General features: G+C 44.5%; 2 protein-coding genes across 3 annotated transcripts; both read right to left on the reverse strand.

Annotated features, from left to right (window-relative positions):
* Positions 1-12,317: 12,317 nt before the first annotated feature.
* Positions 12,318-21,221, reverse strand: LOC129329166 (transmembrane protein 238-like). 2 transcript variants are annotated; one of them, XM_054978606.1, is made up of 2 exons: positions 20,697-21,221; positions 12,318-12,734 (listed from the first exon to the last, which is right to left on the reverse strand). In XM_054978606.1, exon 1 carries the CDS (start codon positions 21,219-21,221, stop codon positions 20,718-20,720), a length of 504 nt encoding a protein of 167 aa, XP_054834581.1. In that variant the 3' UTR covers positions 12,318-12,734; positions 20,697-20,717. The 2 variants fall into 2 exon arrangements, with proteins under 2 accessions (XP_054834581.1, XP_054834582.1); XM_054978607.1 differs by lacking the exon at positions 12,318-12,734 and adding an exon at positions 19,534-19,583.
* A 10,401-nt stretch (positions 21,222-31,622) lies between these two features.
* PIRT (phosphoinositide interacting regulator of transient receptor potential channels) lies at positions 31,623-32,036 on the reverse strand. The gene has a single exon (XM_054975669.1). The coding sequence runs from the start codon at positions 32,034-32,036 to the stop codon at positions 31,623-31,625; it is 414 nt and encodes a 137-aa protein (XP_054831644.1).
* Positions 32,037-72,089: the final 40,053 nt, after the last annotated feature.

A 72,089-nucleotide genomic window follows, 5' to 3' on the forward strand; every position in this document is an offset into this window, starting at 1 on the left:
TCATTTAGCTTCCACATGGTATAGGCTCCGCTCAGAGAGTTTGCAATCCACATCAGAGGAACGAGATGAGAACAGAATGAAGAGTGAAGGGGAGGAAAGAAAACCCAAAGCTGCCATTCTGGCTTTGTGTGTTTAGCTGTCTGGGCAGTGGTGATGTATGCACCCACTTTGTACCCCTTTCCCTGCTATGGTTACCAGACCATAACCTAGAGAACCATCTCTTGTCTCTTAGAACAACCCTGCCACCGCTGCTTCTTCTGGCTCGCCCTTCAGTTGTGTCACCCATGCAGTGGCGTAGCATGGATTGGCAGCACCCAGGGCAACTTCTGGAAGGAGGTGGTGCCCCTGGTACTGCATGCGCGTGCGCATATGCTCCCAGGACTATGTGATGATGTCACTTCTTCATGCAGGGCACAGCTCACCCACCCCCCAGGAGTGCTCCTGTGAGTTAGGCCGCTCATCTCCCCTTCCCTTACCAGGCAGCCTTCCACGGCAGCCGCCTGCACCGCCACTGCCATCTCAGTGCACTCCTTGGCTGCAGGATGGCCAGGCCAGCTCAGTGCCCAGCGAGCCAGCTGCCCCATTGGTGCAGCAGGTGGCCAGGGTGCCATGGGTGGCCTCCCATGGACGCAATGCGGGCTCTCCTCAGCATAGTGCCCCCTAAAAATTATGTGCCCGGGGCAGCCACCCCTCTGCCCCCCCATACTACACCACTGCACCCATGCTTCCCTCCACCTTGCTGCAGGATTCTCAGTTTACCCACCCTCCCAAGCAAAAGCAAGTGACCAGTTGAGAGGAGGGGGAATGGGACAGAAGAAATCAATAGGTAAGAAGAAACCACCATCTTCCTTCCTTTGTAATGGTGGACCTTTAAAGAGATGGGAGGGGTCTTCTGATTGTGACCTTGAAACCCTGTCCCTAATCATTAAAAAAGCACATTGTTCTGTCCCGGAATGCCCACATTATTTCCCTGACTCTGTTCTCCCAGTCTCCAGCCCGAGTATGTTTTCACTGCTCCTCAGGTCTCTCCTGTCTTTTGTTCCACATCCTTATACATCCTGCACCCGTTCTGTGTCCTGTTCTTAGAGGGTTTCTTTTCTGGTGGGCTGAGGCTCCTAAACATTTAACAAATATAAAACAGGCAAACATTCCACTGGTGAAACATTGCTCATCATCACGACATCTACAGGGCTACTAGCAGCACTGTTCTGTTGTGCGTCTGCAGACACAACAGTCCTGCGAACAAAACATTCTCAGCCCTATTCTTGCCTCTCTCCGTACACTGTCTCTACTGCCCTTCTCACCTTTCAGCCCTCAGTTCTCATCTTTACATTTTTCCATAAGAAAATTGAACGTGCTGTGGGAGAGGTTTTTTCCTGGCAGAAGCCCTATCCAACTGTAGGACAAACAGAAACACAGCAGGGAAAGTGTTCCTTTTTCCCTCAAGGATATACAGGAATGGGAAAAGTTTCATTGGCAAACAAGTAAATACAGTTATCTCACTTTCTCCCATGCCTTGCTGGCGGGACCATAAATCTCTCCAGGTTGCCTTTTGCTGATTGTCTGTTAGTCTCTGCTTCAGGTACAAATCCCACTAGGTAGGGCTTAAAGCTTTCCATGTAAGTCCCACTTCAGGCAGCCCTTCAGCCTCTAGAGGGGTCTCCTGTGGTTTTGCCTCTGATTTCCTGCATTGGTCACTGTGGCACGTGGCTCACATTCCTCAGTCTCAGCCCTGAGCTAGCTTGCTCTGCCACCTGCCAGTCATCAATTGCCTCACCAGGCACCTGCTTTTCCACTTGGGCAGCAACATGTTAACTACCAGCTATTCTGCTCCTAGTGGACTTGCACAAGCCTCCAGGCTCACCAGCTCAGAAAACGGATTGATTTCACCAAATGACTATGATGCTAGGGATGTGCCTCTCCCAAGGCTATTTATATACCAAACACCCGCAGCAGGAGTCACATACTTACCTGACACAGTTTGTGCAGTCAAGAAGTAGACTCAGTCAGTGAAATGACAGTGACATCAAACTGCATGAAGTAGAGCAGGTCAGAAGAGCTGGATTAGCCCTCGAGCATTCTGGTGGTGTGGGTGGTTGTTACATTCTTACAAGGCAGGCATGCAGAGCAAGCTAAAGCCGCTATGGGTGCAATGAAACTAATGGCAATTATGCCCTTTTCATGGGAACTTCAGTAATGGTTGGGTGGGAGATGCAGGCCCCCTTCCTTCGTACTCGGACCTCATTTAAATGTGATGATGGTGAAGCAAAAGTATTTACCTGTGCAACTTTGTGCATGTCCACAATCTCATTTAAACCGGGTTGCTAGCTGTGGTCTTAATTAGCATTTCAGTTTAACACTCACCTCTTCTATGGGTCTTGAGGCTGCAAGGTGTAGTGGTCAAAGTGTCAGACTAGGAACTCAGAGAAATAGGTTCAGATCTCCACTCTGCCGTGGAGCTCATGGGGTGGATGTGGGCCAGTCACCAACTGCCTCAGAAGTAGAGTTGCCAGACATTAGCTGGCAACCAGCAGGAGAGGGAGGGGGCAGAGACAGAGGGGAATGATAGTGCACCAGTGGTGTGCTGTCACTTCTGGGGAATACCTGGAAGTGATGTCACATCACTGGCGATCTGAGAGACCCAGGTTTGAATCCCCACTCTGCCATGGAAGCTCACTGGTTGACCTTAGGCCAGTTTTACATTCCCAGCCTAACTTACCTCACAGGATTTTTGTGAGAATAAAATGGAAGAGAGAATGATGTAAGCTGCTTTGCGTCTCCATTTGGAAAAAGGTTGGGTATAAATTAAATAATAAATATAGCTGATTTCAGGGGCAGGTAATAAGGGAGGTTGGGTGGCGGGTTGAAAGGAGAGAAGGAATCAAGGAAAGTTGAGGATATAGGGGTTGCCAAGATGAAGGGGAAAATGTAGGGAAGGGGATACAGGGAAATTAAGGTGCTTCCCTCAAGTCTTTCAGTAATGGTTGGGTGGGTTCACCATGCAACTGGGTTCAGCCTGATGGACTCCACCAAGCAACTGGGCCATAATTTTCCTGGGTTAAGGCTGCCAGGGGGAAGGAAGGAAGAATAGCTGAAGACAGGGGAGCAGATAAAGGGAGATTGGCTGGTGGGTGGGAGGGAAATAAGAAAGTAGGAAATGCGGAAAGAGGGAATTCCACACATAGCACCACTATAGCACCATCTGCCCTGTGAAATTTAGTTGTGGGTGTCCCAAGGTAAGATTATCCTTATGTTAGCAGACCTTTGTCAGTGGTGTCCCTGCATTTGTGTAATTTTTCACCATCAGGAAATCACTAGGTCTGAGTGCTTGTCCCATTTACAGCGGTTTGCACTGTTAGGCTGGCAGTTAAGGCTTTCCTATTCAGAGAGGCTTTTTATCTTTCATAATTAAGGTAGATGGGACCAGGATTATTATTGTGATGTTTTAACTGTGGTTTTGTTTTTTTATTGTTCTATGTTTTGAGAATGTATAAGTTGTAAAGCAGACCATAAATTCTTTAGATGAATAAATAATATTACCTGCTTTCTGACTGTTGAACAATACATGTGTTGCTTGTTTAATATAATGTATATGCACATATTTTCATGTATAAAGAGATGCAGGGTAATGCATACATTACACACTTTGCCTATGCAAAACACTTCCTCTCTCATCCTCTTAACAATCTTGTAAGGTAGATGTTAATTCCAGCTTTATAGGTAAGGTTGAAAAATATCGAGACTTGCTGAAGGCTACCTATTGACTTCAAGGCAAAACCAGGATTACATTTTACACTCATGCATAGAAATTAAAACCATGAAGTGTGTGCTTTCCAGAACTCATACTATGAAGAATTTATGGTACTAATAGGAGGATCCAGACTCTGGAGTAAAGATGTATCTGGTTCATGTGAAATCCTGAATCATATTAGAACTCAGAGACAGCAAAATGTGGATCTTTGTGTTGTTAAAGGTTCATAACTTTTAGCATTCAGACCTACACGATATCTTGTGGTGAAGAATTACATGTTGCCTGACAGCTGAGGTCAACTGGCTGAAAGTGAACAAACTGAAACTGAAAAGATCGAAATAATGCTGGTAGGGAAGGTGGAGATATTGAAGGACATTGTGCTCCCCACTTTTGATGGGGTTCGGTTGACCCTTGTAGACTCAGTTAAATGCTTAGGGGTTCTACTGGGTGCTTCTCTACTGCTGCTAGAGAAGCACCCAACCACCCACCCCATTTTCTTCCAGCTCTGTCTAGCCTGCGGGATGGTCCCCTTCCTTGACAAGGCCAACTGGCCACCTGGATCCATGCTGGTTTTCAAATTTCTGCAATCCAGATCCTGTTGTACTGTTTATTGAATGTCCCAGCCATAGATCATATTGACTGACACTGTGCAATCTGCCTTGAATCTCAGTGAGAAAAGTGGACTATAAATAGCTGAAATAAATAAATAAATTATAGATTATAAATTATAAATAAATAAAAATGATAGCTAGTAATGTTCAATTGTGGAAGGAGTGGATCATATGCAAGTTCCAACATTAGCAGTCCCATGTGATATATACACATTCACACCTTGTCCAAACATAGTTAATCGCCCAAATGTTTCCAAAGCTGTATGGGATCCAGCCACAGGGTGGCGGCAACTATACCACTTTGGTAAAACGAAGGGCCATGATGAGTCAGTCCATAGATGAGAAATAGTTGAGAAATCAAAATCTACAATATTGTATGCATTTTACAATACAGCATATATTTTTTCACACATGCAGGAATTTATGCCCATCCATGAATCAAAAGCTGGTCTTGTTGAAATAATATTCTCTCAAAACTGAGTCTTGGGTCTAAGAGAATGAGCTAACCAGGGAATACTGCCCCTTCCCACTCTATCTCACCAGATACACATTTTAGGTCTGGCTGACACCAAAGCCAGCAGATCCTGCAGAATTTTACAGTGTCCTCTCTGTCAGGAAACATAGTACGGAATACACTCCTGTTCAGAAGACACGAGTTGTGAATAGTTTCTCACATGCATTCCACAGCAACAACTGTCATAGCTGGAAACCTTAACTTGTGACATGCCTGACATTATACAATACTTGTAGACTAAAGTCTACTACAGTATATGCAGCAACCAACCTATATGCCACAACTCTTTCCAAGAGTGAGATTCTCTGTCCTCAGATGTACCCCAGGACCACGGAATGCTCCAAGAGCAAGTAGCATTGATCAAAGCACTGACTGAAATGAAGACATTTGTGTCATAGCTGCCTATAGTATAGTAACAAACGGACCTTGCATAGGTTCACACAGGCTGCAATCTGACCATTTCTGAAAGAAATACTTTTCTGTTCTGGGGAAGTCCACTACTGATTTCCAATCAAGTCCTAGTCAGATAATTATAACAGTGGTTTTAATATAGCAGCCATGTAAACACATGCAGAGTCACTTCTGATCTTACTGACCCATAAACAGGGAGAACACACAGACTGCTGTGCAAAAGCAGACAATTGGAAAACTTCTTATGGATTTTTTTTTACACAACATGGTTTTATATAGCTTCAAACACTTTCTCGTTTTGTAGAACAGAAATAAAGAGAATAGTTCTGAACTACAGAGCTAAAATTTTTGCAAAATCAGAATCTGAATGATTTGCATATTGGGATTCAATAAGGAACAACATATTTCCTCCATCTTTTCCCATAACTCATAGTTGGTTGCTCTGATTAAAAATAAAAAAAAATTATACCACACTGAACACTCATTTTATTTGGATATCTTTTACTTGATTTTACTCTTCCTCCAGAACTGATTGTGCCAGCACTCTGTTTATGGCACAAATTAACTCAAATATCTAGATACTAGAGTAAAGCTGGATCTAGAAAATCACCATCCTCTAGTCCAAAGATGCAGACTGGATGATCTTTGTGATCTCTACATTTGCTATTAACAAGGATGAGTTAACATCGGTGGTCTTTTTTAAAAATAGAACACCTGTGGACTGTCAAAGTGTTTTACATTTACAAAACAAGTAAGCATATTCAGAATTTCCTAATAGCTGAGGTATAACTAATCTGTGCTCAGCGATAATGGATAAGTATATGTTCAGAAGAATGCAAATTTCAGATGCGTGGCTATGTTAGTCTGTAGTGCTGGAAAAAAATTGAGTCTAGTAACACCTGGAAGACCAATGAAATTTATCTGACAAACAGTGAAATCCTAAGCAGAGTTACTCGAGTCTAAGCTCATTGATTTCAGTGGGCTTAGACTGGAGTAACTCTGTTTGGGATTTCACTGAAAGTACGCTTTGACTTATGAAAGCTTATACCCTAGAAAATTTTGTTGGTCTTTAAGGTGCTAGTGGATTCAAAATAAGCAGGGCTGTTTTAAGACCAGTGCTCATTTCAAGGGGGAATGTGCAGGACCGCAGTTCCGGCAGTTCCCCAAAGAGATCACATGACAGGTGGCCCTGCCCACCTGACTCTCGGCCATTTTGGGCCCGTTTCAGCCTGGATTGGAGCCAAAATGGCCCAGATCGGGCCTCTGACAGGTGGTGAATCACTCTCCCACTCAGCAGCGGCCCGATCCTAGCCATTTTGGGCCCCTTTTTGGCCATTTTCAGCCCCTTTTTGCCATTTGGGGCCCAATTTCAGCCCTGAATGGCCAGGATTGGGTCCAAAACAGCCAGGATAGGTGTTGTCAGGGGGTGTAGCATATGAAAATCAGCTATGCTAATGACACACTCCTGACAACGGCAAGGGGCATGGCATATGCTAATGAGTTATGCTAATGAGTTCCTCCAGCTTTTTCTACGAAATGGCTCCTGTTTAAGACTCTTACTTTTGAAGGTGCCACCCCACATCACATCAAACATATATATTAAAATGCATCCACATCTCACATTAAATATAATTTCTTTTCCTGAAAAAGAATTGAAAGGATTTTTATAATGAAAAAAAATATTTGGCTACAAGTAGGTAAAGATAAAAGGTAGTCCCCTGTGCAAGCACCAAGTCGTTACTGACCCATGGGGGGATGTCGCATAATGACATTTTCTTGGCAGACTTTTTGTTACGGGGTGGTTTGCCATTGCCTTCCCCATGGTTACAAGTAACTCATTTAATTTATGACTGACTATGATTTCTTGGCAATTGTCAGGAATTTTTGAGTATTCTTGTGAAGAGAGAAAATCTAACCTACAAATTGTGGTTTAAAGTTAATTATATTTATATATAACTTTATAAGAGTTGAGTTGCAGTTGAGTAGTGGACATAATGTTTTGTAGACATTTAATTAAATGTTTATTAATTTTGATTTTGCGGTTTTCTTTTCATATTTTGGGACCCATAATTTTTTTTCCAGGTCTCAAACATTTTCCTTGAAAAGCTTGTAGACCGAGGCACTATGTCTATAGTGCCTAATGGATAAAACAGCCCTGGAAATAAGAATACAAGTATTGCTTTGCTGGGTTAAGTCAAGATATATCTAGTTTGGTATTCTTTACCAGAATCAATCCTAGACCATCTCTGTTCTATAAGGTCCCTGAGCTGAAATGCCAGTACATATTTTGTATTAACTACAAATGAGATGCTGCTAACATGATATTCAGTAGAGTCTGTTTGCCTGCCTGTTCTCTCATACCCACTATTTATAGAATGCTTCCCCCCTTTTAGTGCTCAAAGCTCGTCATCTGCCTTATCTCAGGAACAGTTAACATCCTGCAAGGCATACCAGTGTTGTGTTCCCTGTGTTAAACATAATGAACCAAGACTGAGAAAGTGGCGTGCCTGACTCTGCCCAGCAACTGCAGAGCTGGCCTGTGATTTGAATTAGGACTTACAACTCAAGGCTCATGTTGGTAATCACCAGGGCTCATTTTGAGGGGGAACACGCTGGAACACAGTTCCAGCAGTTTGTCCAATAGGTCACGACAGGTGGCCCCGCACACCTGACTATCAGCCATTTTGGGCCCGTTTCAGCCTGGATTGGGGCTGAAACAGCCCGGATTGGGCCTCTGATGGATGGCGGATCACTCTCCTGCTTAACAGCAGCCCAATCCTGACCATTTTGGGCCCCTCTTTGGCCATTTTCAGCCTCTTTTTGCCATTTTGGGCCCAATTTTGGCCCTGAATGGCCAGGATTGGGTCCAAAACAGCCAGGATAGGTGATGTCAAGGGGCGTGGCATATGCTAATGAGTTATGCTAATGAGTTCCTCCAGCTCTTTTTCTACAAAATGACCCCTGGTAATCACTATACACCATTAGCTCATAGAGCTATGAAAATGCTTACAAATGGAGTCAGAGGTCTTCAAAGCAACTCAGATATACTTGAGCATCTAGAAAGAAAAACATAATTATGTATGAGCAGCAACAGTGCCTTGCTCCCCAAATCAATATTGCAAGAAGGGAAACTGGGTTCAAGGGAAAGATCTTGCTTCCCGAACAGGCTTACAGAAAATGCAGCATGACAAGATGAACACAGTATTTTCAAAGGAAATAGCATTTAGTTCCTTCCCTGAATTGCACATCGCTTTGGTAGGTCAAGTATGAAATTACAAGGAAGTGTGTCAGCTTAGGATGAGTTAGCAAATGTTTGTTTATTCAATCTGCTCATTTATACATTGGGCATGCAGTCCTGGGTGGTTCCTATTGCTCAATATTTTTAGGGTAAGAAAATCCATTAGAACGTAATTTTCAGATCAGATAAAATGTGAATTTAAAAGAGAGCTAAAACTATCTATTGCCATTTGGGCACTGAGATCATGTTCAGTGGGTATCTTACAGTCTAGCACAAGCTGTCTGATAAAATTCTGAACAGCAAAACCTATGAACTCTGAGACGACAGAGTAAGAGAAGAGAGCTGTGGTGATCCCCATATTTTGAAGTAAGAGAGACAAAACAATACCTAGCAGAAACTGTCTGCATTAAGTCAGCTCCTCCCTTTCTCCCCTTAAATTCAAGCCAAGATGAAGTAATGATGACACTTCCTTCTTGCACTGTTAAGATGGGAAAGAAGACAGAGGAAGGAAAGATAAGAAGAGAGCTTTGACTCTAGAAAACTCATTATCCTGAAAATCTTGTAGGTCTCCAAGGTGCCACTGGATTCAAACCGTGCAAAATCTTTAAGGCTTCCTGTTTAATTCTGCACTTACAGACTCCCCTGTGAAGAAGGAGGCCTTCCCTCAGCTTCTGCTGCAGGAGAGAAGGCGAGTCAGGCACAGCTACCCTTGGAGGTGCACTTTAGCTTCAGATCCAGATTTGGGGTGGGGGGTGAAGAAGGGCTGTGATCTTGCCAAGAAGGCAGCTTTAAAAAAGAAAACGAGAGAGCCAAGCTGGAGCCAGCCCCAAAGTGGCCACCCTAAAATAAATCTCCAACAGTGCAATCCTAAACAGAGTTACTCCGGCCTATGTCCATTGATTTCATTTTAGATGGAGATGCTCGGCTTGCTGAGACAGGGCAGCCAGATCCAGTTCTTGGCCGAGTCTGAATTTCAGACTGTAAAAACCACTTTGGAAGAGAACTCAAAAAGGAGGCCTTGTCAACAGCAAAACTCAGCCAGGTTCCTTCAGCACCATGACAGCCTTCTCCTCATCTTGCCTTCGGCAGGCATGATGAGCACCTTGCCCAGCCCTCTGCCCTCCTCCTCCTCCTCCTTGCCAGCCTCCTTCTACACCAAGGCCAAGTTAAACGACATCTTCACCATGGCGACGGCTGAGGTGCTGCCTTCTCTTCTGCACTCACTGGGCTGAGGGGATCCCAGCAGGTTTGGGCTGCACAGGTCAACCTGACCCCCATTGCTTAGCTCTGTTCTGTTCCCCAGTTAGACAGCGGGCGGCAGCTGGAGGCACTCTCTGGCTCCACCCTGGGGACCAAAACAGCCATAGCTAGGAAGGGAGGAGAGAAACAGGATGAGGCTCCATTCCTGCTCCATTCCTATAGGGTCTGCCCGCAAGTGCCAGCTGAGTGGGAGGGTGGGGCTGCCTGAGAGTTAGTACCTGTGAGCTTCAGCTGAGTAGCTGTGAATAGAGGAGTCAGAATATGTGAATAATTGCTCAGTTGCTCACGTTAATGGGAACACCCTATTAAATGTAAGTTATCTCCAACCTAACTCGTGCTTTCTCTATCAGGGCAAATAGCAGCTTGTGTGTGTGCATGTGAAAGTGTTATACTTCAGGAAAATGGCACTGGAAAAAATGGTTGTGTAATCAGACCCTAACTAGAATAGAGTACTATTAGGTATAGACCCTAACTTTCAGTGGTAAAGTAAGCACAGAACTCATGAACTAAGGGTGAAAGTAAATGAGATACTGGAGATTTGTGACCAGCACTCTTACTGCTATATTTATTTCTGAAGGGATGGCCCTCATGAGCATAGCAAAATACAAGCAATGAGGCCAGCCTAGCTAAAAATGTGGTTCTGCAAATACGGGGAACTCCCAAGTTTACAGAAGTAGCTAAAACTGTCAAAAAAAGGTTATTCTCCTCCAAAGACCCTTAGTCTTGACTCAGCACAACGCCTTGGAGGTGGCACCAGCCAGGATAAGAAGAAGTGTTAATGGGAAAGAAACAAACCTATTGGAGGATAGAGAACACTATCACTAACTTCAAATATATTTTTAAAAAATATTTACTATTTGTAATTGAAAAGTGCAAAAGGTGCTATGTATGTGCAATAAATATACACATATACAATTTACAATAAATAGATGAATACAAAATCAGGTCCTTATCAATAATAATAATTACACTACTGAGAATATCATATTATAAAACACCACTGGATGTATTTATTGTGCGAGTCTTAACTTGATCCAAAGATACTCTTAAGGTGCAATGCTGCAGATCCAACTGAAGAGGAAATGTTCCCAAGTAAACTTTACAGGTAAGTAATTGGTGATTTTTTCCCTTTCTTTTCCAGGTACAAAAATATATATCCAAGGGATATATATATCCAAGCTAGCAATAGTGTTCTCTATCCTCCGATAGGTTAGTTCCTTTCCCTTTAACAGTTCAGTTCTTGGAGGAGCCCCTTGCTTTGTTCTCTGTTCCAGGATAAGGAGGACAATGTGGCAGCAACAATGAGCAGAGCTGGGGGGACAATGGGAAAACCAGAGAAAAGGGGATGGTGAGCAGGAGAGGGGGAAGTCTGGGAGGAAATGAGGCTTCCTTTCCCGCACAAATCCTGATGGGTCTCCTCTGGTCTCTCTTAATTTCTGTAAAGAGCAACTGTGCCCCTCATTACATTTAGTCTTTAATGCTGGGAGAAGGGCTTAACTCTTCCTCCAGGGCCACCCTCCTCTCATGTAAATCAGTGTCCTGGAACTGCTATTTGTTCTGATAGGGAAAATATGTTTGCTTTCTCTATCAGGGCAAATAGCAGCTTGTGTGTGTGTGTGTTTTACATCAGGAAAATGGCACTGGGGAAAACAGTAAAGTCTCCTGTGGTTGCTATTTGCAGACATTTCAAGAGATGAGAGATCTGATCACAGTTCAATAACATCTCATCTAGTATAGCAAAAAGGTAAAATAGGAAAGGGGGAAAGACTGAACATCAACCTCACACCCAGGTACCTGCCTCTGGAGTTTTAGAGGTAAGTCTGTAAGAACGAGTTTAAAAACAAACCTCATGCACTGCCACACCAGGGAAAAACAAGCAAATCAAATCAAATGTGATCAGAACTGCTGAGCTCACACATGCTTGTTGAATATGTCTCTTTAGGCGATCACTTTAGTGTGCGTATGGCAAATGATTTTCAGTCTATGAACACTGTCACAGTTGAAACTTAGAAAATGCCATTGAGCCTCTCACACTGGCTGTTTCCCCACATCCTAAAAATAGCATCCCACTCACTGAATGATGGCGGCTTTCCCGCGCAATTTCTGACATCACTGTTTCCAAAATGGATGCAGGCAGTCATGATGATTCCATTTTCATGGCGTCATGAAAATCAAACTCTGACCACATCCTCAACTTAATTCCCTGTGGGATCACAGTGCTAATTGTTAATTGCTGAGTTTTCCTCAACTCATAATGGAGAAGAGAGCAATGCCAGTAATATACATGGAGTTACAAATGGTAATGCAGGAGACAAGAAAGTCCCTCTCCAGAATACGCTGAAGTAAAGCAGCTTAAGATCTGCAGCTTAATTTCTGCATGACAACATCCTGTAGAATCAATTGCAACGTAATCCTATGGGCCGCGCACAAGCAACAGGAACTCATTTTTTTTCCAAAAAATAAAAATTTACTTTATTATAAATATTTCTGTATTTTTCTTGTAAACAAATACACATTTTGAAGAGATTGGCCATACCCAGCACTTTGTACAGAAGTGCCCATTGGACTAGTTCTTTTGCACAGTTTCACAGTTGTAGAGCAGCAGATGAATAGATTTTTCAAAGCAGACCTTATTGGAGCCCTCATACAGTGTTCTGCATAACACAGTAGGCGACTGTAACACACTTATGAAAATTCTCTATGACAATTCAGTTATCCAACATCATTCAGTAACTTAGGGAGTGAACCTCTTCTGCAGGCAACTCGTCAAGTCACCTTAGGGTGTTTCAGTACAAATGGTATCAGAAAGGTGATAGTACAATGCACTGGCAGAATAGCTTTAGCAAGATGAACACTCTTCCAGGACCAGCAACACAGATGAGAGCTCCTCCAATTAATAGCAATGTGACAGTCTGCAGACTGGCTTATGGATAGTAGCCCCCGGTCGACCTAGGAACAAAAAGGAAGTATTACTGGTTTATGTCCAGTTGCATAATGAAACGTAGAAAAATACACATTTCAAAGTTGAGCACCAGTGTGGACCTGTAACTAGTAGGTGAATATTACTGACTGTGTAGTCTATCTGCCTCAAGGATAAAACAACTGTTTTAAAAACAAACTCTTAAAATAGAGCTAAAATAGAGTTAAAAACAACAGTTAAATAGAGCCAGTTTGGTGTAGTGGTTAAGATTGTGGGACTCTAATCTGGAGAACCGGGTTTGATTCCTCACTCCTCCACTTGAAGCCAGCTGGGTGACCTTGGGTCAGTCACAGCTTCTAGCCCTCTCAGCCTCACCCACCTCACAGGGTGTTTTGTTGTGGGGATAATAATAACATACTTTGTAAACTGCTCTGACTGGGTGTTAAGTCATCCTGAAGGGCTCTATATAAATCGAATACAATAATAATAATAATAAAGATTAAAAACAAGATAGGAGCTGCTGTATTTTGCTTCCAATGAGTAGACACTAGCTGCCCCAGCCCATGCCAATGGTGATGCTTCAGCAAACAGACTCAGGAGGATCCGAAGGTTTGGTTTATTTTTCTTACTTCAGTGCCTGCCTTGAGTTTTGTGTGCCAGAAGCTGGCCTCAACAGTTTAATCCCAACAGAGACTCCAATTGAGACAAGACAGAAAATATAATCCCACCCTAAACAGAAAGGACTTGGGCAGTGAATTTGAAGCAGACAGGCACAAATATTTACAAGAAATTTAGGAGTTGACCCTTGACTCAGACTGCTAATAAACCAATTTGGCTTATTTTCTCCCTCTTTCAAATGCCTTAAAGGCCTTGCTTGAGTATTTTAAATGGGCCAGAAATTATATACACAAGCACACCTACCACATCAGGACTTTGTCATGGATGAGCCATGCTATCAACAGAGAGGTTTAAAACTCAAACCTTGACAAAGGTATTTTTACTGGGATTTAAAAACTTCTTGTTGCCAGTTTAATTCATAAAGCAAACAGCTTAACAAAAAGCTTACCAGTATCTATGACCATCCTTCAATGAAAGAGAATTACTTCAGCCCCTACATGTGTCTGTCATCCTCTCCTCAGAAGTGAGGAGAAAACCTTCCTATGTTGCTAATATGAATAGCAAAATGATATCAGCTTGTTTTTTTTTAAAAAGGGGAAGGGGGAGAATAGCACTAAGTGAGGTCCTGTGTGTAGTGGTTAGAGCGTCAGACCAGGATCTGGGAGACCCAGGTTCACATCCCAACTCTCTGCCATGGAAGCTTGCTGGCTAAACAGGCAGATTTTTAAAGAATTGGGTCTGGGTTTCCCAGACCCAACTCAGGTTTCCACAGCCATACAGCAGTTAAAAAAGTAAACAGGTGTTAAAAAATAAAGGCGAGCCCAAACAGCCTCAGAATGCCTCCGTGGGGGGAGGAGGGGCTCCCCCTCAAGCTGTTTCTTCATGTCAAAACAGCATGGGGGGAACTCCCCCCATTTTTACTGTTCTAAGTGCACAGAATACTCCATGCGGAGCACAGAAAACAGCTTGAGAGGGGAGGAGCCCCTCCTTCCCCCACAGAGGCTTTCTGAGGCTATTTGGGATCTCCTTCATTTTTAACAGCTATTTCCCAAAGCTGCCATGTAGCTGTAAGCCACTTTAGGTCCCCATTGTGAAGAAAAGTAAGTGAGTAATACTGGCTGTAGAGGTCTACAATGTGTCAATTTACCTCTGACCTAGCAGAAGACAAAACAATCTGCCCCCTCCCCAATCCCTCAGAGCAACAAGTACATGCCTCACTGACTAAATGAAACCAGTCTTAGCTTTGCAAGTAAGATTGCCAACTGGACAGAGGAAAAATGTCCCTTTAGCAGAGGTTTAAAATGCGTAAATAAGCAGTAGAAGCTTTTTCATGGCATGGAGCACTGATAAGAAAGAGACAGATAGAGGGCCCAGTTTAAAAGTTGATGGTCCTATTTGCAAATTACACATTTTGCTGCCCCTCTGATGAATTCTGCAGTCCCCTCCCTGAGTGACTTTCAAAGAACAAACCGGTATGAGAGCCATGAAAACAGATCCATGACTTTGTTTAAAAAGCCTGCTCTTCAGCCCACTTCCCAGAAGAGCAAACAATCTGCCATTTATGAGAGAAATGGCCAGTGGCAGAGAGTAGGAGGCAGCTAATAAGAATGGAAGAAAAATGATTTTAAGAAGTCAGTAGCCATGGAAAGCTGCAACTGCATTTTGACTGTCCTCACGGGACAGCCAGCCACAGCAATTGTGTTTCAAGTAAGGAACAAAACAAAGCACCACAAATCAGGTCTGGAAAAAAAAACTGAAAATACTGGCACAAGTTCAGTTTCTGGCTACTACGCAAAAAATAAATGAACAAATGTGACCATTTCAGACTGAACAGCTGGTGTGGAAGCATCTGGTAGACTAAAGTTTCAACAGGAAGCCCCATCTCAAAAAGATAAGTTAATGGAAGTAATTAAACCATATGATAAGTTCTCATTTAGAGGTGAATTAGATGTTATGGTAGCATGAAACAATCTGGCATGTGCCAATATCATGGGGTGAGGGGGTGAGTCTAAAAGTACACTACAAGAGAAAGGGCAGCCAAAGCTTTCTCTCATCCATGCCCCCCTCAACCGCTTCCCCTTTCCCAACTGCTTTTGTCCTGAGGCTTACTTCCAGCTTCAGAGTTCTACTGGGAGAAAAACATTTGGGGGCAAAGTATGGTGGAGGCAGGGAGGTTTCAAGAAACCCTCCTACTGATGCTGTGCATCCTCTTATATTTGAAGTTGGCAAAAACCTGACTCTTACATATCATTCTACTGCCTTAATGTTCACATAGGCAATCTTTTGCTACAGTCTGTGCAGTCTCTGAGGAGTTGGATGTGGAGTCATAAAGCTTTGAATATTAGAGAAACAGGAAAAAAGCCTGTGCAGATGGCATTACATGTGGCTCAAGGGACAGCTGTCACACAAAGAGCACTGTCTAAGTGCTTTTATCCCATTATGATATTGCAGCACATAATAGGGGAGTGAAGAAAATGGACAAACACAGCAGGAAGCCCCCATGGGACAATATACTCAGAAACGGACTGAAAGTAAAAAGCTCAGAGACACATCTGGGTCACCAAAGCAAGGCCATGAAATTTACAGTCTAGGTTGCACCAACACTTGAGGTCTCATGTTAAGTATTGAAAATCGTATAAGGACTTATCATGAATATATTGTTATGTAATTTTAACAAGCTACTAGACCTCTTCAAGTGTTTCCAAATGAGTTAAACTCAGCACCCTCTTCATAAGCTTACGGATATATGTGCTATCAAGTCGCAAATGACTCATGGTGACCCCAGCAAGGGGTTTTAAAGGCAAGTGAGATGCAGAGGTGGGTTGCCACTGCCTTTCTTGGCACAGCAAGCAGTCTTCCCTGGGGATCTCCCATCCAAGTTCTGACCAGGGCTGATTCTGCTTAGCTTCTGAGATCTGATGAAACCATGCCACCTTCCACCCCCTTTACAAGCATACTGTTCTGTAGAGAACCAGTTTGGTGTAGTGCTTAAGAGTGCAGGACTCTAATCTGGAGAACTGGGTTTGATTCCCCACTCTTCCACTTGAAGTCAGCTGGGTGACCTTGGGTCAGTCACAGCTTCTTGGAGCTCTCTCAGCCCCACCCACCTCACAGAGTGATTGTCATGAGGATAATAATAACACTTTGTAAACCACTCTGAGTGGGTGTTAAGTTGTCCTGAAGGGCAGTATGTCAATCAAATGTTGTTGTTGTTATTATTATTACTCCAGACCAGCCTTCCCATATCGAAGCATCAACCATCCGCTCAGTTGTGGTTTTGTGTGCCTTGAGATCCTGATGTATGGCCCATTTCAGTACATGGGAATCTGGATCATAGACGAAGGGATGAATGTTATAGTCCCACCCATTCACTCCCGTATGGAACATGGAACTACATAAAGGATTTCAGTACTCCATTAGTTATATTAACTGAAATCTATCAAGCCGAGGGAAAGTTCAGATTGGCACCTGCATGAGTCATATTGAGAAGCCTGTGCCACAGTTGGAGAACCAAGCCTTTATTTGTTAAAACTGGAATTAATCTGCACCAGAACATGCAATACACATTTTCTGTAAGAACATTTTATGACAGATCAAATCGTGTTGAACTCATGTACATTACAGCTCTGGATGACTGTTGATGTTGTATCCTAGCAAGTGCAATCCTTAATACAATGATTTTTGTTATCAGTGCATGGGGGTGGCTTTAGGCATGCAATCAACGGGGGAGAAAGCATAACTTTCACATCCTTTGTTGCCACTTCTCGGATTGCCCACAAAAAGATGCTCCCCCCCCTTTAAAATGAAGTTCTGGCACCCATGATGTTCTCCACCTTGGGGCCCCAAGCCTACCAACCTAAAGAGGTGCTGGTACTGTGGAAAGAGGTGCTGGTACTGTGTACTGGTGTGTCCTGCCAGAAAAGAAGCCCTGGATGCAGATATCCCCTGCAAGGAATAATGTGTTCTTTTCCCCACTCCACTCACAGGACACCTGAAAACAGTGATGGAGGAGGGAAAATATTCCACCCCTCTGAGTGATCATCATTCAAGCTGCTCTCAGACAGCAAGAATTTCTGGAACAGGAGAATGGTTGTGACAAAGATTATTCTGCATTTTTTTAGTCTGGATATAACATAAGCATTGCTAAATTTGAAGTAAAAATTACCTCTTGCCCACAATACATTGCTGAACGGCAAGAGAGTTTTTATAGTCATGCATTTCATATAATGATTATAACATTATACACAAGATACAGGGAGTAGAAGCCATAAGAGACCATTTGATTTTGGAACAAACACTTAGTGACTACTTTGCCTCCGTTTTGACTGTTAAAATTAAAAGACTGCCCTAAGAAGAGCAAGGTTTTAGTGTCACAGAGTGAGGGAAACTTTAAGATTCCCAACGTACTCAAACTCTGCTGTATGTGTGTGTGTGGCAGGGAAGGGAGACCGGGGTTCCATCTAAAGGTGTGGAAGAACTAGTAAAACATTTAGCATTTTATCTCTGGGGCGGTACCTGATAACAGGACACATTATCTAGTCTATCAGAAGCACACAGTTTGTAGTACACGGAAAGGCAAGAGAAGTGACTCATGTAACTGTAGCCGTTTAGTTTCATTTCACCAGAGCATGAAGCTACAGAACAATACTAACAGGAAGAAAGACACACCAACATGGAGAGCAGCATGGCCTCACCAAGGAAGTTGGGAGTTCAGGCCACTAGCAGACTTTAGATTTGGTTTTGCTGCACTCATTTAGATTATTGGCATTGCCCAAGAACAGAACACATATTCTAAGAGTAGTTTTAACAAACCAATATGGTTTTCATTACAATAAACATATAGAATGATTCATCATCATCAAAGATTGGAAATCAATCCCCTCCCCAATAGATCCAGAGGAGTTAGTTGTGTTACTCTGTAGTGGCAAAATAGTAAAGAGTCTAGTAGCACCTTTAAGACTAACCAACTTTATTGTAGCATAAGCTTTCGAGAGCCACAGCTCTCTTTGTCAGATGCATCTGACAAAGAGAGCTGTGGCTCTCGAAAGCTTATGCTACAATAAAGTTGGTTAGTCTTAAAGGTGCTACTGAACTCTTTACTATCCCCTTCCTCAATACTGTGTTATACTTTCTATTTTCCCCTTTTCAGATTCTTTAGTTACCTTTCGTGATTTCCATTTCTGATCCTGTGGATACACCCACTGGAAATGTACTGGATCACAGTAACCACCAGGACACCAGAGGCCATTCACGTGACAGTTGTTTGGCTGAATATCTGACTAAGCCAAGCATGACCTCAGTCCTGCTTATCAACCCCAAGGTGAGAAACAGAGAAGGCAAGAACCAGTTATTGAGAAGCAGGATGCTTAGAGAAGCAAACTATTTAAAATGTACCATTAACAGGACTTAATACTTCCTTTCCAGAGGCAAGAGAATCTTTCTCTGGCAGAAAGAGAAGTGACTTTTTATGAGCCCAGAGTGTCATACCAATTATATCTGGAGGCAAGATGCTCAGTGCTGGACAAAACACTGACCAGCAGGGATTATTATTATTAACTTGTAAAGTGACTTTGACCGGTTAACGATAAGTCATGTACAAGGGAGAGCGAATAGGGATCTGACAATTTTTGAGTAACATCAGCTCACAGCTGCACAATCCTAAAGCATAATAAAAAAGTCCAGTAGCACCTTTAAGACTAACCAATTTTACTGTAGCATAAGCTTTCGAGAATCAAGTTCTCTTCATCAGATGCATGATCTGACGAAGAGAACTTGATTCTCGAAAGCTTATGCTACAATAAAATTGGTTAGTCTTAAAGGTGCTACTGGACTCTTTTTGATTTTGCTACTACAGACTAACACGGCTAACTCCTCTGGATCTAAAGCATAATATGCATCCTCGCTTCGGCACACAGCAGAAGAATGTGGATGGGTGAACCCTCTCATCTGCTTAATATATGAAGTCACCAAGATTGTATATTCTCATGGTGCATGAATCCAACAGTCATGCCGAGATCAGATTCACTGATCACTGCAATCCCTTAAGCTAGCTAAGAATTTCTTACAAACGGGCAGAGCTGTTGCAGGACTCTCCTCAACAGAGTTTTGACGCTAAAGAATTTCTTACCTGAAAGGATTGAACCAGAACAAGGTGGCTCAGTTTGCACTGGGCTTGAATCCCAGCAAATGCAACCAAGCTCCGTTGCCTGTGGTCTGCCTGGAAACTGCCTCCATTACCTAGAATTCAACCATGCTTCTTCCTAATAACCAAAATATATAAAGGTAAACACCAGTTATTCAACTAGATTTCCAAGGCATGAGCTTTCAAGCCTCAAAACTCCCTTTTGTCAGACACAAGGAGTAGAAAAAGGTAGGAGTCTTTATAAAGACTTTTTCAAGACTCCTGGCCCTGGCCTGGATAGCGCCAGGTGAGCCTGATCTTGTCAGATCTCAGAAGCTAAGCGGGGTCAGCCTTGTAACTGGATGGGAGACCTCCAACTAAGACCAGGGCTCCAAAGGCAGGCAATAGCAAACCACCTCTATTTGCCTCTTGCCATAAAAACTCTACCAGGGGTTGCCATTAGTCAACTCTGACTTGAGGGCACTCTCCACCACTATCAAGACTCCTGCCTTTTCCCACTCCTTGTATCTGAAGAAGGGAGCTTTGACTCTCGAAAGTTCATACCTTGGAAATCCAGTTGGTCTTTAAGGTGCTACGGGACCTGGATCTTCCTCTTCTACCGCAGACCTATATGGCGACCCACCAGAAACTATCTCCAGTTGTTCAATGATTCAGAAAGGCATACAGTGCATATTTGGGGCTGGGGGATCCATTGCTTTGTTTCATCCTGAAGGATTCAGCTTGAATTGCTTGACAGAGGCCAGTCCTCGCCTTGCTCTTGTTGTCATTGCAACAGAGCTTGCACACAAGGGAGTTTCCCTGTGCTTTCCCCTCACTGTCATTATCCTTTTCCTCCTGCGGGCTTTTTGCCATTTTTAAAAAGGTACATTGTTATAGTGTTAGGGCGCTATGGTGACATATCAACTACAATTTTTTTTTTAAAAAAAAGCAAAAATCCCACCAGTGAGAAGGGATGGTGACTGCAATTGGAAATGAAGCCGAATGTGGGACAGGATAGGTGCAGAAATCCACACCCTCCCATCTACACTTTCCCTAACTCACTTCGAAAACAGGTTCGGGATACCACAGAGCAGAGCCAGGAAAAACCTGGACGGTGGACAACCGCAGTATAATGTAGCGCAGAAGTCTAAATTAAACGCACTTCTTTTGGAGGGTGGTGGTAGAGTTTGGCCCGGCTTGAAGCAGGGTTGGCGTTGCCACAGCGGGGAAAGGGCAGTCTTTTGCTGGTTACCTGGCTTCCACCGGAAGAGTCTCATACCAGCCGCTCTTCTGGCGTCCCCTGCTCTGGGTGAGCAGCCGGGCGAAGGTGACTGAGCTCTAACGGGCCGGAGGGCCGCGGCGAGGAGGCAGCAGCAGCAGCGGCGGCGCTTCTGACGACCCGCGCGCTTAGGCCGGGGTCCGGAGGCAAGGAGGGCGCAGGCGCGAGCCGGCGGCGCTGGGACAGGCGCTCCGAGAGCTTGGCGGCCAGGCGCACCAGGCTGCCCCGGCCGCGTGGCGCGGGAGTCCTGGGGCGCGCCCCGAGGGGCAGCTCTTCGGGCGGCACCCCTCGCAGGTTCCCCGAATACCAGAACAGCCAACAGAGCAGCGACAGGAAGAGCAGCAGCGCTCCGCTCAGCACCAGGAAATCCTCGAAGGAGCTCCCGGCCAGCGTCGGTTTTCCCACGGCGCCCGCCAGCACCAAGGCCAGCCCGGCCGCGTCCAGCACCAGCGCGGCCACCAGAAAGAGCGTGCATCGCCCGCACCAACCGGGGGCCATGCTGGCACGGACGAGTCTAGCCAGAGACGGGCGGCAGGCAAAGTCCTGGAGCCGCGCCGCTGGAGCCGCGCCCTCTCAGGTGCAGGCGGCGGGCCACGCCTCTTCATCTGCCCGGACCTCCGTGGTTCTGCGAGCGGCGTCCCCTCCGCCTGGACCGAGACCGAGTTTACTATGCTGGACGACGGGCACAAGGCGCTTTGCTGCCCCGTGCGCCCTCCTGCTTGCCGCCCCCGCCGGATTCAAGGCGATCGGCAAAAGCAGCCCCTCTGAAGCCCGCCTCGCAGCTCGGCCGAGTGGCGGCAACTAGTCTCCAGCGCTGTTCGTTGGCTGGAAGGTCGCTTGGGCGTCGAGCCGTAGCTCTTACCCCTTGCTTCCACTGACACCACCTGTCGCATTTGCATTCTGCCTTTCTCCAAGGAGCCCTGGGTTCCCAACATGGGATTTCCCCCGTTTCAATTGACCCTCGGGACAGCCCTGTGAGAGAAGTTCTGCTTCAAGGCCGCGTTAGTGGCCGTCTAGCCTGAGTGGAACTTAAACGCAGGAAGCTGCTCCAAGCCTAACCGTGACCGTGGCATTGAACTGGATGGCTGGCATAAATTAGATCCCAGCTTCTTTCTGATAGCTCCCTGAAAATGAGGGACATGACGGGAACGTACACTTGGCTTTTATTACTGTGATCGTGTAAATACAGAGGTTTGTTAATGAGTGTGAACAGATGATTAAATCTGAAATGTCATTTGACACACGTGGCCTCAGGAGTCAGTGGCAAAGAGTTTAGTATTTACTGCCATTTTTCTTGTAATCTATCCTAATGAATCCAGAATAGCCACCACTTTTGATTCAGTGCTCACACTTGCAAAGGTACAGGTCCTTATAACAAATAAAAATGTAGTCAGAGGGTCATGAAAACCACCTGAGTTTTTGCTTGTTAGCCATCTTTGCTGAATGCTAAATTAAAGGATGTTGTGTATTAAATGACCCATGTTCAAAATTACATGCAGCAACATTGGCTTATTGAAACAAAACCCAAAACTAACAGGACTCCCCACCCCCTCTGCTCACCAGTTTCCAATGGTGAAAGGACCCTGCTATCAAGGGAAGGGGACTGCGTTTGCTGATTCCCTCTCTCACTGTAACTCTCACCCCCTCCACACACACTTTAGGTTTTCTGACTCCCAAGGATAAAATTCAGGTGGATTCGTGGGCTGTAGCAGGAGGGAGAAGCAGGAATGCTGAACTACATGAACTTTGATCTATGAGCAACTCTTGTTGGATACAAGCTAGTGTCGCAATACCTTTTATTAGGACCAATGCTCTATGTACTCTGTGTGTGTTATGTGCCATCAAGTCGCCTCTGACCTATGGCGACCCTATGAAGACCTCCAAGATGTCCTATCATTAACAGATTTGCTCAGATCTTGCAAACTGGAGGACGTGGCTTCTTTTATTGAGTCAAGCCATTTTGTTTTAGGTCTTCCTTTTTTCCTACTGCCTTCTACTTTCCTAACATTATTGACTTTTCCAGAGAAACTTGTCTTCTCATGATGTGACCAAAGTATGATAGCCTCAGTTTTGTCATTTTAGCTTCTAGGGAGAATTCAGGTTTGATTTGATCTAGTACCCACTTATTTGTCTTTTTGGCTGTCTATGGTATCCGCAAAACTCTCCTCCAGCACCACATTTCAAATGAATCCATTTTCTTCCTGTCAGCTTTCTTCACTGTCCAACTTTCACATCCATACATCATAATGGGGAATACATTGTTTGGATTATCTTGATCTTTGTTCCTTTATCTTTAAGGATCTTATCTAGCTCCCTCACAGCTGCTCTTCCAAGTCTCAATCTCCTGATTTCTGCGTTGCAGTCTCCCTGTTGGTTGATGATTGAGCCAAGGAATAGAAAATCTTGGACAATTTCAATTTCCTCATTCTGAACTTTAGAATTGTGTAACTCCTCCTTAATAATTACTTTTGTCTTCTTGATGTTCAAGTGTAATCCTGCTTTGACACTTTCTCCTTTAACCTTCATCAGTAGTTGTTTCAAGTCTTTGCTACTTTCTGCCAGTAACGTGGTGTCATCTGTATATCTCAAATTGTTAATTTTCCTTTCACCAGAGCTAACCTGTATATAACTTAGCCTTAAAAAAGCAGTTGCAGGTCTTCTATTAGATAATGCATATGCTGCCTCTTCAGAGATTCAATTGAGGTGACTTACAACTAAATCAATAAAACAAAATCCTTAAAACACAGCCTTTGGAACACCAAACAAAACCATTAAGACAAGCCAGAAAAAACAAGCCAAAGAAATTAAAATAAGCTACTAAAGTAACTAGCTGAAGCCATTAAAACAAGCCACTGAAAGAACAATATGGATTTGGGCCAAGGTATGGGGAAAGTTTGTTTACCCCTCCCTCCACTTATTTCCCTCATCAAAAATCCCCCTCACTACTTTATGCCCAGGAGAGAAAAAAGACAGGATACCTGTCTTTTTCCCTGCTAGGGTTTAAAAGCAGCCCTGGGTAGGGAAATTTTTGATATGAGAGATAGAGGGGGAGGAAGAGTTAAAAATCCCCAGAACCATGGCCTTGCTTTATTTATTAGATACAAATTAAAATAGTTACACCCTGTCTTTCCCATCATCAAAGTATGGCTTAAGATGGCTTACAAAAGCAGGTAAAAAGTACAGAGCCCAACATATTAAAAACAAAATAAACACCACAGGCAATGGATAGGCATAAATCTGGTTCTGCAGCATGAATACAACTATACAATATTGTTTCCATGCAAATATTACTTTCAAAAGCCTCTTTGAAGCCTTTGGCAGGGCTTCTGGAATGGTACCAACATGGGAATCCTCCTTCTGGGAGATTGTTCCGAAGAATGGGTGCCATGCCTGAGAAAGAGTGTGCTTAAGCCATGGCAGATCTAATAGATTTCAGGGGTGGGACACTCATAAGCGCTGACGAGACCTAAGTCAGTTCATAGGCTCATACATATGGAGGTGGCCCTTCAGTTTTGTGGGTCCAAGGCTCTGTAGGACTTTGTAGTTAAAAAACAGTACTCTGAATTTGACCCAGAGCCAAATCAGCCAGTGTAGATGACATAAAATGGGGTGATTTGATTAAACCTCTTAGCTCTAGTTAGCAAACAAACAGCTGCATTCTGTACAAACTGAAGCTTCCAAATCACTTTCTGGGGCAACCCTACACAGAGCACATTCCACTAGTCTTGTCCTAATATTACAGAAGCATGGATCAGTATGGCCAACTCAGCAGAGACTATGCAAGGCTCAGTTTCTGTACTGTGCAATTGAAAAAAAAGAAAAGAAATATCTTGGGCAGTGTTTACTTCTAAGACCAACTCTAACCAGGTGTCACTGGAAAGCACAGGAGGAAGCTGGTTCAGGTAACAACCCAGACAGTGGAGCTTGCAAACAGATAAGCTGGGGGAAGCACCAGAGACAGGTTAAACCCTTGACCCCTTATAACTACAAAGAAAAGAGGTTTTCACACAGAGCTTTTCCTTCACCTTTACCTTTGGAGTACTTGTTTTTAGAGCATACTCACTTATCACCCTCTAATTGTCCTCTTTTCAGCTTTCCCCCAGCTTCTGCACACTCTTTCCCAAGCCTGATTCATTGCAGTCTTTTAAAGGAAGGCATGGTCCGAGTGCATTATTGCACTGTCCAGGCAGGAAGGGGCACATTTTCAGAGGTCCTGTCATTGGCAACTTTTTCTTGCCATCAGCCCCTCGTGGGCACCATTTTCCCTGTTGCACTACTGGAGAGCTTTGTTGGGCTTAAAAAAAATCTTTAATTGCTGTAGTACTATAGCAATTACCGATTCCCCCCCCCCCAAAAAAAATCCTTCCGTTGGTGAGGAAAACGAAGGCCTTGAGGGCGGATGGCAGAAAAGTGTGAAGAAAATTCCATGTGGAAGCTCCGTTGCTAATGTGTTTGCATCACCGATGAGAGCGATATGGAAAATCCTCACCAAGTGGAAGCAGCCCCAGTTAGGTTCACCCAGGACACGCTCCAGACGGCTGTTTTGCATATGGGTTTGCAGAACTGGTTTGTATTTAGCCCAAAGGATACTGAAAAGAGTATTCTGTGCGGTTGTCGGGTGAAACATGATCTTCCTGTGATTCCTTCCCTTCCTTTGCTGTGGTATCTCCCTTCTGATGTAAGTAATCCCCGTAAGTGTGCATGAATAGATAGGGGTGATGGTGGTAGATGTCCAATGTGATGGAGTTGTCATACCAAACCCCACTCCTGCTCACTGAGGCAGGTCAAGTCTCATCAATATGTTCTGCCTTGGGGGCACTGAAGTGTATGGTACTCCAGGCCAGTGTTAAAGCAGGAAAACATGAAGAACTTGCTTTTCTTGGGGCTATTGAACTTACTGTGACATAAACACAGGGAAGAAAACAACCAAGCCTTTTGCTGGACATAAACACCCGTCGGATTTCAGATTCCAGCACAGACAGAGCTTTTACTAAAATACTTCAATTTGTCGTGCATCTTGTTTTTAACTGGAGGAGTGACTGCACCAAAATGAAAACAAGTTTCTTGGGGTAGGGTGAGCACCCAGGGTCAGCATCAGGATTTCTGAGGGGTCAAGCAAGAAATCATCAGTGGGCCCCTTTAACAAGTGAAATATGGAAGAAGTGGGATGTGCAAACTATGGAAGCACTCCAGAATTCTTTGCTCAGATGACGCATGTAAGTAAGGCATGCCTCCTGCCAAATATAATATGGTTCTAGTGGTTTTCATTTGCATTGGCCATCTGCTTCCTGCAAATTACAAGCCTAGTTCAGACTAAGGGGAACGCAAAGTCTACATGGTGGCTTTGTCTATCTTTCCCAGACATCATTGGGCTCCTACATCCCTCTCTAGGGCTACCCATAGTACTAACCAAATCCTGAAGTTTTGGACCCTGGGGCTCCTTCTGTAGCTACTAGGAAAGGATTTACTGTCGAGGTGAGACAGCACCCGCAGAATGAGTACTGTGTGGAATCTCTCTCTGCCCATGTATTATATGTTGGTCTTTATAGGTATAACCCCAATTCAGTTTGGGGAACAAGCTTCTTAGTCCTGATTGTAGGCATCTGTGCAAAGGATCTCTGTACAGTGTCCTATCAAGTGCTCCAATTCCAGTTTAGGAACATAGAAAAGAGTCCAGTAGCACCTTTAAGACTAACCAACTTTACAGTAGCATAAGCTTTCGAGAATCACAGTTCTCTTCATCAGATGCATGGAGGGTAAGAAGAAACTGGTCAGATATATAGGTGGAGAGGGGAGGGGGAGTAGATGCAGTCAGTAGCTTCTGATAATGGGATCAGTTTGCTTCTGATAATGAAATCAGTTACTTCTGATAATGAGATAACCATTCATAGTCCCTATTCAATCCAAGCCTGATAGATTGTCTATCAAGACATTCCAGCAAGGACTTAAAGGTCACTGTAGTTCAACAGAAATCTTTCAAAAACAGAATCCAGTGGGAAGCTGCTGAATTGGAATTCATATGTAAATTTGACTCAGGCTTGGATTGAATAAGGACTATGAATGGTTATCTCATTATCAGAAGTAACTGATTTCATTATCAGAAGCAAACTGATCCCATTATCAGAAGCTACTGATTGCATCTACTCCCCCTCCCCTCCCCACCTATATATCTGTCCAGTTTCTTCTTACCCTCCATGCATCTGATGAAGAGAACTGTGACGCATCTGACGAAGAGAACTGTGATTCTCGAAAGCTTATGCTACAGTAAAGTTGGTTAGTCTTAAAGGTGCTACTGGACTTTTTTCTATTTTGTTACTACAGACTAACATGGCTAACTCCTCTGGATCTATGAGTTTAGGAACAGGAACTATAGATATACATCTCTCTTGTTCGATCAGAGTTAAGACATACAAGAATGTCTAGAATTAAGGGGGAAAGGAGAGAGGGGGGAAGGGAGCCTATTTTGGTTATCTTGGCTATGTTTATCACGAATGGGAGGTACATCACTTTCCTGAACTCAAAAGATGGAAAATGGATAAGGGTGGTAAATTACAGCAAGTCAATATCAATTTTTGAGATCTTTCTGGAATGTTAATGATTTCTAGAGAAGAGCATAATGCCCAGTCACAGGCAGTACTGATAGCAGTGTATCTAGATCCCAGAAGCAGATGCTGCTAGAAGAATGAAGAAAATTTGTGCACCTGAAGTTCTCGCTTTACGTTTCTTGGATCCTCCAAATAGCTCAGGCTTGGACATGAGTGCTTTTGCAAGTATGGATGCAAGAGGATGTAAGTAACCTTTTGCATGCTGACATCAAGAGTACAAGCTTCATTAGAACAAAAGGTTTATTAGCCATAATCTTAAAGCAACCACTTCTACAGATATGAACATACCCATCCAACTATTTTCAGCTGGAGCACCAAATAAAATTGGTTCAGTGGGGAAGCACATTATCGATTCCATATTTCCAGTTGGGAATGACTGACATATTTGTAGGAATAAATTCAGCATACCAAAGACCTGCCAGTTGTAGTTGTCCAAATAAGGCGTTTGCCCCAAATTCCATTGCTGCAGTACGGGCAGCATTGCTTGAATCACACAAATATTTTTTCATTGGCGTTTCTACACTAGCAAGTGTCTGTAATTCTCTACTTACTGGGAATGTACCACAGGAAAGATAACAGAGACATCTGCTGCTTTCAGGGCTCTTGGCAGAACCAGGGTAGATGATCCTCAACAGGCCCAGATGCACAGCTTCCCTGAAGTCATTGCTGGTAAGTTGGGGGGAGGTGCGGCACTGACTGTGGGTGGGTGGGGGTATGAGGGTGAGTAGGAATTCGATTCTTGCAAGAGTCACAGCTACTGATTTCAAAGTTCTGCCATCTGTTTCCTATACCCACTGCCATTCCCAGTAAAACATGCAGCCTTTCGGGTTTATATCAGGAGTGCCCCTGCCTTCACTGATAGCCTGGCTCTCAAGATACCCATTTCCCAGAGTTGTCAATCAGGGCTGAATCTCCTTGGGTTCACTGAGGAGACTTGTTTAGTCCAAACCTTTGGCACTCTTCGGGAGACCTATTCGTGCAAACCCAAGAAGGTAATAGCCTTTCTTTAGCTTGTACAGGCTGAAGCAGTGCAGTAATTCAAAAGCACAGTTTCCCAAGAGAAGGGCTGCAGTGCCAATGGGGTGTCAGGAAACAATTAGCGTACTCAAGTTTCAGCTGCTGCTGTCTTACTGAATGGAAATCTTGCTCTCTAAGTGCCAGATTCCCTCCCCCGACCCATGCTTTCCAAGCAGTAAGTGCATGATGTACTCCCATTAACCTCAACCCACAAGAGATCTCACACTGTGAGATCGCCTATAAGGAATGATAGTGGGCTCTGCAGCAGTACAATATAAATGACAGACACCATTACAGATTCATGTAAAACTGACAAATATCTTTGATCAGTGTAAGAGAGTTCTGGGACACTCACCACAAACCTCTCCTTCCTCCTTCCATCCTGCCCTGAGCTTTGAAGACTGCCAAACATGGTTCGAAAGAAAAAGGTAGCTGAATCTCCTTGGTTGCCATTTTGCCTAAGTTGGGCATACATCAGGTGAGCAGTTTATGACGGCTCCTTGACATCAGCACACACTCCATGGAAACAAAGTCTTATGCTCCAAGTGTTTTGATATGCTGGGAACAATCCTGATTTTTTGGTACCTACCCCTCCCTACTAAGTTATAATAAGGGTTCATTTTCTCCTTCACTGCATCAAGCCCAGACAGCTTTCTTGGAAAACTGGGCATCTGTGTCTCCAGCTTGGGACACACTTCATCCATCAAATAACAAGTGCAATGTGATTGTCGTTGGTGCATATCTAGCAGTTGGTTGTTTGCTGTGACACCATTAGTGACCCGCAGCATACAGCCCTCCCCCCAGTGCCTTTCTGTATACTTTATATTGAATATTAACATTTTCAAATGCTGTGACCTCCTCCTACTGGACTATACAACCCTGGTCCTGGAGTACATAATTTACATTATTATTTAAGGGCAGTCCTCTTCCACCTGCACTGTTCATTCTGCTGTTAATGTTCCCACCTGGATGTGCCCTCACCTGCTCTGTAAAACCTGGACCAAAGCACTCATGCCCATTTTTACAAAGTTATAAAGTGCAATAAGGCTACCCTCCTACAGAAAAACTTCTCAGCAACTCAGTTCCGTGGGACAAGATGTTATGCTACATACTAGCATTGAATCAGGGCTTGTAGGAGTATTATGCTGAGTATAAAATGTATTTGGGGCACGTTTATTTTGTGGGGGTTCTGCTTGCAGGGAAAAGTCCATATAACCTTCTGGGTGCATCAAACTTTGGAAGACGAGCCGCATTGGTAAGGCCAGTCTCTAACAACCTGACCATCACTGTTGAAAGAAAAATTGCCCACATAAAAGGAAAGAGCCATATGGGAATTGTTTCTCCCTCAATGGGTGGAATAAGGCATAATATACAAGGAGCCACGTGGTTTCACCATTATTATTATTATTTTTTAGAAACAGCATAAACAAAAGCCTCTATTGAATATTTGACTGTAGGGAAAATGGAACTGAAATGATTCTTAAATGCATATGTTCTCCCTTCCTTATTCAAGCACAGTCTTAATTGGATTGCAAATGCAGGATGGCTGCTTGGAATCAGTTACCATAAAGCCGGGAAATCACATGCTCTCTCTCTCTCTGTGTGATTCCACTAATGCCAGCAGGAATAGCTGAGTGATGCTATTTGGATGGGGGGAAATTCACAAAGCAGTGCTGGAAGGAGGCACTTTGGTATCATCTGAAAGCCAGGGTGATTGTGTTTCTAAACGATTCTGAAATTAATCTAAGGCCTCTGTAATGACTTATCTGCATAAATATCCCAGAACTTCATTGTTAAGGTCATATCACCAGCAGAGTCCAATAGTCTTTGAAACAGTTTTTGAGATAATCCCAGTAATAATATGTATGTGAGCTTTGTGCAGATTTTCTTCCATCTTAGAGTCCAAGTATTTTTCACTTCTTTCCTGCTTGCCATGTTCAATGCACTACTAATTTGCATTGTCTGATCCTGAAGTGCTGAAATCTTCAAGAACCGAGAAATGATATCTGATCATCCTTGTAAGAAAAGGAACAGAGTGTGTGGCCTGGCCAGCTCTACTTCTCTCCGACCAAGGGCAGCGAAGCTGAATTCTGTTTGAGACAGTAAGCACATGGGTGGAGAACACTGTTCTGAACACCAATCCATCTATCTTTTCAATAGCAATATTTATCCATTATTTGAAAAGTTGTTCCTGGGTAATGAATTACACTTGACAAGCCCCTGATTCTTACTAGTCTCCTTGAGTAGACCTCATTTAATTTGAATTTGTCCACAGTTGTGTTGCATAGTTGCTATAGAACTATCTTGGTGACCATCAGGCTAATATCGAGAGGGTCTTCGGCCGTGAACTTTCCCCACTCAAAGCCAAAGAAGAAAGCAAGTCTGCAATAAACACCATCAACAGCCCCAAACAGTGGCTACATCAGCCTGAGGCAGAAAACACACGGCTCCCTGTGTGCAAGCCTAATTCCCTCATATCTTGTTCTATAGCACATCCACATGTTCCTCAGATCAAGCCCTTTTGTCCAAAATTCCCCCTCATTTTGATCGCATTTGTTCCTGATTTGAGAATTTAGCACTTGGGAATTGTGCTTACAACTTGAAAAAATTCTCAAGTGAAACTGAAGACTCTTGCACATTTAATATTTGCTCACACACAGCGATCTGTCTGTGGCACGCCCTCTTTCCATACACATTTTAGTTAATATTTTTTCAGTAGCTACTCAACTCAGAAATCATTTCTATGAACAGTTCATGGTTGTTGGACCCAAGAGAGACTTGTACTAGGAAAAATATGAAATTGCTTTTTCAGAAAAGTTCACAATCACTACGAGTCCCACAGAGAGCAGCAGAGAAGCTCACAAGAGAGAGTTACAGGCACAAGTCTGTGTTTTCTGGTAAATGCTCATGAGATATAGACATTGTAACGTTTAAAGCAATATCCAATGTAAGTACACAGCTGGGTTTAGTCACAGAAACTGTTCTGGGATCTGATCTGCTGATTGCAGCTTCTGCTCTTCTAACCGAGAAGGACCTTCTGGAAAATGTGACATGTATTCACAACAGAGGGACCAAAGTCACCCAGTAATACCTTTGCCTGGGAATGGATGAATCCCACATGTACACGTACACAAACACACAGGCACAGGATGAGGGCATTGGGGGAGTGGATTCCCTTTTAGGGCAGTGTTGATTACTTGCAGGTTTGTAGAAGAAGGCAGGGCCCTGCCCTGCTAACATTGATCCTCTTCACTTGGTGGCCAACTTTGAGCTGCCTTCAGCGATTGAAGAAGAATGATTTAATACTCTGGAGGAAGTGGTAGTTCTGCCTCTGCCTCAGCTTTTTGCGGATGATGGGGATCCAGACAAGACCACATACCACCATCATGAGACCAAGTGACAGGAAGGCCGGCCCGCACAGTTTAAAAGCTTCCTTGGCTGTGGCAGTGCCATTTGACGTTGTGAGGCATGTAAGGCTGGTGATAGCCACACCAAAGAGGAACACAGCTCCTCCCACGGACAGTACGATAACTGGTTTGTGGTAAACATCCCACTTGTTCCGGGGGGCAGCATTCCAGACGGACTCACTGCGCGAGCTGATGCACAGGGTGCTGGCCGTTTGGCTGGGCAGCAAGTCCTTGCTCTCTGGAGACTTCTCTCCTTCCTCCATGCCTTTTGGCTGGATTTCCATGACAAGCAACTTTAGAGGCCCAGGGGCTTAACACCTGCAGAAGAGGGGAAAGGGGGCAAAGGTAAAGGATGTTCAGATTGCCATAGATATGATTCCTCCATCTTCCTCCCAAATAGGACCTGCTCAAGCTCGTGTCACTCCCCCTCCCCACCCCAATACAAGACTGGCCGCAGAAGAAAGTGTTTCCTGTGGAGCCTGACCAGGCTATGAGAGGAGGCATGTGCCTGCCCTCACCTCCTCCTACATCACACCTCTTGCCATTTTGGTACTCCAAATGGCCACTGGGTTACTCGAGTGGTAAGCTAGCTCTGCACCCAAGTGCCCGTACCATGATTCGTCTATTTATCCAGTGCTCTGCTCATATACTTGAGTGTTCATTATTTCTGTCACACATCAAATCCAAACAAGCAGGTTTAGGTCACTGTCTACGTTGTGGAAGATATTAGGCAGAAACTTGTCCTTGGAACAAATTTTTCAAGGAAGATGTCTGAAAAATTGAAGCAAATAAAGGTTTCTAAAGAATAAGTTCAAGGGCTATTTGACAAAAACTAAGAATGCATCATATCCACACAATATACATCCACAAGACCTTGACTAAGAAATGAAATCGCTGGTTCTCTAACAAAAATATATTATTTGTCAATAACATCAGGCTTGGAAAATAGTCAAGATTAACACTGATTGGAAAATAGCCTATCTTACACTAATGGTAGGTAAAGGTAAAGGTAGTCCCCTGTGCAAGCACCGAGTCATTACATGGGGGGATGTCGCATCATGACATTTTCTTGGCATACTTTTTACGGGGTGGTTTGCCATTGCCTTCCCCAGTCACCTACACTTTACCCCCAGGAAACTGGGTACTCATTTTACCGACCTCAGAAAGATGGAAGGCTGAGTCAATCTTGAGCCAGCTACCTGAACCCAACTTCCACCGGGATTGAACTCAGGTCGTGAGCAGAGCTTGGACTGCAGTACTGCAGCTTACCACTCTGCGCCACAGGGCAGATACACTCATGGTAGGGGACAGAAAACTATACTGGTTCATGAAACATCTCTCTCAGGAAATTGATAGAAAGGATTATTCAAGACATCATTGTTAAATACCTAGAATACTGAGACTTGCTGAAGTGGAACTGGTATGGTTTCAGTAAAGGGAAGTTCGGTATCACCAACTGCTTACAATTCCTCAGATGTGTCAACAAGCATATCGACAGGGGTTATCTGACAGAAGCTGTATACTTGGACTTCCAAAGAGCATTTAACAAGGTACCTTCCTAAAGACTTCTGAGTAAACTAAATATTCATGGAAAGAGAGTGTGCTTTCATGGATTGGTCAGTGGTTAAAAAAGAAGAAAATAAATGAACAGTTTTTGCAGTGGACGGTGGTGAACAGTAAGGTCTTCCAGGTTTCTCTCTGCTGGGACTGGTGCTATTAAAGTTATTCAGAAATAACCTGGAATTGGAGGAGAACGATGAGGTAGTGGAGTTCGTTGATGACACAAAGTTGTAAAGGAGGATGATCAAAGGGATTGCAAGGAAGGAGCTCCAAAGGGACCTCTCCAAACCACGAAATACGTCAATTTCTTACTGAATCTATTTAGCAGTTGAACTTACCTTTATTTGATGCTCACAAGCAGGGATATTCTTGGATTGTGTCCAGCAACTCAAACAGCTGCTGAAAAAGTTTGCAGCTGCCTGTTGGTCAGAAGCCGACTCAGGGTAGCATTAGCCACAGGGCAACCAGGCCAGCTGCCATGGGTCCTGCACTGGGTGGGGCTTCAATAGAGGGCCCCTGTCCCCTCAGCTGCTGTGGTACCCCTACTGTTGGCCTCTCTGCCATTGCTGGAGTCATGGCAGAGAGCAGTGGCTTCAGGGCAACAGCTGGGCAAAGCAAGGTAGCCCCAGCAGGAGATAGTGGTAGTGATTATGAGGCCCAATCCTGAACTTTTGCTCCTTGACCCAGAATCACTAAGACCGCCACTGAGCCAACTCACAGCTGATGGTGGTTCAGCTGGGAGTTGGGTTCCAATCCACCACCACCCTCAGCAAAATAGCTACTCGGTGGAGTTGCAAAAGGGAGTGGAGAAATAACCAGTTTCTCTTCACTCCCCTCCAAGCTGGGCAGAGACAGCAGCAATGCTTCTGAGCTCCCTATTGCAAAAGGGAGAGGAGAAAGAGCTAGTTTCTGTCTTTTTCTCTGAAGCCTATGCTGACAGCTTAGGATAGGGGAAAAGAGAAGGGAAATCAGCTGGACTTTTGATCATATCCATGTATAAATGCACTGCAACTCTGCATGCCTGCGTCAACAAGCATATATACAGGGGTTATCTGACAGATGCTGTATAGTTGGACTTCCAAAAAGCAAAATTTCCATGATGGATGTCAGAAGAACCACACTTTCAGCTGATCAGCTGGGAGACGATTCCTGACCCCCCCCCACAACTTTGCTGGATACAGAGCAAATTTCCCCAGCTGGAGAAATCAGAAGTTGACTCCTAGCTAAACCCTCATCAGCTGGGAGTCAGCTTCTGATGGGTGCAAGTAGCCTGTTCCTGAAAATATACCCAAAGAGGCTTTGAACAGCTGAACAGCCTGTTGATTAACTGGCTGCCTGATCACCGCCACTGGCAAATAGGAAGTGAGCTGAACTGGCAGGTGTTCAAGCACCCTATTCCAGACTGGGTGAATGGATAACAGAATGGCAGATGAAATTCTGTGTAACTGCAAAGCAATGTGTATCATGGCAAAAAGAAAAAAAATCTAATTTCATATATACTCCAATACTCCGATGGAGTCTGAACTCACATGACTACCCAAGAAGATCACCTTAGGATTATGGTGGATAACCTGCAGAACAAACCAATTCAGTATGATGCAGTAATTAAAAAGGAAATTCCATACTAGAAATCATCAGGAAAGGAACTGAGATTAAAACTGATACATAGCTGCTTCCCAAAAGGAATGGTGGAACTTTGAAATGCTTTGCTGCGTCAATACAGTATCAATATTCTACTTCAGGCGGCACTGCTTGAGTTCCTAACCACAGGGCAATTTGTGCTTTCTTTTTACTAGAGCTTTCATTCCTCTTGACACTGTGTTAGTCTGCGCTTCTCAGTCTATGCAGGTGATTTAACAACAGCCAGGCCAACACTATTTATGCACCAGTTCCTCCCAGGAGCACCTCGCCCTATCTTGGAGCTCTTTACTTAAGATGCACAGAAGACCCATACAGTTAATTCAGTTTTACAGGCCAGAGGATGAGATTTCCGTGATGGGAATGTAGATTATGTAAAGTTTAAAAGGAAGCCAGTGTCTGGAATGGGGAGCACAGGGGACCTAGAGACTAATGCATACTGCAAACTGCATATGGTCCAAGCTGCGCCTGTTTTGGTTCCACATGGCCTTCAGTTCTCTGTACACCACCTCTTGGTGCATAGAGCCCAGCCCTCATCCAATTTTATGGCAGTATATGCTGGTAGAAGGATTCACCCTCCTATATGCCTGTGCAATATGACCTATTATTTGTAGCCCACTTTTTGTTGTCTCTCCTTGGACTTCAGTTTGGTGTAGCAAGTTTGGTGTAGTGGTTAAGAGTGCAGGACTCTAATCTGGAGAACCGGGTTTGATTCCTCACTCCTCCACTTGAAGCCAGCTAGGTAACCTTGGGTCAGTCACAGCTCCTAGCTCTCTCAGCTCCACCCGCCTTGCAGGGTGTTTTGTTGGGGATAATAATAACAAACTTTGTAAACCGCTCTGAGTGGATGTTAAGTCATCCTGAAGGGCGGTATATAAATCGCATGTTGCTGTTGTTGTTATTCAATATGAAAAACCCTCCCCTACAAAACAAACAAGATGGGAAAAGTGACTTCCACAGACAGAAAAGCAAAATGATTTGACTCCTGCTTAGAATGCCTGTGATTTTTTTGTTGTTGCTTTATGTCCCTCTCCCTTCTCTTGCTGTTAATGTGGATGTGTTCAGTATCAAAGTAAAGCAGTTGTGCAGAGAGCTTGGGAACCTTCAGACTTTATCAGCAGAAGGTTCAATCACACATGCAGGCGCTCTTAGGGCCCAGCTAGAAGTGATGGCTTACATGAGTCAGACCCATGCATGCTGCTAGCATTTTAAAGCCATTTAAAAATGCTGTGAGGACCCAATCCTGAACAGGCCCACAGTGCCGCGGGCTGAGGTGCTCTTGTCCCTCCCCCATGCACCTTTTCAAGTGCCAGAACAGCCATGGAATGTGTGTGTGTGTGTGCATTTCAACCCTTGAAAAGGCATGTGGGGAGGAGGGACAAAAGTACCTCAGCCCACAGCGCTGCAGGCCGTACCAGAATAAGGCTTTTGTGGCATTTTTAAATTCTTTTAAAATGTTAGTGGTGTCCCCATAGCAGACATGAGGATGCCATTACATCGAGTTTTGATTTTATTCTGGTGTGTCTGCACACAAACAGGTGTCCACGCAGACATATAGCTATCCAACTGTACCAGTTTAGCCAACACTCTAGCAAGTTTAAGAAGTCCATCATATTTTTAAAATCTTCAAATGTGTGCTACATTTTCCCATTAGCTACAGTAACTCAACGGGGGGGAAAATGTCGCAAGGGAAAAGAGCAGTCTTTGGTTTCATTGCACTGTAAGTGATGGTGAAGGTATGTGCACACAGTGAAGCTTCAGACAGGAACCTACAACTGTCTTTTTATTGTTCCTTCAGAGAATCCTGGGAATTATAGATTTATGAGTCTGCTGATAAATTTCTGTAAAATGTTCCTTTCCCCTGCCCTGCCCCTGTAGCTGCGGTTTCCTATTGCAAAGTCAAGGGCCAACTTAATGAAAGGATTTTTAGTGGGGGGGGGGGGGGTTGGGAGGGGCAATGAAGTAATGGAAAACCAGCAAACTAGCAGCGTTGCGATTCAGGTGCACTTTTCAGTTTCCCAATAAAGGGTTGCCACTTCTTTTGTTTGTTTTCTTGCTCCTTTGCAGCTGGTATCTGCATGCTGTGTGTATTGGTGGCTAATTCTCATTTTTGTTTTTTGCAAGTTATAAGTGAAATAGCACTCTTGGAGGGGCTGGACTAGTTTAAAAAACAAGGGAAAGCTTGGTAGGGGGGATGGTTATGTAGGCTACAGAGTTCCTGAGATGGATGACATCCATCACATTGCACAAAGTTGAGATGTTTATCTATGATTTCTTTTCTCTCCGTAGCCTCCCTACCTTGACACAGCTGCCCTTCTCCACCCAGCCTGGATACAAAAAAGCATAACATGAGCGATGCTAAAAGAAGTCCCTCCAGAGCCCAGTGTAGCATGGTTTTGATCTTTCCTGCCATTTTTCTAGGATGCAAGCCAGACAGAGATCCTGCTATCCTTCCAGTTCAGCCCAGATTTGGTCTTTTCCTGTCTGGTTTTCCTTGAGCCGTGCATGGTAGGAAGGAACAGAAGGTTGCCAGGCCATCTAAAAGGAGATTCCTCTTTTGTCCCTGAACTGCAATCCTATACATGTCTGCTGAGAAGTAAGTCTCACGCTCGGTTGCATGGTGCTTTCTCCCAGGTCGCTGTGCCTGGAACTGCACCCTTAGCCTCAATTGCTCTTCCTGTCTTTTTTTCTCCCCCTTAAAGGAAGGCAGGAGAGAAGGGAGAGACCAGAATGTGCCAGTGAGAGGACATTTCTCACCCCAGCTGCTTCATTCAAGCTGCTCTCTCCCGATCCCTTCAAGAGGGTTCTTTCGAAGTCTGTCTGACTCCCAAGACTTGCAACATGCTTATGCTCCGTCCATATCACAAAAGTGGCCTTTGGAGCACATGGGATTGTTTGCACTTCAGGGTAATATAATGCTCAGGCATCTCTCTGGGAAGATGAGCTTTGTTCTTGCCAGCTCCGCTCCAGTGGCTGAGGAAGCATGGCCGGCATTAAGCCCTGAACAGTGGCACATCTAATCACAGGGACCCTAGAAATTTAACATTTCACAGGATTGGAGTCCTGCATTCTATGACTACCTGCACAGCAAGTGCTGTGCAAATTTTGCAACAAAATTCTGACTGCAAACAGGCTCTGCTAGTGGACTCCGGTAACTGATCATGAGCCAGAGGGAAGGGTCCTATTGAACTGGGGCAGAACTTTAATCCTCCCTCCAGAATTCACTTGATATGTAAACAGAGGTAAGTCCTCCAAGTACACCAGACATTCAGGGAGGCTGAGAGTGGCCCTCTTGGGATGCTGTGAACTTTCCTGAGTCCTGAGCATGCCCAGCTCCTCTCCAAAGCCCTCTACTTTTTAAGCATGGGTCTGTGAATCCTTATCTGGCCTCTAGGCCAAAAAGGCCATATCCGGGGTCGGGGGGAGGTCTGTAGAGAATGGGAGGGGACTGGTGGCTGTATCTACCCAGGGAGAATTCCCCATCCTAGGGAGGTGGAAAGCAACATTGGCAGACATTCTGCCACTTTGCATAGCTTCTCCATGTGCATCAGTGGCAGAACTAAAAAGGATCAAGCAACTGTTGTCATTATTGATGTCACTTGGACTCTCAGTTTGCGCAAGAGACAACAATAACTAGAATGCACAACATGCTTACTGTGGTAGGTGCATGGCCTTGACTTGTGTAGCACAGGAAGGAAGCGGCAGCTGGGAATTGGAGGAAAGGACATGAGACAAGACCCTTGGTTCAGGACAAAGCCTGAATGATCAGGATCAAGTCTAATAGCAACTGGTAACTTTTCTAACAGTAAGTGCCCGAGCTCTGTCTTGGAGAAACCATTCACTGAAGGGATGAGGGCAGTTGCATCCATTTCCTTACTGCTCTGCTTTCAGATAATGATATTAGAGCCATTGACTGGACAGTTCTTGCATGAAAGGAATATGTGGGTTGCTGATTTGTATAGAAGGATTTCATTTGGGGGATATTTATGAGCACAGTATTGGCACCCCCAGAGCCATGAGAACCAAAGCTCAGCACTGGTTCTCGTAGACTGACCCAACACCCACAGATCCTAGACAGAGGCAGGGTGTGTGACAAAGGTTGACTTCGACTTTCTAAAAGGATGCACGCAAGCTGAGCCCACAGTGAGTCCTGTGTGCACTCTCTTTGGGGTGCCTCAGGAAAACATGCCTTTCCCAGGGACACTTCCTATGTTCCCAATTGAATCCTGTCCAGCAGGGTACACATGGACACATGAAGCTGCCTTATACTGCATCAGACCAGTGGTCCATCAAGGTCAGTATTGTCTACTCTCCAGGGTTACAGGTAGAGTTCTTTCACATCACCTACGTACTTGATCCTTTTGTAACTGGAGGTGCCAGTGATTGGACCTGTGATCTGCTGCATGCCAAGCAGATGCTCTGCCGCTGTGCCATGGCCCCTCCTCGTAGCTAGAGCATAAACATTGTTCAGCGGTTTTGCCCCTGGCTGGGGCTGTTTGCCTACACTGAAGACTGCAGTTATATAGCTGCACTTGTTTCCAGAGGAGTTTTTTCTTTCCTGAGTACAGCTCAGTCCCCAACCCCTTTCCACCCATGCAGGGAGTGAATTTTATGTCATCTCCAAATTTAATGCAGCGACTCCATAAGAAAGAAACAAATCCATCATAGTCTATACTGGGGGAAGAAAGGCTAAAACTATACATCTCCAGTTCCTATAGGAGCCTGTAAAGTAAGGACTCTTCTTGACCAGTGCATTTGAAGGAATTTCAGGGGCCCCTCCTTCTAATCATTGCAAAAAGCACTACATTGCAAAAAGCACTACTAACAGCAAGTATCATTACTTACATGACCCGGGGCTGCATGCAGTTGGCGCACTGCTATGTGCAGACATGGAATGTTTCCTAAGTGGATGTCGCGTTTTCCTAAGTAGCTTTGCTCCCAGCTTCAGATATCCTCTCTGATATCATCTGCATTGAGTAGCTCATAAACTATGGAGCATGTTCCAGCTCAGATGAGCTCACCCGCCTAGCAGCCAGTGGCTTGCCTTAACCCTTCATTTGCTGAAGTTCAGTACATGGGTTGAGCTACAATACAAGTTGCCTCAATGCATGAGCTGTGCCTGCACCCTCAGGAGAACAAGAGTAAATGTGTAAGGGTGTGACTATTCCAGTGCAGCTTAGCAAAGGAACATCAACAAATAGCTTGGGAGTAGTGCAAAGAAAACAGGACATTGAATCTGATCATACATCCTCACTTTTGTCACCAATAAAGTGATCATCAAGTTATCGAAAACTCAGTTTCCATGTCTGCGAATTGGAAACAACATTTAGTTTCTGGGTGATGTAACTGGGTCTAGTAGCTGGTGTTTCTAAGAGAAAAGAACACGAGAACTGTCTGAACTGAGAAATCAGCTTGAATATTTCTAAATTGGAACAAAACAGAATCACATGTCTTTACTGAAAAGCTCTGTTTCACATTCAGAATCAGCCCATAAAGTTTGAAAAATGACACAATTTGATGGCTGTTTGTTAATAAAAATGTAGGAAACACAGGAAATGTAGCAAACACATAGAAAATATGAACACACTGGGTGGGCCCAACTGAGGTTTAGGGTTCACCAGCTCTTGAGAAAGAAAATAGTTTTTTTAAAAAAAATAATGTATCTAGATAACTACACCTCATTCATTTCTCTGATCTCTAAAGGATGAAATATTTCAAGAAAAGTTTGGAAATATATTTTTGAAAATTCCCAGATAAACCATCAATGTTAAAAACTCATATGTTTAGGTATCAAAATATGAAGAAACTTTCAGTTCCCAATAATACCTTTTAGCTATTAGTGATGTGTAACACATCCAGGTTTCCTTTTATTTACTCAAAGGTCAAATTGATTGGGATATAGCCCAATATTACGTAGAGATTTAAGAAGCTACAAACTGAATCTAAGTAGATAAATGCACTCAATTGCCTCTAGCTACAATGGTTCTGTTACTGGGAAAGCCCCACAACACATGTAATTTTGCCTCTGCCAAACCTTATAACTTGGCCTGTTACACCATTGTCCACCAAACTCTGAAGACAATTTTATTTTGTATCAAACTCACTTAAAATCAAGCGATTAGAACGTTATATCATGTTTCCTAGGAAATGCATCCCATTGTTTAGCTGCACTTATTACAGGTAGGAAGCTTTTCTAATGATTTCACGTAAAGCTATTTACCTGAAATTTAAGCTCATTGCCTCTTGTAATCTGCAGTGGCAAGCAAGAATCTGTATTTCACTTCTTATTTAATTTTAGCGACTGCTGTCGTTTACCTCATCCCCTACCAAGAATTCACTAAATGACCTGCTTGGGGAGCCTTTGAAAAAGATGGATGCATTTCATTTGTTGTGGTTGCAATGCTCCTGGAGATTAATATATTTTATCTTTCTTCTTTTCAGCATTTGTGGTTTTGGGGTGGGGGGTGCATGAAGGATGGACTTAAATGGGAGAGAGATGGTTCAATTTACGTGACTGAATTTAGCAGCAGGTGGAGTGAATCAAAGGAGAATGGGTACAGAGGGAATGGGAAGAGTCTCTCCTGGATAGAAAGGAAAGCCTTTGTAATGGGTGGCAGCTCAGTGGGCGTTTAGTTCCTGGGTCCGGTTGGAGCTCTTTAGGGAAGTTAATGCTGCCTCCTGTTTTATTTCTTAGATTTAAGAGTATAATACTGTTCATTCTTTGCTTGAATCAATTTGTTTGAACACTCTGGAATGCATGGAAAGGGAACCACAGGAGATGGGAGTCAGCATCAAAGGAATTTCTCCTGCTCAAAGTAGCCAAGGATGCAGCTGGAGACTAGCTTGGAGAGGCGCTGCCACCACCTAGTGGTAGGAAATAGAACAAAGCAACTTGAGATGTGCACTCACCCACCCCATCCAGTATTTTTTGGATATGGATTTCAGGCGGGGCCTAAATACTGGGATTCAGGGGTATTCAAGTCTCCCAATACCATGTTGAGATTCAGGGTTTTTTTGGGGGGGGGCGGATTCTGGAATTATTTGGGTTCCATTATTTCCAATGATGGGTATTTTCCACAGGGGCTGGAGTGGCTGTTTTTCAACCAAAGAACATCAAAATTGCAGGAAACGTAGAGCTGCCTGTTCGTGGAAGATCTGCCAAGTTCCAAGCAATGTGGCCTTGGGGGTCCAATTTTATATGCCCCTCTCAAATGCCCCATAGTTGTCTCCATTCTTTTGTATGGAGAAAGAAGTCAAAAAAGCCAATAGCCAAACATAACCACCATTGGCCAAAAGCCTCCAAATGCAAACAGAACAGAACCAACAAGCCCAAACCGAACCAACATAAAACCAGAGATTCCCAACAGTGCCATGTGCCATTGTGCCAAGCCCTACACAATCAATGTTAAACCAGAGAATCCCAGAAGAACCCAGGGCCAATGTGGCAAGCCCAACAGAAACAACAGCCCTTCGTCACTAGCACTCCTGTTTCCTCCGATCCATGTAAAGAAGAAACACAACAGCAACAATGTATGCATGAACTTCATTTTAGCTACTTTTGTGGGCTCTACTTGTGCTTGTTTTCCTAACCTCTCTAGTTCCAGTGATGTTTGTAAGGGTTTTTTTCTTTATGAGGGTGGTAAGAACATCATTTTAGGCACCATATTTATTTTCTGCACAGAAGTGACCCCCTTAATAACTGATCCCATTTCCTGGGAAAGCTTCCTTTCCCCCCTCCTTCCTGATTCCCAGAAAACTTGTAAAATTGAAGAAAAACAGACCTGGGAACCATAAAATAACAGATGCTAATATTTTTGAATATTTCCAGATATTTCTGGAATTTTGGGGGAATTGATAGCTGCTGTTCCCAGGAATACTGAATACCACCCATACACCTCAATATACCTGAAAAATACTGATAAGGTATTTTGTGGATATATATCCATATCGGAAATATTGGAATGCACATTCCTAAAGCCAACAGCTGTGTTGGGTGTGGATAGGGTGGAGACTTTTCTGCATTGTGGATGTGCAAGGACCAGCTGCGAGGCTGTCCAGCTTGCCCTGTATGTATGTATGTATGTATGTATGTATGTATGTATGTATGTATGTATGTATATATGTAATTTATAGACATGGGCATGAACAGCATTACGAACGCAAAAAATGAACAGCATTACGAATGCATGAGACCCCATTCTAAACGAACAGGTGGTCATTGCAAGCCTCGTTCGTTGCTGTTTGTTGCTGTTCATCAAGCCAGACAGTCTGGCACCCGCAATCAATTCCCATGGTAACTCAGGCAGGGATTGTCTGAACTCCTGTTGTTGCCCTGGAAACCCCGAATCAAAGATTCCTGAAGCTATTTGTATAGTTTCGGGAAGCTTCGGAGTTTAAATGCCCGTTTCCGAAAGGGGCATTTAAACCCCTGAATCAGCTGCTCGTCGGGGGTTTCCCCGATGAGTGGCTGAGTGCTGGCTGTACCTCTCCTGGTGCGAGATGGATGGGGAGAATCTCCCCACCCCTCTTGCACCAGGTCACAGCAGCCCAGCGGTGCTGGCTCTCCTGGTGCTGAGAGGGATGGGAAGATTCTCCCGCCTCCCACCGGGAGAGCCGCTGCCACCGGGCTTCTTCTGCCTGGTGTCAGAGGGACTAGGAGATGCTTCTTGTCCCTCTGACACTGGGCAGAAGCAGCCCAGTGCACTTGCTTTCCTGGTGGGAGGGGGGAGAATCTCTCCATCCCTCAGCACCGGGAGAGCCAGTGCCGCTGGGCTGCTTCTGCCCAGAGTCAGAGGGATGGGGAGACTCTCCCCACCCTGCTCACACGGGGTAGAAGCAGCCCCATGGTGCCAGCTCTGCCGGGTGCAAGCGGGACAGGGAGAATTTTCCCATCCCTCTGACACCGGGCAGAAGCAGCCCCATGGCACTGGCTCTCCCGGTGCTAAGAGGGACGGGAAGATTCTCCCCGCCCTGGGTAGAAGCAGCCCTGTGGCTCTGGCTGTGCCCGGTGCAAGAAGCACCGAGCAGCCCAGCAGCGCCGGCTCTGCCCAGTGCAAGAGGGACAGGGAGAATCTCACAGCCCCACTCGCACTGGGCAGAAGAAGCCCGGCAGTGCTGGTGTGGGGCAGGGAGGGTGGGACCTGGGGTGTTTAAAGGACCCTGCTGCTTGCAAGTGGCAGGACGGGGCCCTTTAAACTATCAGCTGGCGGGCAGCAGGGGGGAATCCCCCCTGCTGCCTGCCAGCTGATAGTTTAAAGGGATCTTTAAAGGGCCAGGTAAGTGGATTAGAGGGGAGTGGGGTGGTTGGGGTGGGGGTGGGGTGGGGGTGGTTGGGGGCTGCAGGCCCCCATGAACAATGAACAATGAACAACGAATATGTTCGTGACAGCATCATGTTTGTCAATATTCATTTTTCGTGGACAGCAACGAACCACGAACAGCATGTTCATTGTTTTTGCGTTCGTGCCCATGTCTATAATCTGCCTTTCCCACTGAGACTCAAGGCGGATTACATAGTGTGAGATTAGTACAATCAGTATCAATGACATTTCCACATAGTATCAAGGACATTTTCGTACAATGTCAAGGACATTTCCATATACAATGTCATAGGATTTTACAAAGCTATAGCATTTGCAAGGATTCAATACAAAGTTGAAGAATTGCTGAAACAGAACATAATCAATTCTAGGACTGACACTAGATAACATGAAGCACAGGTAATATACAGGAATACATATTCAAAGCAACAGATAATATGCTAGGCAACATAGTGGTGAAGTCCATGGAGCCTAACTCATTAGCGAAACATCTGAGACCCCCTCCCTACAATACTTCCCTCCTATCTGAGTAAAAAGCCTTTTTGAATAATTCAGTTTTGCATTGTTTGCGGAAAGCCAGGAGTGTGGGGGCTCTCCTGACTAGACATGGGCACAAACAGAAAACCCCCCTGAACATGGTGTTCGTTGTTCGTTGCCATCCATGAACAACGAACATTGATGAACATGACCTGTTCATGAACATGTTCGTTGTTCATTGTTCATGGGGGCCAGCAAGCTCTCCTCCAGCCATCAAGATCCCTACCATACCACTCCCAGAAACCCTACCTGAGCAGGCAGCAAGAAATGTGCCAATAGTAAATAATAGCTTGGCCCCAGAGCCTGACAGCAGCCCTGGAACCTGAAGGGGTAGATCCCTACTGCACCACTCCCAGAAACCTTACCTGAGCAGGTAACTGGAAAGGTACCAGTAATAAATAATAGCTTGGCCCAGAGCCTGGCAGCAGCCCTGGAACTTGAAGAGGTAGATCCCTATCCCACCACACACAAAGAAAATTTAAGCTCCAATGCACTCTCCTTGCCTCTCTCTCAAAATGCCAACAGCAACTGTTTCTCCCTCTCCATTGTCTGCAAAACCAGAGCTGGCCCCCCTCCCCCCTGCTCTTTGCTTCCTTGTAACAAATTTGGAGCTCCACACTGGAAAGGAAGACCTGCCTATCAAGCTAAATTGGGTTTAGATTGGGGTTTCCAGGGCAACAGCAGGAGTTCAGACAGAGTTCAGGCAGTCCCTACCTCGGGTTGCCAAGGGAATTGATTGCAGGTGCCAGATTGTCTGGCTTGACGAACAGCAATGAAGGAGGCTTGCAACAACCACCTGTTTGTTTAGAATGGGGCCTCATGAACAGCTTGTTCGTGAACAACTGATTGGGTTGTTCGTGGCTTTTTTTTAGTTCTATTGCTGTTCGTGCCCATCTCTACTCCTGACCTCCTCAAGCAGGCCATTCCATAGGGTAGGGGCCACCACAGAGAAAGCCCATGTGCAAGCTGCTGTTGATTTCGCCCATGTGCAGGCTGGCACATGCAAGAGACCCTGTTCAAATGAGTGAAGCTGCTGTGGAGGGACATAGGGAGGGAGGTGGTCTGGTAGATATACTGGGCCAAGGCCATGAAGAGCTTTGTATGTAATAACCAATACCTTGAATTGAGCACGGTAACTGATAGGTAGCCAATGGACTGACTGTAAAAATGTATGTGCATGTAATGTAAGGCACTTAGTCCTGAGAATAGGATAGCATAGGATAGGATAGGAGCCCAAATCCTAGTATAGCTGTGCTCCTGACAACTCAGCTCTTATCCTGGTGTGCCTCCAGAGGACGTTGCCACAGAGGGAAGTCCATGTGAGGCAGCCTGTCCCTCCAGAGAGCACACCGTGATAGGATCAGGCTGGGATCAGGAGGGGAGCACATGGCAATGCTCGCCCCCGCCTTCACCCAGCTGGGATCAGGAGTGGAGCAGGTGGGAATGCCTGCCCCCACCTTCAACCAGCTGGGATCAGGCACAGGACTGAAAAGGGGAGGGATGGCAAACCCTGTAACAATCTGGTATGAAAGAAAGGGTTAGGGTTGGCAATGTCCACCCCCTGCCTTCACCCAGCTGGGATGAAGAGCAGAGAAGGTGGCAATGCCTGCCCCCCCGCATCACCCAGCTGGTGTGGAGCAGAAGGCAATGCCTGCCCCCAGCCGGAATAAGGCATGGAGCAGGAGGAAATGCCCACTCCCCCTTCACCTGGCCAGGATGAGGAGTGGAGCAGGTGGCAATGCCCACCCCCTGCCTTCACCTGGCTGGGAGCAGGTGGCAACGCCTGTTCCCCACCTTCACCAGGCTGGGATCAGGCATGAAGCAGGTGGCAATGCCTACCCCCTTCACCCAGCCAGGATCAGGAGTGGAGCAGGTGGCAATGCCTGCCCCTCCTTCACCTAGCTGGGATCAGGCTCAGAGTAGGTGGCAATGTCCGCCCCTCCGCCTTCACCCGGCCAGGATCAGTCACGGAGGAGGGGGCAGCAATGCCTGTCTGCCAGCACTCCCCTTTCTAGAGCCTGTTGTATTTCCCCCCACAACATACTTTGTTGCAAGTAATTCAATATTTATGCTGCCCCCCCCCACTGGCTAAATACCACACACTGTTCCTTGAGTATTCAAGTGACTTACACTGAAAGCTGGCATTGATCTTTCACTAACAAGGGTCTTGCCAAGGGCGTGGCAGGCCTGTCCGTGTCAGCTGAGTAAAGTCCAAAGACAGATTATCAGCCTGTGAATATATTATGTGGAAGCCCCTCACACTAGTTCTCCATGGTGGTTAACAGTTCTGTGGCTGCAGTCTCCAGGAATCCTCATATATCAGGAAGATCCATATAGTGAGCAACTCTCCAACATTGTTGCTTCATGAAGAAGCTATTCTAATGGCTTCTATAAGGCATCCATCAGTGATGCGACTGGTGGCTAATTGCTTAGTATAGAGAGACAGCTAGGTCTCTGTTGTAGGTAGGCCCACAGACACAGGCTCTTCCTATATGACTAGCTTGGAGAGGGCCTGCCATGATCTAGGGCAGCAATGGTGAACTTATGGCATGCGTGCCACAGCTGGCACGCAGAGCCCTCTCTGTGGGCACGGGAGCCAAGTCACCGGATTGCTAGTTCCAGGGCTCATTTGGAGGGGGAACGCCTGGAATGGCATTCTGAGCAGAGATCACATGGATTTTGGCCCTGCCCACGTGATTCCTTTTCCTCAACACTGCCTCCCTGCTGCCCGTCTCTTTAGCAGCAGGAAGGGGAGGCAGCAGCCGGGCTGCTCGGGCTGGCTTTCTAAAGAAGAGTAAGCTGCTTTGATTTAACTTGCTTTACTTTCAGTCGTGGCTCTTGAGTGAGTGAGTGAGAGAGGGAGGGAGAGAGAGTGCTTGCAAGCTGCTGGTCTGAAGAAGGGCAAACTGCTTTGATTTAACTTGCTTTACTTTTAGTCGTGGCTCTTGAGTGAGTGAGAGAGAGAGTGCTTGCAAGCTGCTGGTCTAAAGAAGGGCAAACTGCTTTGATTTAACTTGCTTTACTTTCAGTCGTGGCTCTTGAGTGAGTGAGTGAGAGAGAGAGAGAGAGAGAGAGAGAGAGTGCTTGCAACCTGCTGGTCTAAAGAAGGGCAAACTGCTTTGATTTAACTTGCTTTACTTTCAGTTGTGGCTCCTGAGTGAGCGAGTGAGAGAGAGAAAGAGAGAGAGAGATGTTAATTAGTTGGGACAACTGTATGAGTTGTTTTTTCTTAACTGAAACCTCAGTATTCAGGTTTAATTGCAGTGCTGGCACTTTGAAATAAATAAGTTGATTTTGTGTTGCAGTTTGGGCACTTGGGCTCAAAAAGGTTCGCCATCACTGATCTAGGGGTAAAAAATGAAACAAAGCAACAGATGCTTGGGTGTGAATAGGACTTTTTCTCTGTGGCCACGTAAGGTACAGCAGGGAAGCAGCGCAGTTTTAGGCAGAAGCTGGCAAGCTATTAAAGGGAAATTTCCCCATGAGCCGCTGCCCTAGAAGGCAACAAGCAGAGGTAAGCCCAATGACTCTGCTAGAACCTCAGATGCCTCTTGGTTTTGACCCTTCAATAGCAATCTGTGACAGCTCATCCATTGCATCTTCCGGCACTGCTGCCAATTTACAGGAGGAGCAAACCAAGAGCCACCATGATTACCTAACTACTAGAAAGTTAAATACCAAATGCAATAAATATAATTCCCTGGAACAGGTTACAGTTTAGTCACAGATAAAGGTTGTAGATTTCCAGAAATGCTTTAAAGTATCCAAGATAAAAGTGCAAAATGTTAATAGATACATTACTAGTCGATGCTGATGGCAATATTTCCCATAAAATGGCCTTATTTGCCCTGGCTGCAAAAAATGCCCCAAAAAACGGGCGAACGTGGTTCTTAAGGGACCCAATTAATATTTGTAGTATTTTCACTGTTTTACCCATTTCATTTTTTATTGCTTTATCTGAAATTGTTAACTGAAAATTATTCATCAGTTTTATCAGTTTCAATCTATATTGTTCTGACTTTGTTATATTAAGTTTATTCATTCATGTTTCTGTTTATACTCTCTGCTATTTGTGATTTGTAATGGCCTATGGCTAAATACAATAAATTTACTTTACTTTACTACATTAATGAATACAAGTCAAATCCATCTATAACGATTGTCCATATGGTCATGTCTCCAATTAGGGAGTCAACAGGTAAGTCTATTATTAATTTCCTTGCTGGATGCTTTATATTGTTGTAATTTGTTTCCTATTCTTCTTTTTTTTTCACAGGAAAGGATACGCCATCCAACGAGGAGCCTGGCTTGCTTCCTCATTTCCGAGTCCCTTTTTCAAGAGCGTGTTGCAAATGACTTCCAATCTCTACCAGGTGGTCTTGATGAGAAATCTGTGTATGGAAGAATTGCAATCACAGAATATACCTTCAGGAGATTAGAAGTACTGCACTACCTTACAGAATTGTTGTGAGGATAAAATGGAGGGAGAAGAATCTGTATGCTATACTGAGTTCCTTGGAGAAACAGTGTGATAAAACATGATAGAGAAGGGAAGGTGGACGCTACATTTTGCTGTTTCTTCCAAGTATTTTTTCACTCTCCACTGGCATCCCTACTAATGATTCATTGGAGTCCTGCATTTCTCCAGGAAACAGATCACCTGAAGCACACAACTGAACCAAAAGACCACAATAATCATATTTACCTATACAGGGAATCATGGTCTGGATATGGAACCCTCCTAGGTTGTTGTTTGCTCAAACTATCTTTTGAGGAGGAACCAGTATGGAACCTCCTTGGTACTTAAAATGATTGGAAGTCCCAAAGGTAGTTGGGTCAATTAAATGGAAACATCAGGAAAATGGATTTTAATTAACAGAGTTTGGACTGAAGCTTGGGTGCTTGTGATTCAGCTACAGGATTCTGTTGTACTATTAATGGAAAGATAATATTATCCAGGATAACAACACCCAGCAAGAGTGGCTTAATACTGACTTCTCAACTCTTCAGACAAACATTCAAGTACCTTTAAGGTTTGACAACAATTTGCTCAGTCAATTTCCAGTAAAATGTGAAGCAGAAGAATAATTAATGTAAATTGTAGGGGTTATAGTATGCTTATCTATCCACCAGGTGGGGATGTTGCTCCACTGAGACATTTCTGAAGTCCATAAATTGGAGAATACACTGGTTGCCTCTAACAGGAAATGCTCCGCCAGCCTGCAATGATGGCTGCTAGGTAAAAGTGTGCTAAGATCTCCCAGGGTCTATAGTCAGTGGAAAATTGAAATGGGATGTAGGAGTTTTGCACAATTATGTTCAAAGTTCAGAAGAGGAAATAAAGAATAACTGGGCCACACCAATATCTATCTAGCATATCATCTCTGTAACCTAGTAGTACCTTCTTAGAAAGTCTGTTCCAGGAGACTCCAAATTGCGGGATTTGCGGGAGAGGACATGAAATAAGCATCCATTGGGGAATTTTCAAGCCAAGGAATTCTAGCTTGTGGTGTTGCATGATTGCCGAGATCCAATTAGTTTGTATCAGCCTTTCAGCTAACCACCTCAGCTTAGGCTTCCTGAATAATGCAGAACATTTATCCTGCTTTTTCTCCATATTTGGGACTCTAAAAAAGCATGCACATCTCCCCCTTTCATATGGCAACGTGGATCAACTGATCAGCTTATCCACAATATTATATTTCTGAGATATTTTAATCCTCAGGGGGGCCTAAAAGAGAGCTAATTTGGCATAGTGGTTGGTTAGAGTGTCAGACTAGGATCTGGGGGGGGGGGCAGGTTCAAATCCCACTCTTCCACAGAAGTTCACTGGGTGACCTAGGGCCAGTCAAACATTCTCAGCATAACCTACCTCACAGGGTTGTTGTAAAGGTAAAATGGAGGAGAGAAAAATTATGTAAGACACCTTGGCTGCCCATTGGGAAGAAAGGTGGGGTATAAATGAAGTAAAATAAATGAATTTGATTCCAATCACCTGGCAACAGATCCTACCCTCTTTTCCCAAATGCCACCTTCTCTTTCTTGATTAAAAGGCATTATGATCAAGTACCTTTTATAGTTGTGCAGAACTTCAGCAGGTGCAGTTTTCTTACACCAGAATGTGAAACTGCACTGCCAAGATATGTTCTTTCGTACATCTACTAGAGGAAGAGGAACACAGTCCCAGTCCCTTTGTCTAGCCATCTTATACTTCCTTTGGGTCTATGCCTACATTCGAAGAAGCATCTGCTAATTGAATCCCCAACCCTGAATATAATCTATAATCTAAGGACATTGTGGGGGGTGCTTAGAATTTATGAATGGTTCTGTCCTATATGCTTGACCTCTGATGGTTGTGACTTGGATCTCTCATATATGACAAAAGGGATAGTAATGCTTGTTGATGTTTCTCAATGGATTTGGCCAAACAGCCATCCGAAGTGGAAAGGATGACACCTCCAACTGAAGGGAAGAACACATCGGGGTGAGAAAAAAGCAGTATGTGGGGTGGGAAAAGAGAGGCACACAGAGAGACAGACTTTGCTGAGAAATGCATAGAAGCGCCTGGTGAACGTAGGAGGCTCTCTGTCTTTGGGGATCAGATGTGGGGTGGCAGATCTGCTATCTTGTGAGAATGCATCTGTGCCTCAGCCTATGCTCTGCCTGCACATTTGTAAATAAAGCAAATATTACAGACACCATAATACTCCACTGCCCTCGCCTTCAAAGGGATTCAATCTGGGTAAGCACTGGTCCCTGGAACTTCTTACTGTTCAGAGAGATGGGGGAAGCAGAATAATGATTTCATTGTATTTCATTATTCATAGTACGCCATTGCCTCCACCCACTCATCCAAATACTGTAAGACTCAGACAACTGAAAGGACAATGGGGATAAAAACAGCACATCCATAGTCTTTGTTACACTCCAAAGATACTTGGGTCCTTTCAGAAATCCCTCGAGATTGATTTGATTTCTTTTAACATTGGTTTGAAGGGGCTAGAGAGTAGCGGTAGAGCGTAAGCGGTGGCTCGTGCACTGGTGACGCCTGAAGTTTGATCTGTGGCATCTCTATTGGGATAGTGTGGCTAGGCAAGACAGATGTTGGAGATACTGCAAACCTGGAGAAATCTGCTGCCAATCACAGTGTAATAGAAAGCATTCGTTTACATTTGTCAGATTTAGTGTATGGCAGGCTCCTTATCTTTGCAGTATGAATTATGGATTTTTAAAATCAAACTCATTTTTGCTGTGTTGGTCCCTTGGGTCCATATACTACCTTTATTAGTACCAACTAGTGTTTGAAATGCAGGATTCAACATTCATAGTAACTCTAAACGTCTGCTTATAACTTCAGCACAGGGTAAAAGAGTTGGCTGTACACTCTGCTCTCTGTGTCTGAAACAGGACAGTTTGATCTCAGAATACAGCGGACTTAGATCACAGCCAAGGAAGCAATAAAGATGGATTTCTGTCTTGCTGAGATGAACGAAGGAGTTGCCTCGAGCCACACAAATTTTCTCTACTAATCATTGGCCTGATGAGCTAATGGGTAAGAAGGGAAAGGGCAGCATTCATTTATTGCCATTTTCAATCAGTGGACAGACACATTTGTACAAATTATAGAGAAAGACATTACATCAGTTCACTTAGCTCTTAACCGTGTCATGACGTCCTGTATTGTCATGTCCACAAGCATTGCTATACACAAGCAAAGACAAAATTTATAACCTGTCAGGTTGAATTCCTTGAAAATGTCAGGGATTTCCAAAGGCATAATGGTACGTCCCCATCTCAGTACTGTGAGATCATTCCAGCCCATTTGATTTTAGCCACTGAGCTAGGCCCAGTTCCCTCCCAGTGTCCCATGTATTTATCTTTTTAATCGCTTTTTAAAGCAACCATGCTTTATTGCGCTATTGATCAGGCAAAGCCCAGAATAATCAATGAGGCATGAAGAATTCTCCCCAGATGACAGAAGAGCAATTAACTAAAGTATATGGCCAGAGCCGTTAGCCCATTTAATTAATTAATGAGGTCACTTCATCAAGAGTTTCATAAAAGCCTGTGGGAAGGAAGCTGCAGTTTGCAGGATCCCCAGAGATAAGCCATTTTCTGCTGAATGATTCCATGTTCACACAGTGATGGAGAGTTTAAACTGACATTCAACTGCCCTTCAGCATTTGGATGACCGGAAAAGGAAGGAAGGGACCAGTGCCAAAGAGGGAAGAGACAGTTCACCAAGCCTTTCGCGTTATGAAAAAAACCCCCAAATTAATGCAGGATGATGCTCTGGGATATTTGTAATTGAAGACATTGTAGAGCTTTTGAATTACATTCTACCTTACTCAGGTAGAATGGAAAACACATCCACATTTACTAATAGACCAATTCTAAGTTGTCGCCCTCGTCCAGGAACCCAGTTCTCTAATTCAACCCTTTGTATTCAAAAAGGCAGTGACATTCAACGCAAGGTTTTGTTTCCTTTTAGTGTGAGGGGAATGCAGGGGTAAGGAAAAGAGTTCAGAGATGTGAAGGCAAGTGCCACCGGGGCCATGTGAGCACGCGGCACTGGAGCAGCTACTACTTGCAGAGGGGTGGTGTGTCTGTGTGTGTGTGAGACAGAAAGTCACGCAGATAGCTGGGTATGATGATGAAGCACAGAGCAAGGCACCCATGTCCAGGGCACCCTGTTAGCTCGCCCAGCTGGGAGGTGAACCAACACTGGGCAGAGGAGAACTGTCTGGGCAATATTTATGTCATTGTGTTCTTTATTAATACTCTAAAAACAACTTTCAAAGCCCTGCTGTAGCTTGGTGAATAATGAAGGATGTCCCATTAAGGTGTATGGATAGACACTGAACGGATTTGTCTGGCAGCCTGGCTGATGGATGCTGAGTAGTACAATCCTCCCACCTGTAGGGAAATCAATCCATCTCCTTTGGGGAATTAGCTGTGTCAGAGAAAGAGGCAAGGGGCAGGTGACATCTCAGCAGGAACGGTGACTCCATTCCACCGTCAGTCTTGTCAGGAACACTGGCCATGCAAGAGACATAGTAAGTGCCAGGGGTAGCGTATTGATGGACCTGCATAAAAAAGAACTACCAGGGCCTAGGGAGCGGGAGATCAGGGGGGTGGTGTTGGGTTGCCAACACAAGCTTGGGAAATTCCTGGAGATCTGGCGGGCAGTGCCTGGGGTGGGGAAAGTTGCCAGGTGTCCAGTTTTGAACCAGATGGTCTGGTATTTGCCCTTTCTGTCCAGTACATAAACTGAGAAAATACAGGACATATAAATATAACTACAACAACAACATTCGATTTATATACCGGCCTTCAGGACAATTTAATGCCCGCTCAGAGTGGTTTACAAAGTATGTCATTATTATCCTCACAACAAAACACCCTGTGAGGTGGGTGGGGCTGAGATAGCTCCAGAGAATTGTGACTAGCCCAAGGTCACCCAGCTGCTTCAAGTGGAGGAGTGGGGAATCAAACCTGGCTCTCCAGATTAGAGTCCTGCCACTCTTAACCACTACACCAATCTGGCTCTCCAGTATTTTCCAGTATTTTCTAATTAAGTAAGCCTGCAACCACAATGGCCAAGCTTCATACACATCTTCTTTCTTTCCTCTGAAGTTTGATAAGGCACCGACACTCCTGTCTGTTTGTTCTCTATCACAACCAGCAGGTTTGAAATAAACCAAATTACCGCTCAGCGGCCAGGTAGGTTGCTCCCAGAGAAATAGCATTGGCTTCGCTGTAGAAAGCTGGAAGAGACTTTTGTGGCTGACTAATCAGCTTCCCATCCCATGTTGGTTCCTAATAGATATGGTTGCCAACCTTCAAGTGAGCTACCAAAAGAGGGGGGCAAATCCGGTGGACCAAAGGTCAAAACTACAAAACCCACCAGAATTATAATTTTTGGTTTTAATTTATAAAAGTGCCAAAGTGCAATGCAAAAATGCAATACCAGTGAAATAACTTAATAAATACATAAATACAAATACAAAATACAAATACAAAATACAAAAGGTGTGTCCATACATTATATACAAAATACAATAAATGCAATCAACAATTCACAGTCCGAAATATAGGAGTAAAGTGCAAAGTTCCAGCGAGGTGGACTATGTCCGCAGACCAACTTTGGAGCGGTGGGAGAGCAGAGCATAGAACTGTTGTGAATTTCATAGTCAGTCCGAATTGCTTCATGCCTGATGATGAAGTGAGTTTGCCTCACGAAACGGGTTAAATAGAAATATTGCTTGCTAAACCCCGTCGGGACTGTGAACCTTCATGAGAAGACACTCGGTTGGCTCTCCACCAAGCAGCGCTTTTCCACCTCGCTGGAACTTTGCACTGGTATTGCATTTTTGCATTGCACTTTGGCACTTTTATAAATTAAAACCAAAAATTATAATTCTGGTGGGTTTTGTAGTTTTAACCTTCAAGTGAGGCCTGGAGATCTGATCTTCAGATGACAGAGATCAGTTCCTCAGGAGAAAATATCTGCTTTGGTGGGTAGATTCTGTGGTATTGTATCATGCTGACGTCCCTCCCCTTTCCAAGCCCTGGCCTCTTCAGGCTTCACACACCAAATTTCTAGGAATTTACTGACCTGGAGTTAGCAACCCTAGGAGTAGATTCGTGGCAGAATGGAATCTTCTAAAGAAAAGTGAAAATGAGATGAGGGGACAGTCAAGATAGGGAAAAAATTGGAGAGCTTGGAGGCACCGAGTCTCTTGGAGGGTTAAAGCGCTTGGGGCTCTTTAGCTTGAAGAAATGGAGACTGAGGGGTGATATGATAGAGGTTGACAAGATTATGCATGGGATAGAGAAGTAGAGAAAGAAGTATTTTTCTCCCTTTCTTACAATACAAGAACTTGTGGGCACTCAATGAAATTGCTGAGCAATCAGGTTAGAAAGGATAAAAGGAAGTACTTCTTCACCCAAAGAGTGATTAACACATGGAATTCACTGCCACAGGAGGTGGTGGTGGCTTCAGGCATAGACAGCTTCAAGAGGGGATTGGATAAACATATGGAGCAGAGGTCCATCTGCGGCTATTAGCCGCAAGGTATAGATGGAACTCTCTGTCTAGGGCAGTGATGCCCTGTATTCTTGGTGTTTGGGGGGGGGGGGTAATCAGTGGGAGGGCTTCTATTGTCCCTTCCCCACTGGCAGACCTCCTGAGGACACCTGGTTTTTTGGCCCCGATGCAGTGTTGGTCTGGATGGGCCACTGGCCTGATCAAACATGGCTTCTCTTATGTTCTTATGTTCTCTTAGGGTAATATGTAGACAAGGTGTCTCCCGTGCATGTTTATCTTTTGCACAGCCCTGGTGATTGCAGGAACTTTATTGCATTAAGTATTTTAAGACTGCAAAGACTATGCACATTTACCCATCTGTAAGCACCATCAAGCTCACTGAGGCTTACTTCTGAGTAAACATTGTTAGGATTCTGTGGCAATTCTCTCAGTGATTTCAGTGGGAGAGTTAAGCATGTATTGTTTCCCTTTTAGGACAGTGGGGATATTAAAATGTTTAGCTTTGGATGAACTGTTTCTCTTATTCTGTTCTTTTTATACTGTATAAAATATAATTTCCTATAATAGCTGTATAATCCTATGCAGAGTAACTTCTTTCTAATTATTTTGATTTCAATGGGTTTAGACTGCAGTAACTGCATAGAATTGCACTGTGTGTTGTATTAAATATAATCCTGATGTTAGAAATGTTAGATTTTTAAAAATTTAGACATGTACAGGGCTTTTTTTCAGGGGGAACGCAGGGGAACGGAGTTCTGGAACCTCTTGAAAATGGTTACGTGGCTGATGGGCCTGCCCCCTGATCCCCAGACAGAGGGGAGTTGAGATTGCAACCTCAACTCCCCTCTGTCTGGAGATCAGAGGGCAGGGCCACCAGCCATGTGACCATTTTCTCTGAGGGCAACCCACTGAGTTCCACCACCCCTTTTCCCAGAAAAAAAGCCCCGGACATGTGTAACTACAAACTACAATAGTTTTGTTAGGCTTTAAAGTGCCACAGGTCTAGGGTTGCCAGGTCCCCTGGGGCTCAAACTGGGGAACAGGGGGTTATGATGGTGGAGGGTAACAGGAATGCTTACCTTTCGAGCATGTGCACATGGTCTCCGAAGCACTTCCATGTCACGCAGGGAATGACATCACCTGACACAACATGGAAGCACTCCAGATCACGTGGGAGCATGCTCCAAGAGGTTGTTGACCCATTCCCATGCCTCCCCCCTGCTGGCCAGGTAAGAGGTGGTGGGGGTCCGAGGCTGAGAGTAGGGGATCCTCCGCCCCCACCGGGGGAATGGGATACCTCAGACAGGACTCTCTGACCTAGTTCTCACAGATATGATAAACCTGGGTCTGGACCGTACCACTTTCAGATTCAAAATTGAACACTCATATTCAAAAAGAAACAACAAATAGAGAGAGGCAGCATGGTATAGTGGTTAGAATTTAGGACTCGGATCTGGGAGATCCAGGTTCAGATCCCCACTCTGCCATGAAAGCTTACTGGGTGACCTTGGGCCAGTCACTCCCTCTCAGCCTAACATACCTTGAAGGTTGTTGTGTGAGGATAAAATGGAGAATGATGTAAACTGCTTTGGATCCCCATTGGGGAGAAAAGCAGAGTATAAATAAAGTAGGTGAATGAAACAAAATAAATAAATCCTTCAGCACATAAACTAGAGGTCAGGGGGAAAAACTCCAGCTTAGTCTTTTCCCTGGTATGCGAGTTTTCTGTGCATGCTACGTGCAAAGGTCTGTGCACAGATGTTTGGCGCTATGTTATAACCCCCAGAAGGCTGAATAAAACTGGGAAAGGGCATGCTAAAAGAGTTCGAGAGAAACTGACTTGAACTAGCAGCTGTGGCAAACTGTCTGCAACACTTAAATATATGTTTTCATTCTGTAACTTGTGCCCTGGGGACCATGAGATGATCAGGAACTCAGTGGTTTTACTTTTCAGAAGATATAAAATAACAGTATAAAGAAAACGCAACCTATTAGTTTTGCCTGTTGAATATCTTCCTCCTATAACATATAAATTAACTTTAATGTGTTTTAATAGGCTGGAATCCGCCCTGAGCCCTTCGTGGGGAGGGCGGAATAGAAATCTAAATAAATAAAATAAATAAAAATAAATATATAATCATTTAAAGCCCAGAAATCCCTGTATGTGCTTGTATGTATTAAATGGGGGTAACTGTGGTATACTAGTGCTTACCATGTCAGACTAGCACTGCACAGAACCTGGTTACGGTTGACTGCCTGGAGAAAAATATCTTTAATAGAGGCTGAGTAGGCAACCCTAGGGGAAGGTGGAGTTTGGGGGGGAGGGAGGGAACTCAGTGGGGATGTGATGTCAAAGAGCCTACCCTCTGAAACTGCCATTTTCTTCAGGGGAAATGATCTATGTTGTCTGGAGATCAGTGGTAATTCCAAGCCCCAGGGCTGTTGCCAGGGTTTCTGGCGCCTGAGGCAGCTTCCTGCGGATGCACCCAGACTGCGTGATGACGTCACTGCGTGTGATGTCACACGCAGGGCACGCCACTGGGACGGCCTGTGTGCGTCCTCCCAGCCTTCTGGCTCAGTTGCTCTGTGCGCCACCCCAGCCGCCTGCTGTGCCTGGCCCGCAGCTGTGTGCTGGTGGCAGTGGCACGGGGCAATTGAGCTCCGTGGTGCGCGTCTCCCTTTCCTCCGGCACCTTAGCACTTGAGGCAGCTGCTGGCCCAGCCTCAATGAACGCGCTGGCCCTGCCTGGAGGTTGGTAATACTAGGTATTGATAAGAGCCAATACCACACAGAAAGGTAGAAGAGGGCAAGCAGAAGCATCCAGGGAAGCAGGGCTACAGTGGCCAAAGAAGAAAGCAGGCCCAGGGAAATAGGGGAGGGGCTAGGAGAGGGAGTAGTCTGGAAGAAAGAGAAGGCTGGAAAGAGGAGCCTGACAGAGGATGACTAACTGGGAGAGAGAATAGACAGAGAGCAGTAGAGAGGGTTGCCTGCTCTGGGTTGGGAAATTCTTGAGATTTGGGGGTGGAGGCTGGGGAAGTCAGCATTTTGGGAAGGGAGGAACCTCAGCAGGGAATAATGCCATAGACTACCCCCCCCCAAAGCAGCCATTTCTCTTGGAGAAGTGTTCTGTGTAGTCTGGATATCAGTTGTAATTCTGAGAAATCTTCAGGCCCCACGTGGTGGTTGCCACCCCTACACAGAAGAACTCTAGCCCCCACCCAGAGGCGGGCATCCCTTAGAACTAGTTCATATGAACAAGTTGAGAAATCTCATATTGATTGAAAATAATGAGCAAGTTCTCTGGCTATGGGCCAGAGGATGCGAGGAAGGCCTTGGAGTTTCAGAGTCTCTGTAAAGCAGCTTCTCCTTGTGCCTTCAGTAGACCATGGCCGATCCCAGATGGCCCCATTGCGAAACGTCGCGCGTCGTCGCGCAGAAAACGTGAAATATCGCGTTTTCTCATGCGGGTTTTGCGCGACGTCGATATTTCGCATTTTCTGCGCGACGACGTGACGTTTCGCAATGGGGAGGGCCATCTGGAATCGGCCCATGAGTGAAGGATGTACCCTGTTTCCCTTTATTTGATTTTTTTTTAACAGATATATTTGTTTTTAAATTTATGTAAGCCACTTTGAGTCCCATTGATTGGGAGAAAATATAAGATCTAAATATTTTAAATAAATAAAAATAATGAAGGTGTATGTTTGTTGAGAAATCATTCCACGTGATTGTTCAGAAATCATACAGATCATTCCACACGTTCTTTGTACCTTGATGTCTGTGAATAGTGAGACCACAATCATAGACATTTTTTTTCCTGGATGGTTGATGGATGTGGCATTCAGACAAGGCCAAAAACCCAAATCTCCTGTGTCCTCCTGATCTTTCCTGGATTTCAGTTTTCCGTCTGCGCTGTGACTATCAATGCCTCTTCTTGACAGAGAGGGCCCAGAAACTGTCAAGAAAGATGCAAGCGTCCAGAGCAGTGCTTCTACCATGATTAGCTCCCCACATTCAGATTTTATGATAAGTGTCTAATAACCCCTTATCCCTCAGGTAATCTTTCCAATAACATTAGCCACAATCAACTCATTTAGCTTTACTGTGGCTTTAATATCTAATCCGACAGCCCTTTACAAGATGGGAACAAAAGGCTTCAACTGGAGAGTGGTTAGCCCCATTTTATGCATCATTTCTTTGCACTTTTTTAATACAGCAGACAATGACCTTTTAAAATTAATTTATGGGATGTTGGAGGGCTATAAAGCTCCATCTCCAACACTTAGGCCTGTTTAGGGATATGCTTAGGCAGAAAGGGATCAGGGAAGTGTAAACACGGAAACCGTGGCAAAGGCTTCCTGTGCAGCATGTATGTTTACCACTGGCCAGCACTCATTCAAATTCCTGTTGCATGTTGTGCATCCCTGCAGTGGAAAGCAGAGGGAAACATGTTACTGTAATGGCAAAGGGTAGGCCAGTGGTATGAATATGAGGAGAATAAGGCTCCCAAGAAGACAGTGTCTCACTCTGTCCACATCATTTTTCCTTTTGTCTCATGTATTAATTTTACAGGTGTGAGAGCAACAGTATCGTTAAGCTATGTTCATGTATGTATTATCTGTTTATTGTATGTATTATCCTGCTCTTCCTGCATTAATTTCTACTTTTGAAATTCCATTCTCTACATTATTTGACAAATCATGTCTGATAATTTTTATACAGTTTCTAATGTTTATAATCCTAGTCCCATGTCATTGCTTATTAGATGTCGCATGCTATTTGATTGCATTGTCTTACACCCTGTAATCCGCCTTGCATCTCAGTGAGAAAGGCAGGCTATAGAGTAAATAAATACATAGAAACTTGTAGGGAAGGACCTGTCTATTTTATTCATGCATAGCATCTAGGGATCACAGACCCCCGGTGGGGGTGGGGGATCTCCCGCCCCTGCTCCCTACACCCCACCCCCACTTACCTGAGCAACGGGGGGTGCACACCTTCCTTGTGCGCTCCCCCACCATGTGGCATGCTCCCATGCGCCACAGCTACTGGGATTGGGCCCGTTGTGTCCCAGATTGGGGCTGCTGTGGAGCGCAGGAGCACTCCTGCGCTCCGCAGCGCTCAAAACGGGCCCGATCCGTGGCAAATTGGCCCATTTTCAGCTGCTGTAGAGTGCAGGAGCGCTCCAGCACTCTGCAGCGCCCAAAACAGGCCCATTCTGCTGCAGATCAGGCCTGTTTTGGAGCCACTGCGGAGCGCAGGAGCACTCCTGCGCCCCACAGCGCCCAAAATGGGCCATTTTGCTGTGGATTGGGCCCGTTTTGAGGCACTCCGCAGCACTCTGCAGCGCCTCAAAAACGGGCCTGATCTGCTGCATAACAGCCCATTTCGGGTGCATTCTGCAGTGCCTGGCCACGCGATGACGTCACCTGAAAGTGACATCATCGTGCATGTGGGGGCGCATGTGTGTGCTCCGTGCGTGCGCACCCCCCTCTCCGATAAGGTAAGTGCCAGGCCCCTGTCCCCCCGCTGGGAGATTGAAGGGGCCTGGCAACCCTAATAGCATCTAATATATTTTAGGCCCTTCTGTAAACAATGTAACCCGGCAGAGACCTAGGGAGCATCCGGAAGGGCATACCCTGAGCTTAATGCTTCAGCTCACAAACACCAACCAATGTGAAATAGTCCTAGAAAAAAGCTGGGTACTGATAAATAAATTGTTATGTAGGCCCCAGAAACCTAATTAAAGGATTCTGTCAGTTCTAGGGACGGCAGTCCATAGCAGATAGACCCCCAAACCCCCTCACAGCAAGCACTTCAGTGTCTTGGATGAGTTTTATTTTAGAGATCCAGTAAGTTCATGGGTACATCCATAGAGGGATAAGTTGGCAGGAATGGAGTTACAGGAGAGAACAACAAGCCCAGGGAACCACAATGATATACAAAATTGTTGTTAATCAATTTGAAGTGCAAAACATGCAAAAGTGCCAATGTGAATAAATACAATGATTACAATATAATTATGTAATACAAAAATACAGAGTCCACTGAGAGTGTGTCTTGAGCAAGTACTGCACTTTGTGTCCAGTCCGAATTGTTGTATGCCCAGGATGAAGTGAGGTTTTACTCACGAAACGGGTTAATGAAAAATTGCCTGCATATTCCCGTCGGCGATTTTTGATGTATTAAATTAATCTATGGGACTGTGAAAGGAAAAACATCTTGCACTACTCCCTACCTACTGGCTTCTTAGTACTGTTGGCATTTTGCACTTTAAATATGTTGAATGAGTTCTATGGACTTTGAATATTTATTCTGAATTGTATGTGATATACATTGATGGACTCTGTATTTTTGTATTACATAATTATATTGTAATCATTGTTGTATTTATTCACATTGGCACTTTTGCATGTTTTGCACTTCAAATTGATTAACAACAATTTTGTATATCGTTGTGGTTCCCTGGTCTTGTTGTTCTCCTCTGATTTCACATCAGGGCTGCCCGTTGTTCTCTTCTATAGGAATGGAGTTACAAGCAAATGCACTTTGATATAACGAGCATGATTCCCCACCCTCCCCTTGGGCAGTTAGCAACTAGGCATGAAAATCCCAATGAGAACACAAAGTCTCATGAGAACACAATAGCTTTGTCTGAGCAGAGAAAGGTAAAAGATTACAAGGAATCCAACTCCCTCTGTCTCTTGTGAAAAGTTACAGTACAGCTGCAAGGTCAACAAGCAGACTCCAGAGATAACAGGCTCACCATTAGTACTTTCATTTTTTGGCAGGCCAAGGATGGCATGAAAGCACACAGAGTATCAATACATTGATCAGATCACTATAGAGAGCAGAGAATATATGAATGGCATGGATGAATGGTAGGCAGACATGATAGATTCCATGTTTGGGTCATTAGCAGAGTTTATCGTGTGGCGTAGGAAGCGTGATTATAGGTGGCTGTGAGCTCATTCTGCTGGCTGGTGTGTGTGCAGGAATGAAAATAACAAAAGCATACACTTTGTTTATATTGAGAAAAGAAATGAGAGTTCTTTATTGCAGGAACTCCATACTCTGATAGGAAAGAACGAGAGACAGATCCTAACTACCTATCTAGTCTAAGGATGGCCATGGATGGCAGGACAAGGCCTGCATCCATGCTGCCAAGATGGAGGGAGGAGAAAGAGAGAGGTGCTGCCTGGAACAAAGCCAGGAAGAGAAGGAGTGAGAGGGAGGAAGTCAGAGAAGGCAATCCTGAGAATAGCAATCTGCATAATAAAGGACAGTCAGAGCAGTAATCAATAGTAAACAGAAAAACAGAGTGCCCTGAGCTCTCCATCTTTCTAACGCTTTGATTTGTCCCCCTCTGAAACCTGAGGAGAGAGCGAGCACTGGATCCTCCCAACAGGTACAATATAGCATCATCTTTTCCTGCCAACATCTTCCCATCTTGTGTGGATTGCAGCACCTGTGCTCAGCATGGGGACATCAGTGCCTCATTGTCTGTCTGATTAGACTGTGCATCGCTGATGGACCTCATACACTAAAAGGACACGTCCAAGATATAGAAGCACTTCCCTTTGACAACCTCCTTAATGCTCGTGGAGTGGGAGGAAGCCTCTTCCAAGCCATGGTCACGTATACTGGCTGAACAACTTCTGGTGCGGTGATAAATATCCATGAAAAGCAGAAAGAACAGCGTCTTCCATTTCTGTCAAAATTTGGCACGACATTTGTTCAGTTCATTGATGAAAGGGCTTGAAACAACTAATTTCAAATGCAAACAATCTTATTGAGCTTTTAAAGACATCTCTTTCCAACTTAATGTTCAAACGAGACATGACAGAGATTATAGATCCCTGTTAGTCTCTGTATGACTAAGGGCCAAGCTACACATGACGAATGACACTTGAACGGCAAGTGGATTGAGTGAAGGGCAAGTGAACAGGGAGAAATACACTTGCCATTCAAGTGTCATTTGTCATGTGTAGCTTGGCCCTAAGGTCAATTGCAGCAGCACACGGCTCTGACTTAGATCAGGGCCACATGGGGATGAGTCAAGGGGTTGAATCCTTCCACCCTCACTTAGTCTTGCTATTGAAAATTACCACTACGAATGCAATTGCTAGCCATCTGAAGGGGGAAAAGACTTTCCCTGCTTTTTATCTTTAAAGGGCTAATAACAGCATGGGTGGGGGAACCTGGTGATGATTTGCAAAGTGGCACAGGTGAGAAAGGGTTCAACCCCTTATCTGTGCATGCCTCCAATATGAATCCGGGCCATGCAGCTGTAACAGAATTTTAAAAGACACTTGGAACTGGAAGATCCAGTCACAGATCTCCCAGTGTCTTGCCTTTGATCCTAACATGCATATGTCTCTCTCTCTCACACACACACACACCACATGTGCGTGCACACACATGCACACACACTTACTGTTCTTTCAAATATAATACCGATTGTGTCTTTATATAGTATATTTATATGGTGCTTTCAACTAAGGCTGTACACCAAAAAAACTTCTTTATACTTTCAGATCCTGATATGCGCAGGAGGGGAGGGACCTCAGTGAGGTATAATGCCATTGACTCCACCCTAAAAAGGTGTAATTCTAGGAGATCTCCAGGTCCCACCTGTGGATAAACAAACCTACCAGCACAAATCAGTTTCTCACAGCATGAAGGTAACCATTCCATCCTGCAGTTAAAGGCACAGCTTTACTCTGCCTTTAAATACTGCTACTGCTGCTCAGAAAGAAATAGATGTGGAACTGCAGCTAGAGGAGGAATAGTAAGCCAGGTCACTACTACACGCACAAAATACTGTAAGAGAAAGAGAGACAAAAGCATTTTCAGCCTTTATTCCTAGCAACGTCTTCACCACAGTCTAAACTGTAATAATGGTACCTGTAGAGATGGAAGCAGACTTGATTGGGCTTATAGGAAGGCATCACACATAGGAGTGACTAAGCAGAGCCTCATCTTTTGTGCCAAGACCTTAGTTGTATTGTTTTGCTTGCTGTTAGGCTCATTCCCTGCCACTAGAATTTCCTGCTCAGGGCTCGAGGCTGCGTTTTGCTTAAGTACAATATAAACATAAGTGCAATATAAACATACATTCCCTAGTGATCCTGGACTAATTGGTGGATTTAATTAGGCTTTAGCTGGTGGATCGGGTGAAAGGGCAGTGTCTGGCTGATCAATTCTGGCTAAAGCTTTCTTCACCTGCTTCTTCTTCCTTGCATGCAGAACTCAACCAATGGGCTTTTGCACACACTCAACTTATTCTTGATTTTATTAGAAGTCAGTCCACAAGCATTGAAATCAGTTTGGGTGAGGTTTGCCCTCCCTTGAATTTTTAAAACTGTCCACCATCCTCTTACCTAATTTGACTGCACCTGGATGTCCAAGTGATCCTATAGCTAGGCTGTACTGGAATGAAGGCTTCCTTCTCTTGTTGCCAGGAGCCACACTTCGCATCATCCACACACAGCTGCAGCAGTAATAAATTACTTTCTGAAAGCAAGATTATACTGATAAGTAAAATGACTGGTAGAGTAGGATGGCAGTCTATATATCCTACCAGGCATTGCATGTGTTTATTGTTTCATTCAAACCAAAGTTCATGAGGATTGTATTACTTCCTGGCAATGTTTATGCATGCACCGCACTGCAGAGATGATGAATTCCTTTCCTAATGGTAAAGATTGTAGGCGGCCCTCCTGTTCCACAGAAAAGTTTCCAAATCAAAAGTCATGTAATATTTTTATCGGTACCAACTGTAATATTGCAAACAGGGCACACCCTTTTGAATTCTCCAGACTTTGAAACAATGTAATAATATTTTCAGAATGTCAGATTCCAACAATGACTGATACACAGTCCGCTGGTTGGGTGTGGCCCGTTTGGTTTAGCATCTTAGATCCAAATGAATTGATCTTGTTCCAGTTTGCTTTTTATGGTTTTCAAACAATTAATGAGAACCTTGTCAGCTCAGACCAATTCTGTGTTCTTGCATTATTAATGGGGAACATATATTATTCTCCTGGGTGATGATGAGTCCAAGACAGACTCCAGTGAAATTGATTTTCCTTGAGCCAAGAAATGTACAGAATGCAAAAGTGCTGGTCATATAAATCATGTTGTTGGCTAAGTAGCAGAGGCCGTTAAGCTCTTCCATTGAGTAAAACTGATGACAACCTCATGGGCTTCCTGAAGTAAACTCAGAATGAAGCCTGCTTCAAAGATGGAATTATAGCGAACGCCTTCAGAACATTCTCTGAGTTGGAAGATGCAGGCAGTGTATAGCATACATTCTAATGTTGTCATAGCCTGACTCCAACCCAGCATTAGTAACTTGTAACTGTACAAATAAAATCAGAAAAAGTGTTTGTGTGGGGGATGGGGCCTGTTAACTGTTGACATAATTGTAGCTGCTTTCTCTAGGAAGGACAGGTAAGACAATGGAGCGCTAAAACTGATTAAAACAGATCAAATACTTTATGGTCTTGCTCATTCCACTTGTAAGTGGCACAAAACAGAGAGTGGAAAAATCTTAAATACCTTTATACTACTTTTTTTAAAATCATGAGCAGATATGTGGATAAGGTTTTTTTTTTCCTTTTGTATAATTCAAACAACTGAAAAGCCCTTAAAATCAGTTTCAAAACTGTTCTGGAAATGGAAAGTGGGAATGGGAATATGGGCAGTCAGGAAAGAAATAGGAGCTGTACTGCATTGTTGGTCATGTAGTGGCACGGAAGGACCTAAGAGAACATTTTAATGTCAGAGCTGCAAAGAGGCTTCTTAAATAGAGCTTGTTGCTCCCCAGCTTAGACTCTAGAAATTCTTCCTGGGGATTGATTGTACGTCAGTGTGGTGCCATCATCTGCCAAAGAAGTCTTCTCAACTTGAATAAAAGAAGGGTCAGCTCAGCAAGGCAGGACAGCAGCTACAGAGACGGTAGCTGAAGATGAGAACGATCATAGTTCATGTGAGGAATGCATACCATGCAGAGAACACTCAGAGGGTGGTAATTAAAATGGCATACTATCAAGGGTCAAGCCAGACAAGGCAGTAAAGGTCTGTGATGGGCTGCCCTTCTCTTTGTACTTCTTATAAAAACAGCCATAAGATGGGAAGGGGATAATGGACTGGACTGGAATTCTGGCAGTTTTCCTGCTGTAAAATGACCTCTCCCCTAAAGGTGCTATTTGTTCTCCAGTTGAGAAATGCAAGACCTATAGATTTCAATCAGAGGACTTCAGCATATGCTAAACTCTCCCTTGGGGGACATTAATGGAATTTAAAAGTGTACAGCATAGACTGGATTTTGTCTCTGGCTGCTCCATGGTTCCAGAGCCCAGTAACTTCCTCATCCCATCTTCAAATCCCTACCTTTTTCTAGCAAACTGGGTGACATTAATATATTGCGTGTCTGCTATATTGCATTACAGAGGCTATAGCACAAGTACATAATTATTTTTAAGAGGAAAGAGGATGAACATTTTTGAGAAGAGGTCAAACAAAAATTAAATAAAAATGACAAAAAAATAACATAAGCACAAAATAGTTTTGTCTGGAAAATGTTAAAGTGCTATGTAAAATATAAAACCCAGAAGGGCAATTCATGTTGTATGCAGATGCTGTCCATACAGCGTTTATTGACTTTAGGACCTAAGTTCTATAAGTCTCAGACCTTTGAACTGGAAGAAGAGATGCTAATGCTTTATTTCCAGGTCACAGTGCATCCAGAGTTTTTTGTGACCTTCATTTTCTATATCAGGTGCTTCTTGACAGGTTCTGCATATTCCCTGACCTTCCATTTGCCTAATCACACGATTAATGCTTTTTAATTATATGAATGCTGCCCCTTAGCCTCAGGCTATTCCTGTGGATTTTGTGCAAAAATGCACAGACTGAGGCTGTTCTCAGATAAAGCAAACCCCTGGACCGTTGCTGGTAGCATGCTGTGAGCTCAGCATGAAAGATAAGCAAATAAGCACCAAGCTAGAGAGCATCAGGATAAAGGAATGGTGATGTTTTTCTGGGATACACATTGCTGGCAGTGAAGGAGTGCTTTCCACCACCACCCTCCACCCCACTTCTCAGTTTTGGGGGTGAATTATATCATTAGAAGTTTGGAATCTGTAAATCTTTACTAGAGGCTTGGCATAAAGGGGCATGCCTTGGGGAAACCAGAGCTTATGACATTATATATATATATATGATATATATATATCATATATATATGAGCTGTAGGATCTCTCTGGAGATCTGATGTGGAGTAGCAGCTCCATTTCCACATAGGAGTGCCACAGTGCCTCCACCTGTGCCATACCTGCAGATATGGAATCAAAGCAAATGCTATAACAGTGTTATAAGTCTCGAGTGTTCTCTCCTCAAAATAGGACTAACCTAAGTAAGTTATTTCCCTGGAACTTTTCACCATTGATGGAAGATGAACATATATAACAGTGTTTTAAAGGGCGGTGTTGTAAATGGAGGAGAGAAGTGACTTTACCATTAAGGGGGAAATTTAATTATAACAATCTAAGCTAATATTATGATTAAGAAAATTTGATTTAGATTATATAGTTTAACAAAGGAAAAGTAAAATGGATACATTAGAAAATTTATACTATACATTACATATATTACGATGTTTGGTGTTAGTATATCACACTGTATACTATATTGGGATGTTATATTATAATGCATGCTAGGTTATATTGTATGGAATAGTATATAACAAATACTATATTGATAGTATATTTGATAGAGAATATGCATAAAAGAACTAGAACATGCTTAGAGTAAGAGATATTATGATCTATGTGTTGCAGATAAATATAGGTTATGTTATATTACAATGCATGCTATGTTATGTTGCATGGTACAGTATACAGTAAATACTATATTGATATTATATTTGACAGAGTATCTGTATAAAAGAATTAGAATATGCTTAGAGTAAGAGATATTATGATCTATGTGTTGCAGAAAAATATAAGTGAAATAGTATTAAGCAACAAAAGGGGGTACGGGTTGGAAAGCTGTTGGAAGTCAATAGGGAGGGGGGAGGAAAAGGGTGGGGAACAGAACTAATTAGATATGAAGGGAATGTATGTATCAAATTTGGAAATTCAAACTCACCAATAACATTTTTTTTAAAAAAAGAACATATATAACAGTGTACAAACAACAAAGACATGAAGAATGTCTGCTCCATTTCCTGCAACTACACAAACTTCAGTAAGACTGAGTATAAAGTCTTGCCATCTGCAATGGGCTCAAGAATACCATGTACCATGGTGTGGTGTCACAACTAGACATGGGTACGAACAGCAATACAAATGAAAAAAACCCACAAACAGCCCGTTCGTTTCTTCGCGAATGGGCCGTTCATGAGCCCCCATTCCAAATGAACAGGTGGTCGTTGCAAGCCTTGTTCGTTGCGTTCCTCCGCTGTTCGGGAAGCCAGACACTCAGGCGCCTTCAATCAATTCCCCTGGCACCGGCAAGGACTGAACTCTGTCTGAACTCCTTCTGGCTTTCCTTCTGGCTTTAACCCTTCAGCTTCCAGCAGACAGTCCAGTTTTTGCCACTCAGAAGAGAAATAGACAGCAAAAGGGGAGGACCCATGGATCATACCTTTCCCAGGCTGCAATCTCTCTGAAACTCGGGGGGGGGGGTCTTCAGAGGAGAGTGAGGACTATGTCCCCTGCAAATTTGGTGGGTATTGGACATTGGGAAGGTCAGTTTTGTAACCCCTCAAAGTAGCTTCCAACAGGCAGTACAGTTTTTGCCACTGTGAAGAGAAAATGACAGCAAAGGGGGCGGCGCTGGCTCTCCCGGTGCGAGAGAGACGGAGAGAATCTCTCCAGCCTACTGGCACCAGGAAGGAGCAGCTGCGTAGCACTGCCTGCTGTCAGAGGGACGAGGAGATTCTCCTTGTCTCTCTGACAGTGGGCAGAAGTGACCCTGCGGTGGCACTGTCTCTGCACACTGTCAGAGGGACCAGGGGAGTCTCTCCTCATCCCAATAACAGCAGGCAGAGCCAGTGCCACCGCGGGAGCCGCTTCAGCCCGCTGTCAGAGAGACGAGGAGAATCTCCTTGTCCCTCTGACAGCAGGCAGAGCCAGCGCCGCAGTGGAGCCACTTCAGAGGGACAAGGAGATTCTCCTCGTCTCTCTGACAGTGGGCAGAAGCAGCTCCGCGGTGGCACTGGTTCTGCCCACTGTCAGAGGTACCAGGGAAGTCTCTCCTCGTCCCTCTGACAGTGGGCAGAAGTGGCCCCGTGGCGGCACCAGCTCTGACCAGTGTCAGAGGGACCAGGGGAGTCTCTCCTTGTCCCTCTGGCAGCGGGCGGAAGTGGCCCTGCAGTGGCGCTGGCTCTGCCCACTGTCAGAGGGATGAGGAGATTCTCTACATCTGCCAGTGGGCAGAAGTGGCTCCGCGGCAGCGCCAGCTCTGCTCGCTGTCAGAGAGACCAGGGGAGTCTCTCCTCCACCCTCTGACAGTGGGCAGAAGCGGCCCCGTGGTAGCGGCGGCTCTGCCCGCTGTCAGAGGGACCAGGGGAGTCTCTCCTTGTCCCTCTCACACCCGGCAGCAGCAGCCCGGGGGCGCTGGGGTGGGGGCTGGAGGTTGTGCGGTGTTTAAAGAGCCCTGCCCCTTGCACATGGCAGGAAAGGCCCCTTTAAACTATCAGCTAGCAGGCGGCAAGGGGGAATTCCCGCTTGCCACCTGCCAGCTGATAGTTTAAAAGGATCTTTAAAGGGCCATGAACACGAACACCGAATATGTTCATTAAGGGGACATGTTCAGTTCTGTTTGCTGTTCATTGTTCGTTGTTCGTGGATGGCAACGAACAACGAACAGGGTGTTCGGAATTTTTTCCCCATTCATGCCCATGTCTAGTCACAACATGTGAGATTCCATCAATAGCTAGCAAAATGTGCCCTCTTGGAGAAGGTGCTGGTTTCCCCTTTGTTTTTCAGTGTCAATGTATTCTGCTGTTGCACAGGGCTGCCAGTAGTCTTCCATCTGAGGGACTGATCTGACACACATCTGCTTAGCTTCAGTGATGTTTTAGCAGCCAGAGATGTTTTCACTGGGCCGCCAGTCTCACATTTCTTAAGTACGGCTATTTGTTCTGTTGTTGCTTAAGTTAGCAGAACGTCTGGTGACCAAGAGTCTTTGAAAGCAATTTGTAACCATCTCGGGAGTGCCGTTGTGCAGGGTGTGCCTTCCTTTCCCCAGCTCTGCAAAAGTTAGGCAGCAGCAACAAAGCCAACACAAGGCACCAACTAAGCAAGCATTCTGTGCCACAATATTTTCTTTCCACACCACCTCAGTGCTTGTTTACTGCCTGCATTTCTAAATGCACTATCCACTTCTATACAAAACAAAAACACACAGACTCAGTGTTAATAGACAGCCATTTTAGCATGCTGGCCAGCCCAGTCCTATCAAAATACAGTTTGTGGCATTTCACTTTCCTGCTGTTGGGCTCTAAAATATTCAGCCACCTATTCTCCTGTGTTTCTGTAGGGGGAGAGCTTGAGTCATGCCTTGGCTTTAGTCTCCTGTTTTGATAGAGAGCTCTGGAGAGGTTTGCTCAGGATCTCAAACTGATGAATTTTCAGATACTCTCTCAGATCTTTAATTTTCCTCTGGGATATGCAACCCGCTTTGCTGGAAACATATGGGGCTGACAGGAAATAGTTCTTTTTGCGGCTGCCACTTTTAGAACATTCTGTAGCTGATTTTTATCATCTATTGACGACAAGAGAGAAAAACACATGAAAGAGCATTTGCTTAACAAACCAATGGAAAGTGATCCAAAAGTATAAACAAGGACACATTGCTCTCTGCTGAGAACGAATTACTGATAGATGAACCCTGAATATTTCAGCATCCCGTAAGGAATGCATTAGGGAACTGCTCTACCTTGTCCCTGCTCAGCCTTTGACCTACCAAAACATGCATTGTGGCCTGCCTAGAGCTTGACAGCCAGCCTTCATCCCCTTCATTTTTTAATTTGTTCTGCAGTCCTATGTAAAACAATGGAGGGAAGGCAGCATGGGATAGCCCGACCTCGTCAGATTTTGGAAGCTAAGCAGGGTCAGTTCTTGGATGGGAGACCACCAAGGAAGACTGCAGAGGAAGACAATGGCAAACCACCTCTGCTTCTCACTTGCCTTGAAAGCCCCTTGCTGGGGTCCCAGTAG

This window comes from Eublepharis macularius, chromosome 4 (genome assembly GCF_028583425.1).
Source record: "Eublepharis macularius isolate TG4126 chromosome 4, MPM_Emac_v1.0, whole genome shotgun sequence".
Taxonomy (NCBI): Eukaryota; Metazoa; Chordata; class Lepidosauria; order Squamata; family Eublepharidae; genus Eublepharis; species Eublepharis macularius.

Coding starts and splice junctions, on each gene's coding strand:
- LOC129329166 (XM_054978606.1), bottom strand. CDS start 21,221: ATGGCCCCCGGTTGGTGCGGGCGATGCACGCTCTTTCTGGTGGCCGCG.
- PIRT (XM_054975669.1), bottom strand. CDS start 32,036: ATGGAAATCCAGCCAAAAGGCATGGAGGAAGGAGAGAAGTCTCCAGAG.